Here is a 72,089-nt window from a genome sequence, read left to right on the forward strand (position 1 = left end):
ATTCATACATAGAGAGGTGTGGAATAGCCAACACCTGTTGTGTCATAGCGTCACATTCATACCTAGAGAGGTGTGGAATAGCCAGCAAATGTTGTGTCATAGCGTCACATTCATACATAGAGAGGCGTGGAATAGCCATCACCTGTTGTGTCATAGCGTCACATTCATACATAGAGTGGTGTGGAATAGCCAACAGCTGTTGTGTCATAGCGTCACATTCATACATAGAGTGGTGTGGAATAGCCAGCACTTGTTGTGTCATAGCGTCACATTCATACATAGAGAGGTGTGGAATAGCCATCACCTGTTGTGTCATAGCGTCACATTCATACATAGAGTGGTGTGGAATAGCCATCACCTGTTGTGTCATAGCGTCACATTCATACATAGAGAGGTGTGGAATAGCCATCACCTGTTGTGTCATAGCGTCACATTCATACATAGAGAGGCGTGGAATAGCCATCACCTGTTGTGTCATAGCGTCACATTCATACATAGAGAGGCATGGAATAGCCAGCACTTGTTGTGTCATAGCGTCACATTCATACATAGAGTGGTGTGGAATAGCCAACACCTGTTGTGTCATAGCGTCACATTCATACATAGAGTGGTGTGGAATAGCCAGCACTTGTTGTGTCATAGCGTCACATTCATACCTAGAGTGGTGTGGAATAGCCAGCACTTATTGTGTCATAGCGTCACATTCATACATAGAGAGGCGTGGAATAGCCAGAACCTGTTGTGTCATAGCGTCAAATTCATACCTAGAGAGGTGTGGAATAGCCAACAGCTGTTGTGTCATAGCATCACATTCATACATAGAGAGGCGTGGAATAGCCAGAACCTGTTGTGTCATAGCGTCAAATTCATACCTAGAGAGGTGTGGAATAGCCAACAGCTGTTGTGTCATAGCATCACATTCATACATAGAGAGGCGTGGAATAGCCAACACCTGTTGTGTCATAGCATCACATTCATACATAGAGTGGCATGGAATAGCCATCACCTGTTGTGTCATAGCGTCACATTCATACATACAGAGGCGTGGAATAGCCAACACTTGTTGTGTCATAGCATCACATTCATACATAGAGTGGAGTGGAATAGCCAGCACCTGTTGTGTCATAGCGTCACATTCATACATAGAGTGGCATGGAATAGCCATCACCTGTTGTGTCATAGCGTCACATTCATACATACATTTTTATTTCTTGGTTGTTTTTTTTATTTGTTTGTTTGATTTGTTTTGAGAATCTTAATGTATATATATTGTTATAATGGAGAGACATCTTTTGAGACACTGAGTGAATGTGTCACCATTATGAAGAGAGATTTTTTGAGAATCTGAATGTGTATATATTGTCATTATGGAGAGACATCTTTTGAGAGACTGAGTGAATGTGTCACCATTATGAAGAGAGATTTTTTGAGAATCTGAATGTGTATATATTGTCATTATGGAGAGACATCTTTTGAGAGACTGATTGAATGTGTCGCCATAATTGAGAGATATTTTATGAGAGTCTGATTGTATATATTGCCATTATGGAGAGAAAACTTTTGACAGACTGAATGTATATGTTGTCATATGGGGAGAAATCATTTGAGGGAATAGTCATTGCAAGTGGCATTAATGATATTGTATATCATTAGTCCAGGAGTGTTGTGCAAGTTAAAAATAAGTGCAGAAAAATATGGTTAAGATGCTGGGATTGTGTTGTGATATAGGTTTGACATTTTGTCCTCTTATTTTTTTTTTTAATGAATGTTTGTTGTTTGTTGATAACAGCTTGAGATATGAATTTTTGTTGCTTTTCTTTCTTTATCTGATGCAGATAAATTGGAGCTTGAGGAAGATTTTGTGTAGGAAGACACTGAGATATATTGGTGGTCTGTTTTGTGGCGAGTTTGATATCAGCTTCTGTCTGATACAGGAGTCTGTGAGTTTTGTTTTGTTTGATAAACAGGTGTTAAAGGTGTGTGCAAAGATATTCCGATTCATGTGCAAAAATATTCTGATTCGTGTGCAGGAACAGTCGGTTCTACGAGTACAGTCCAATCAGTTTTTATGAGACTTTCTTCTTCTCAAAGGAGAGGGTGAGTTCAGCTTAAAGTATTGTGGTCCTGTATTTTAAAGATGTTCTAGAAAAAAACGAACGAATCGAGGGAGCCGAGTCGAATCGAGTACACAGAATGTAAGAATACAATAAACACAAGCCGCATGCAGCAAAATAAGGCCAAATGAATACGCTTAATAGCCAAAAAAACAAAAAAAAGCGTAAGACGAGACAGAGCGTAAACCTGACAAGATGGCGTGGAGAGCCTTGGCCAAAGGAATGATTCAGCGCTTATAGCTTTTAGAGGCGTTTGATTGGCTAAGAGCGGACCAGGCAAGACGGCTCGTCTTTTCACTGTTAGCCGCACAAAATTTGGCCAAGCAGAACAAACCGATAGGCCTAGTTTGACATGGTACAGTATATGACACCAAACATGGAGTATAATACAACTGGAAATTAACAAATAATGAGGCCAGGAGATGAAATGATTAACAAATAGTAAAGAGTGGTAGGTCTCTCCATTCTGATGGATGCCATTCTGTCCATCAAATGCTGACAAAGTGTTGTCATGTGCTATGACCTTATCTTTATGGTGTAGACTGTTTATTTCTCCAATGAAAAAAACAAAAAAACAACAACAACAGACAAGCAGAAAATTAAAGACAGGAGGAGTTTGTATTATACACAGATCTGTAACGTGCGTGTTTGATCTTCTGCATGTGTATACATGAAGGGGGTTCAGGCACTAGCATGTCTGCACATATGTTGACCCGGGAGATCAGAAAAATCTCCACCCTCTACACACCAGGCGCCGTTACCGAGATTCAAACCCGTGTCCCTCAGATTGAAAGTCCAACGCTTTAACCACTCTGGTGTTGCGTGTGTCAATAGCAGTCACAATGCTGACGCTGTTCAATACTGCACAAATCATCAGGTGTCAGTAAAGACTGTGTGGGCGCTCCCCAAGATGAATGGACAAGCCCACCATATACATATCTAGCACTGACCGCCAGGCATGCCTACACTTACTGAGGGCCAGTATTTGTCCCAGAAAACTGATTAAAAAAATTAAAAAAACGGACAAGGTGTCTTGGAAATACAGACATTTGCTGCTTGTCCCGGAAAATTAAAAAAATCTGATCATAACATTTTTGTCACAAAGTATTTAGTGGGTACAAGTGTACCCTTAGATGGCTTTCCGACCATTGCCAAAGACAGTTTGTTAAGACTGATGAAATGGCGCTGAATATTACCGAAGCCACTTCGTGAAAAGCTGGAACTGTCCGAACAGTACCGAAGCCATTTTGTGAAAGTCCGCTCGATTTCCGTCACCGGCAAAGTAACTTCGGCAAGACCAGTGGGCATGTGGGTGACCACTGACTGCGTGTTTTCATTATTTATTTATTTTTTTATTTTATTTTATTTTTTTTTCTCAAGGCCTGACTAAGCGTGTTGGGTTACACTGCTAGTCAAGCATCTGCTTGGCAGATGTGGTGTAGCGTATATGGATTCGTCTGAACGCAGTGACGCCTCCTTGAGCTACTGAAACTGAAACCGAAACTGAGATGTTTCTGAAAATAATAATACCCAGTCCCTGATTCTAATGCATGTTGTTCATGAAACAAGCAAATTTAGGGTCGGGCATACCTGTGGCCTGGACCAAAGCAGCATGGTGTCATTGTCACACACAGGCCGCCTTCCACTACCAAAATGACGGAGTGCCCAGGGGAGGCAACCCCTGCAGCGGCCCCAACTGCCAGACGGTGGGACAGTTGCTGGACGACCAGATCCTGCGTGCCCGGGACCAGGCTGACTGGTTCCTAGCTCTGCGCTACATCCTGCTGAAGGCCGTCATGAACAAGGTGTGTGTGTGGCGGGCATGGTTTGTGTTTTCTGTTGTCGTGTCGTGTATGTGTGGCAGGCATGGCTTGTGTTGTCTGTTGTCGTGTCGTGTATGTGTGGCAGGCATGGCTTGTGTTGTCTGTTGTCTTGTCGTGTATGTGTGGCAGGCATGGCTTGTGTTGTCTGTTGTCTTGTATGTGTGGCTGGCATGGCTTGTGTTGTCTGTTGTCATGTATGTGTGGCAGGCATGGCTTGTGTTGTCTGTTGTCATGTATGTGTGGCTGGCATGGCTTGTGTTGTCCGTTGTCTGTTGTCTTGTATGTGTGGCAGGCGTGGCTTGTGTTGTCTGTTGTATTTGTATGTGTGGCAGGCATGGCTTGTGTTGTCTGTTGTCTTGTATGTGTGGCTGGCATGGCTTGTGTTGTCTGTTGTCATGTATGTGTGGCAGGCATGGCTTGTGTTGTCTGTTGTCATGTATGTGTGGCTGGCATGGCTTGTGTTGTCCGTTGTCTGTTGTCTTGTATGTGTGGCAGGCGTGGCTTGTGTTGTCTGTTGTATTTGTATGTGTGGCAGGCGTGGCTTGTGTTGTCTGTTGTCATGTATGTGTGGCAGGCATGGTTTGTGTTGTCTGTTGTCTGTTGTCTTGTATGTGTGGCTGGCATGGCTTGTGTTGTCCGTTGTCTGTTGTCTTGTATGTGTGGCTGGCATGGCTTGCGTTGTCTGTTGTCATGTATGTTTGGCTGGCATGGCTTGTGTTGTCCGTTGTCTGTTGTCTTGTATGTGTGGCTGGCATGGCTTGTGTTGTCTGTTGTCTGTTGTCTTGTATGTGTGGCAGGCGTGGCTTGTGTTGTCTGTTGTATTTGTATGTGTGGCAGGCGTGGCTTGTGTTGTCTGTTGTCATGTATGTGTGGCTGGCATGGCTTGTGTTGTCTGTTGTCTTGTATGTGTGGCTGGCATGGCTTGTGTTGTCTGTTGTCTTGTATGTGTGGCTGGCATGGCTTGTGTTGTCTGTTGTATTTGTATGTGTGGCTGGCATGGCTTGTGTTGTCTGTTGTCGTGTCGTGTATGTGTGGCTGGCATGGCTTGTGTTGTCTGTTGTCTGTTGTCGTGTATGTGTGGCTGGCATGGCTTGTGTTGTCTGTTGTCTGTTGTCTTGTATGTGTGGCAGGCATGGCTTGTGTTGTCTGTTGTTGTGTGGTGTTTCATCTGTTGATTTTTCATTCCAGTTTAATGTTTCAACCCCTCCTCACTCCCCATGGTGCATCATCATCATCATCATCATCATCATCATCATCATCATCAAAGAAAATGGTAATATGAGAGACAAGGCCCCCATGACTTGATTGATACCTTCTTAATCCAACAAAGGAATCATGAAAAAAAACACAAAAAAAACACAAGGGATAATGCTTAATACATCATCTGGGAAACAACACCCTCCCCCCCCCCCCAAGTCCCCCCTCACCACCCACCCCCACCACTGTCTAATCCTTCAGGAGAAGGAGGGGATGGCAGCAGCGGAGGTGTGGCGCCTGAACAACACACATACACACCTTTTATACACACACACACGCACACACACACCTTTTAAACACACACACACACACACACACACACACACACACACACACATACACACACACACACACACACACACACATATACACACGTACACACACACACACACACACACACACACACACCATGACCCTTACAGTGACACACCACTGTCTAATGATTCAGGACAAGGAGGGGAGAGACACACACACTCACACACACACACACACACACACACGTACACACACACACACACACACACACACCATGACCCTTACAGTGACACACCACTGTCTGATGATTCAGGACCAGGAGGGGAAAGCAGCGGCGGAGGCGTGGCGCCTCAACAACAGCATGGCGGGACAGGCCGCCTACACGGCCGTGCTGTGCGAATCTCTGCAGGATCTGACCATGCTGGCCCTGGAGTATAACCGCTACGCCACCACTGACAACCAGGAGGAGGAGGGGTCTGTTGCCGAGGGTTACCAGTCTGCTGGGCCAGCTTGGGACAGTCCGGTCGGTGGTCTGATGACGACGATGTTGTTGATGATGATGATAATCATGATAAATGATGATAATGACAGTGGTAACAATAGCAGCTATGGTCATGATGTTTACAAATAATTGATAGCAGTGACGGTGATGATAATGATTATGATTATGATAAATGGTGATGATGATAGCAACAACAATAATAATGTTTATAAATGATGGATAACAGCGATGATGATAATGAAACTGATAAGAAGAAGAAAGTCATAGATGATAATCATTATGATAATGATAATGAGAATGTTTATTATTATCCTTATCATTATCCTTACTTATTACTTTCTTCTTCACACACACACACACACACACACACACACATGTACAGACAAAATTACACACATACACACATAAGCGAGGAAGAGAGAGAGCGAGCAAGAGCAAGAGAGGAAGAGAAAGAGAGAGGGCCTCAGCGCCTGTTCGTCTCCTCTTACCAGTTAGTATTGTTACTGTTGTTGAAGTTGTTATTATTATTTATATTATGTTATCATAACATCGCCTTGGCTACTGTAACTGTCTATTGTCTGGTTTGCCTGCTTCATCCATTCAGTCCCTTCAGCGCATACAAAACTCGCCCGACTCATCCTCAGAAAGAAAATATCTGAGCACATCACTCCTCTTTTGCAACGTCTCCACTGGCTCCCTGTCTCATACAGAATAAAGTACAAGATCAGCATTCTATGTTATAAATGTATTCACAAATCTGCCCCATCCTATCTCTGTGGCTGCCTTCACCTCTACACTCCATCTTGCTCTCTACGATCGGCTTCGGATCCACTCTGTTTACGCATACCCAGATTCAAACTCTCGACTGTTAGCCGCCATTCTTTCTCTGTCTCAGGACTGGAATGAACTTCCTCTTTCGCTTCATCAAGTCTCCACACTCAGCTCTTTCAAGTCTGGCCTTAAAACCCACCTCTTCCCAAAGTAGCCTCCCTTCCCTGCCTCTTCCCTGTCTTCGTTTTCTCCAGTTTTGGAGTTACGCATGCGTGTGAATGACTGGTGCAAAAGCACTTTGATTTGTCTCTGCACAAGATTTGGTGCTATATAAATACCATTATTATTATTATTATTATTATCATCATCATGAGGATCACATAAGTTTTTAATCAAGGTTTCCCATTTTAACTCCTAGACCCCTGCAGACAGGTATGCGTGCTGGCTGGTGAAGAAGAAGGGCTGTCATGTCTGAGAGAGAAAACACACAGAGCGTATACAGGTCAGGTTGTCAGTCACACCGCTTATCATGTGGAGTTTTTCTTCATGGGATTGCTTTAGTTTCGATGTTTTGTTACACCATCCAGACATACAACAGAATGTACCGGGTGCACGTGAAATTCATGCCACCCACACGTCATTTCGCCCAGGGTGGCCCTTTTCACGGCTGAACCATTGTGAAATGAGATCACTGTGGCATTAACTCACTCAGTACGGCCAGTCCTCTCTTCTCCTCTACACAGACCCCTCGGGTGTCCAGTGGGTGTCTGAATGACCCAACATTTAGCTTCCGTCGTCAGATTTGTGGTATTCTTTGTCAACATTCACCTCTTCAGTATAAGAGCCTTCCGCTTGCAATATTTTGATGATGGTAACTGGGGTGAAAGGCTGTTAACGTCGTCTCTTTCGCCGTTCGTATGGAGAGAGTTAATGTACTCAGTCGCTACTGTCTGTGCCCTTTTGAGTAGTGACATCGATCGTGTTGAACAAATGAAAGCAGCGCAGCCCCAAGAGAGAAAAGTCCAGATAAGGAATGGTGACTGATACCCTGACCTGTCAGCTCAGTTCTGTCACTGTGAGGTGACAGCCTTCACGGTTGGGAGTGCTCAGCAGCCAGCAGTCAAGGGGTTAAACACTGGAGTTCAGTGAAATTGAAACTGGTGGTGAAGAAAAGAGAGAGCGACATCACTGTTAATGTCACGTGACTGTTTGATGTGGTTAGCGTCATGTAATTGTTTGATGTGGTCAGCATCATGTGACTGTTTGATGTGGTTAACATCATGTGACTGTTTGATGTGGTTAGCGTCACGTGACTGTTTGATGTGGTTAGCGTCATGTGACTGTTTGATGTGGTCAACGTCATGTGACTGATGTGGTTAGTGTCACATGACTCTTTGATGTGGTTAGTGTCACATGATTGCATGATGTGGTTAGCATCACAATCACATGACCATTTGATGCGGTTAGCATCATGTGACTGTTTGATGTTGTCAGTGTCACATGACTGATGCTGCCCGTTAGAGTCACGTGACCGTGTGTGTGGTTTCCCAGAACCCCCTGGACATGGAGGTGGTGCACAAGATGGCGGCGGCCTTCCTGCAGAAGGCGCGGGGGGTGGTAGAGTGGCGGGTATCCATGCAGGCCTGGTCGCTGGGAGACTACATGGGCGGCAAGCTGAAGGCCGTGGTGGAGAAGGACCCGCACAGCAGGGAGGTCTTCCTGGCTGTGGAGCAGGAGGTGACGTGACTTGTGAGAATGGAGAAAGGATGGAAGGAAGGAAGGAAGGAAGGATGGTTTATTGTGTACAGGCCATAGACATTGTTGTGTTGGGATAGTGGTAATGGGGACGTGCTATTATTAGTGGATAACAGAGAAACTTCCTGGTTGTCGAACAAGAGGTGACGTGCCTCATGAGAATGGAGGAAGGAAGGAAGGAAGGAAGGAATGTTTATTGTTGTATTGGGGAGAGTGGTGGGTGGGGCATGCTGTCAGTAACGGCAGTCCATGGTGCACAGCAGGGAGAGCTTCCTGGCTGTCAAGCGAGAGGTGAGGTGACTGGTGAGAACGGAGGGAGGGAGGGAGGAATGTTTTATTGTGTACAGGTGATGGACATCATTTGCATTTGGATACTGGTAAGTGGGGCATGCTGTCGACAGCATTCCATGGCGGATAGCAGAGAGAGATTCCCGGGTGCTGAGCAAGAGATGAGATGACAGGTGAGAATGGATGACTGAATGAACGTTTCATTGCAACCAGGCCATAGGCATCATTGCTCTGACATACTGGTAAGGGGTGGGGTGTGCTGTCAATCGCATTCCATTGTGGACAGCAGAGAAAGCCTCTCAGCCGTGGATCAAGAGGTGAGTGACATGTGAGAATCAATGTTTTATTGCATACAGGTGATAGACGTCATTGCATTGGGATGCTGGGAAGGGGGGAGGGTGGGGGGGGGGGGGGGCATGCTATCAATAGCAGTCCATGGTGGATAGCAGAGAGAGCTTTGTGGTTGTCTTGGTTGCGCCATGTACTATACATTATTGTTGTTGTTGTTCTTCTTCTTATTATTAATATTATCATTATTATTATTGTTATTACCATTATTACTACAACTATCTTCTTCTTCTTCTTCATTTGTTGGCTGCACCTCCCACACTCATTCATGTGTACATGAGTGGGCTTTTATGTGTATGACCGTTTTCACCCTGCCATGTAGGCAGTCATACTCCGTTTTCGGGGGTGTGCATACTGGGTTTGTTCATGTTTCCATAACCCACCAAACGCTGACATGGATTACAGGATCTTTAACATGCATATTTGATCTTCTGCTTGTGTATACACTTGAAGGGGGTTCAGGCACAAGCAGGTGTGCACATATATTGACCTGGGAGAACGGAAAAATCCCCATCCTTTACCCACCAGGCGCCGTTACCGAGATTTGAACCCACTACCCTCAGATTAAAAGTCCAATGCTTTAACCACTCGGCTGTTGTGCCCGTCACTACTACTATAATTATCATCATCATCATCATTATTATTATCATTAAATACCATGCTCATTTTATGTACCAAAAAATGGCTCATCACACTTGGAGGCTGACCCTTCCTGGTTTCAGACGATGGACATCCTGGAGGAGACGAAGCAGATGTTGATGGCCGTTGCCGTGATGATCAGCGGGGACGTGGCCCTCGTGTCCCCCCATGCACAGGCCGCTATCAAGGTTGTGGGCCTGAGACAAGACAGCATTGATTAAATGATTCACGCAGCGTTAGAGAAAGGCAGAAAGACACAGGCGTTTCAAACTATAACACCCATACTCTGTTTGTAATTCTGGAATGCTGGAACATTTGCCGTGAGGTAGGAGTTGATAATAACTTGCCAGAGCATGGCTTTCAAGGTTGTGGGTGTGAGACCAGACAGCTTTATTAAGTGATTCACACAGAGTTTGAGGTAGGCGGGAAGACACATGCATTTCAAGTGACAGCAGCCACACGCTGGCAAGTTATTATCAATTACTACCTCCAGGCAAACATTCCAGCATTCCAAGATTCAAAACTAAACAGAGCTAAATGCAGCTGTATTCCCAATTCAGTTCAGCTGTTGAAAAACTATAACTAATAATTAGGTATATGACTCCATAGGTGCATGCTAGAGTATAATGTGTGCATGATATGACATCTGAGTTTAAAGTACTGTTGAATTTATTTTATTTGTCCATGTATAAATTTAGTCAACTATTTCATGTATTGCCTTAAACTGTGATTATTGCATGTGTAATGCTGTGGTGATCGTATGTGTGATTTACCCGAACTTACCTGTATCATTTTTAAATTGACTGTGATTATTACATGTATAGTTTACTCTGAGTTGACATCAGAACATTCAGTGCAGTCGTTCAAGATATACAAAGAAGACATGAAAATTGTACGTCTTGTTTTGTATACATATTGAATTACTGTGTTTCTTATGTAATGTCTATGTCTTTATTGTATGTATGGTTTACTCTAAGTTGACATCAAAGCATTAGATGCGGTCATTCAATACATATATACAAAAAGACATGAAATTTGTCTTGTTTTGTACACATATTGAATGACTGTGTTTCTTGTGTAATGTCTGGCGTTCAGTGCAGTCATTCAAAAAACAAAACAAAACAAAACAAACAAAAAAAAAACAACAACAAAAATACACACACACACACACACACACACACACACACACACACACACACACACACACACACACACACACACACACACAAAGAAAAGACATGAATTTTCCTGTCTTGTTTTGTACACATATTGAAAACCTGTGTTTCTTGTGTATTGTTTATGTCTTTTTGAATGTAAGGTTCACACAAAGTCGACATTGAAGCATTAAATGTAGTCGTTCAATACCTATATACAAAAAGACATGAAATTTATTTTGCTTTGTATGCGTACATATTGAATGACTGTGTTTCGTGTGTATTGTTTATGCCTTTTTGAATGTAAGGTTTGCTCAAGCTGGCATCTAAGCATTTAATGCAGTCATACGAAGAAGACATGAAATTGTATGTCATGTTTCGTATACGTACATATTGAATGACTGTGATTCTTGTATATTGTTAAAGTGGTTTTTTTTTACACCATAAATAAATTTCTCTTGTGAAGATAGTAAGCATTGTGTGTTGTGTGTTGTGTCTCAGGCCGCAGAGCAGCAGCGCACACACCGCCCCTCCTCCGTCAGCTCCGACTATCTGGCCGACCCTGACCTCTACCGAAGATCACGACCCAAAGCCAACAAGAAGATAGTGGATGACGACATGCTGTATGCGTTCACAAAGTGAAGGCTATGGATGACGACATGCTGTATGCGTTCACAAAGTGAAAGCTGTCCATCGATGACGACATGCTGTATGCGTTCACAAAGTGAAGGCTGTCCATCGATGATGACATGTTGTATGTGTTCACAAAGTGAAGGCTATGGATGACGACATGCTGTATGCGTTCACAAAGTGAAGGCTGTCCATCGATGATGACATGTTGTATGCGTTCACAAAGTGAAGGCTATGGATGACGACATGCTGTATGCGTTCACAAAGTGAAGGCTGTGGATGACGACATGCTGTATGTGTTCACAAAGTGAAGGCTATGGATGATGACATGCTGTATGTGTTCACAAAGTGAAGGCTATGAATGATGACATGCTGTATGTGTTCACAAAGTGAAGGCTATGGATGATGACATGCTGTATGTGTTCACAGAGTGAAGGCTATGGATGACGACATGCTGTATGCGTTCACAAAGTGAAGGCTGTGGATGACGATATGCTGTATGCGTTCACAAAGTGAAGGCTGTGGATGACGACATGCTGTATGCGTTCACAAAGTGAAGGCTGTGGATGATGACATGCTGTATGTGTTCACAGAGTGAAGGCTGTGGATGACGACATGCTGTATGTGTTCACAAAGTGAAGGCTGTCCATCGATGATGACATGCTGTATGTGTTCACAAAGTGAAGGCTGTCCATCGATGACGACATGCTGTATGCGTTCACAAAGTGAAGGCTGTGGATGACGACATGCTGTATGCGTTCACAAAGTGAAGGCTATGGATGACGACATGCTGTATGCGTTCACAAAGTGAAGGCTGTGGATGACGACATGCTGTATCGGTTCACAGAGTGAAGGCTGTGGATGACGACATGCTGTATGCGTTCACAGAGTGAAGGCTATGGATGACGACATGCTGTATGCGTTCACAAAGTGAAGGCTATGGATGACGACATGCTGTATGCGTTCACAGAGTGAAGGCTATGGATGACGACATGCTGTATGCGTTCGCAAAGTGATGGCTATGGGTGATGACATGCTGTATGTGTTCACAAAGTGAAGGCTGTGGATGACGACATGCTGTATGTGTTCACAGAGTGAAGGCTGTCCATGGATGGGTGGGTGGGGGGATGGATGGCGTTTTTTGGCTTTTTCCCGTGGGGCTGGGGATTGTTTGCTAAGATCTTGATTAAGGGCGATACAGTGAGACTGCATGAAGATACTGAAATTCATGGTTGACAGGGTTGACTCAAGATAGTGCATAATTGTTTTAGAGTGAGACAGATAGATAGACACACACACACACACACACACACACACACACACACACACACTCACAGAAAAGAGAGAGAGAGAGAGAGAGAGAACAAGAACAAAACTTTAATCTCCAGGCCTCCGGCCCGAGAGAGAGAGAGTGTTCTTTAGTTTAATGTCTTTTCACTATGAGTACTATCAAACGAGGAGAGAGGGGGGAAACTGCTGGAGAGGGAAAAAAATAAAGTCACTGTTCATACATTGTGTATGTGTGTGTGTGTGTGTGTGTGTGTGTGTGTGTGTGTGTGTGTGAAAGAGGCATACACCTCCCCCACCTCCAGTGATGTTTTGTGACAACATTATAAGGGTTTACAAACTGGATGTTTTTGAGACTGCAAATTTGTTATGCTTTGGTGCTGGGGTCATTTGCCTGTTTTATTGTGTGGACTGTTTAACTGTGGCTGTACTGATTGTCTCCTGGTACCTTTCACTTGTAAAATACTACTACTACTACTACTACTGCTACTACTACTGCTACTTCTATTACTACTTCTATTACTGATTAATGATATTATTATTATTATTATTATTATTATTATTATTATCACAGTGCTAAAAACCATATCATGGTCCCTTGAAATGACAGTTATGTTAATGAAATTGTAATGAATTATGAGTGAAATTGTTTTAGAAAACTGATATTGAACACATTATCTGTGTGCCATTGTGTGCATGCCATGCATATGTTCATATGTGTTGGAGAGTGTGTTAATTTAAACCAGATGCCTTTTCCTGTCGTTGATATTCCTGATTTAGTTCACGTGTTTTGTTTCTTTATTGTCACAGTGAAGTACGTAACGTCTAAAAGTGCCTATGGATCTCCTGCTTGGATATTTACGAAGTGATACACAAAAGGCATGTTAGGTCTGAGTTTTCTGTTTTCTGATTTGCCAAAAGAATGTATGCATGACCATGTTTAAGTGAAATGAACAATGATCCTCAATGACAATGACACACGCCACCTTCCATGAAATGATCTTCCAGGGCTGTGATATCTCTCCTTGTCAGCGGCAGTTAATAGGCTGTTGTATAATTGTGATATCTCACTGCTGTTGTTTTTGTACATAATAGTAATGAAGTTAAATTACATCTCCCACCTTGAGAGAAGTAAATATGCTGCTGTGTGACATTTTACATTATTTTCGATGTGATATAAAGTATGAAACATTATTTACTTCTACACACTGCTGGGTGAGGTTAAAAATTGGGTCTAACTAAATTTCTACCAAATTCACACTTTGTTGTAGGTATGCGTTTGTGTGTATGTGTGTGTGTGTGTGTGTTTTCCTATCAAAGTGGATTTTCCTACAGAATTTTGCAAGGGACAACCCTTTTGTTGCTGTGCGTTCTTTTACATGCACAAAGTGCATGCTTCATACACACGGAACCTCACTCGGTTTATCATCTCATCTGAATTACTGTCATCCACACCACCACTCAAAGTCTAGTGGAGGGGGAGAAACTATTGGTATTTATGCAGATCAGATATGCACATATAAGATCCCATAATCATTGGGTTATGAAAACTTGAACATTCTCTGTATGCAGTCCCCCAAAAATCTGAAAGTGTGGCTGCCACAACAGCTGGTTTATAAAGTCCTACACATAAAACTAAAAGCCCACTCTGAACATGTGAGTCTATGTGGGAGCTGTTGCCCAAGAAATCATGAAGTGTTGGCTGTGAGATGAACCACGGCAAACCCCTGTCTCCAGGGATAGGTTTCATCCCAATTCGCCTACCACTTTAACTGCAGGCCACACACCAGAGGAGACTCTGCACTGCTGCTGAGTCACTTCGGTGGTATTCAATGGTGCCTGTTCTGATTTAATGTACTTAGGACACCACCTACTAAGCCCCCAACTAACGACAATAATGGCTTAGTCACGGAGCCAGACTGAGTGAGTGTCCCTCCCAGACTGGAGACCACCACCACGTCCCTCAAACAACAGTCACCCATGAATCTGCCGACACTGAAGACATTGACAGGACTCACCCCAAGCACGGAAGGGAAGGGGTATGGAAACTGAGGTCACCATGAGAGCAGGGCATGAAAGGCCACAGACTTATTCAGACTGTTTTGTTTGTATTGATGATGATGAAGGAGGAGGAGGATGACAATGTTGCTATGGAGGTCCATTTTGGTTTGGGACTGCGTGACATGGCTGTACTTTACGCTTCCTGTCATAATGATAGCCCGGTGTTAACCAGGCCCGAGAGATACAGACACTTGCAGAGTTGGTCAGGTAATTAATTAGAGCAACACACCCAAAGATGCATCCTTAAAGTGGATGACACTTGACTGTGTGGTCCCAGTCTCCCCATTTAAGCCCACGGCACACTCAACTCTGGGTAGGAGCCGGCCACAGGCTGAAAAACCCACTGTGTATGGACTTGCTCCCAGTGAGCAGTACATCAGTAAGAAACAGCTGATGTTCTTTCTACATGATGCCCAGGAAAGGAGTGTAAACCTGCTGGCTGATGTGGACAGTCTTCTGCATCAAAATAAAGGTCGTGTGTTGGAAAGAATGCCAGATGAGAGGTTGAATATCGTGTCAGGTCAGTTGTTGGTTCTGTCTTGTCCACAGTGTTCTTTGGCAGCTGAAGCGTAATGTTGTAACCATCTTTTATCTCACCAGCTGAACCGTAATGTTGTAACCATCTTTTATCTCACCAGCTGAACCGTTATGTTGTAACCATCTTTTATCTCACCAGCTTAACCGTTATGTTGTAATCATCTTTTATCTCACCAGCTGAAGCGTAATGTTGTAACCATCTTTTATCTCACCAGCTGAAGCGTAATGTTGTAACCATCTTTTATCTCACCAGCTGAAGTGTAATGTTGTAACCATCTTTTATCTCACCAGCTGAAGCGTAATGTAACCATGATTTATCTCACCAGCTGAAGCGTAATGTTGTAACCATCTTATCTCACCAGCTGAACCGTTATGTTGTAACCATAGTTTATCTCACCAGCTGAACCGTTATGTTGTAACCATAGTTTATCTCACCCCCTGACACCCTCACGCCCTCCCACACAGCATTCATTATTCAGCTGATTTTGGTTGGATGGGGTCAGGATTTGATGTGGTTGAATTTTGTATTAAAAGTGTTGTATGGCTGTCTGCCTTTGAGGACACGAGTTCTGAACAAGATAACCTTACGGACACCAGTCAATAGGTCACTCTCTTATTTACTGCCTTTGGCTTGGCTGTCAACAATGAAAACAACGTACTGTTTGACCATTTACCTGATTAACTGTATTGATATATCTATTATTTGTTGAACAGTTTTAAATTACCTGAAATATGTATGTAGTAAACATGATTAATGTTAATCGTTAGTGTCAAAGCTCTTATCTCAATTTTTTTTATACATTTTTCCCCTTCAGCTTTTTATCAGCTGTTGTACAAAACTGGTACAAAGTTCAGGTCTTGACTTGATTGAATAAACAATGTGGATTGTTTGACCAGGTGTGTGCCAATGGTACCCAAAATGAAACTTGAGCAATGTGTGTGCATGTGAATCAATCTGAGAGAGAGAGAGAGGAGGAGGTGGAGAAAGACAGTGCTCTTGCATGACAGTGACAGCATCATATTTACTCAAAATAAAACCCCTCCTCCCCTTTTCCAAAGACTGCTCTGAGGCTGTTTGGGATTTATTTCTGGTCAAAACCAATATCTGAAAGAAATAATACACAGCTGCTCAAAATTCTTATAGACGAATGACGCAAATCCAATGTGATCCACGCTGGTTTCAAGGAATGATTTTCTGCACACACACACACCTCAGATACTTCCTGTGTCCTGCCCACTGAAAAATGACACAGGCCTAGCATTAAGGGTTGGCTTGTGCAGGACACTACCTTGCAGTTCTGTTCAAGAGAGTCAGTTCCAATCATTCTTTCATCCATGAACACCCAACCTCACAATGAAATCACATATCAATAACAAAGATTTGTTTCCGTTTTATTGATCAACATCTGGGACTAAAATGTCTATAAAAATAGCTACTGTCACATCCAATATCACCGAGGAGATGCAACATTGGTAAATACCCACACAGACACACCAGCCAAAGAACATCAGGTGCAGGTCATCCACCCACTGAGGGGTCATTGAAAGACTAATTGGGAGGAGGTGCAGACATCTTTCATACATCACTGGTATCTAAGTAAAGCACCAATACAAAAGGTTTCTGCCACTTCTGCCCTAAATTCTTCAAGGGGTGCAGCATAGGGGGGAGGGGGGGGGGAACAAAACCATTTCTGGGAACTTCTGAAAGTTCCAATCCTCCTTGCAATGTTGAAGAAAAGGCATAGCTGTAAGTGATGTTAAGAAGCAACCTTGAAAACAAAAGTGTAACTGCACGAAAATTTGGCAATACCCCATAAAAGGGTACAACAATAGTGTACAATTTACAAAATAGCAATTTTTTGTAAGTGTGCACAGTCATGCGATGCCTGTACAATTAGCAATATTTGAAATAAAAGAAAATGTTATGACAATAAGTTCGTGTATCATTAGCTCTAGCTTATGAATATAAACATGTTTGCAAAATTAGCATAATGAATGAATATCATAAGTTTTGTATCTGCTTTTGATAGTTTTAGTGCATCTTCTTGTATGTGCTTGAAAAGACAGCAGTGCCAAATCCATACCTGTCTTACCTGTGGGTTTTGGGTTTGTTTTTATTAATTTAAAATGTGGACAGTATCTGCCTGTAGTTAGCTGATCAGTCAGTAGCCCTCAACATGCCCTGTGGCTGATCAGTCAGTAGCCCTCAACATGCCCTGTGGTAGATCAGTCAGTAGCCCTCAACATGCCCTGTGGTAGATCAGTCAGTAGCCCTCAACATGCCCTGTGGTAGATCAGTCAGTAGCCCTCAACATGCCCTGTGGTAGATCAGTCAGTAGCCCTCAACATGCCCTGTGGTAAATAAGAAACCTCCACTAGTGTCTGCCTTGTGCTGTCCCAGCTAGCTTCTTCCCCTCAGTGAAGCCGTTCTCTCTCAGTTCTGTTTTCACCATTCTGCACCATGTCTCCCTTGGTCTTTCTTGCTCTTTGTTTTTCTTCCATCTGCTGTAGCCGCTTGTTCTGGTTGGTGTAGTGCAGCAACACTTTCAGAACACTTTCAGAACACTCCAGAAATAAATTACCATGGATGCAATCCCTTGAGGCAGAAAAACATCTTGGTCTGGTTACTTTGCTCAGTTCATATCATTTTGTCATTTTGAAGTTTATGATGCAGACAGTGAAATAGCAACCAGTTATGGATGACTGACTCATGAGCAGTTTGTTGTGGACTTCAGTTTAAATGGGCAACATCGATTCAGTCGGGACAGTTATTCCATAGATTTATTTTGTTCGCATATGTGAGGCAAAAATCAGGTAAGAAAAAAAAAAAGAAGAAAAACTCTTTTCACAGCTGTTTCGATACAAAGACTGTGCCGTGGGCACATGACAGTGACAAGCAAAAATGTGTGGCTGGTATGAGTTTATTGAAGTCATGTCCAAGAGTTGTATGAAGATGGGTTTTCAATTTACAGAGTACAACAGAAAACCCGAATCAAATTAAAAACCCTACATCACTAAATCATCATTTACATTTTTACGAGGAACACAGTAAACACATTCTCTTTCACTTTAAAGTTACCCAAAATACGCATTACAAATTTTAACAGACAGGAAAATTTATCAAAAGAATTTTAACAGACAAGAAAATTTATCAAAAGAAATATCATCTAAATAAATTAACTTGGCATACATTTTTGCTCCAGAGAAGCAAGCACTTAAGCTTAATATTGCTCAGACTATTATATGAATATGATCCATAACACAAAAACAATATGAAACTGGCTTGATTATAAATAACACAATACCGCCAGGCCATGAAGTGGTTAAATCATTCCTTTTTTTTTTTTTTCAGTTGTGGACACGCAAAGACACCACATGCATATCGTTACAAACTAACACAGTAACAGAGCAGCATCACTGACAAACACTGAACACAAAAAACACAAAATTACTATCAGGGACACGCTGTGCCAGCAGCAACATATTGCAATAAAACGCCATCCAAAGTTGGACAGGTTTTCTACCATCAAGTCATCATGTAACAAACCAAACAACAGACATTCTTCACAAAATAATATGTCAAAACTAAAAACCCTAATCAGCCTGCATCACTCATTCTGCAAAACTGCACATCTATCTGCACTTTTGATCACACACATGATGGTTGCAATACTGTGCAAAATGTGCTTGCATTCTGGAACACACCTGTGGACAAGCCGTCTAAATTATGGGGGGAAGCCATAAAAATACATATTTCATCTTTTTTTTTTTTTTTTTTTTAAAGATGGTTTCAAAAATGGACGCACGTATTGATGATACACAACATTCTATGACAAAAAAGACAAAACAAAAAAACCCAAGGAAAATGATGTTACACAACTGTGTCATTCAAGGAATACAGCAATATCACACCACAGGGGGGAAAAAATCTTAGTAGTGATGTTGCTTTCTGCTCCCGAGACATACCCCCCAGTACAGTTCTGGAAATCCATACACCCCCACCCCCCTTACACCTATCCACCCCCCTGTCACATCACACATTCACCCCCCACACACATATCCACCCCCCTGTCACATCACACATCCACCCCCCTGTCACTACATCACACATTCACCCCCCACACACATATCCACCCCCCTGTCACCACATCACACATTCACCCCCCACACACATATCCACCCCCCTGTCACTACATCACACATTCACCCCCCACACACATATCCACCCCCCTGTCACTACATCACACATTCACCCCCCACACACATATCCACCCCCCTGTCACTACATCACACATTCACCCCCCACACACATATCCACCCCCCTGTCACTACATCACACATTCACCCCCCACTCCCCTTACACTTATCCACCCCCCCGTCACCACATCACACATTCACCCCCCACCCCCCTTACACCTACTATCCACCCCCCTGTCACCACATCACACATTCACCCCCCACACACCTACTATCCACCCCCCTGTCACCACATCACACATTCACCCCCCACCCCCCTTACACTTATCCACCCCCCCGTCACCACATCACACATTCACCCCCCGCCCCCCTTACACCTACTATCCACCCCCCTGTCACCACATCACACATTCACCCCCCACACACCTACTATCCACCCCCCCTGTCACCACATCACACATTCACCCCCCGCCTCCCTTACACCTACTATCCACCCCCCTGTCACCACATCACACATTCACCCCCCACCCCCCTTACACCTACTATCCACCCCCCTGTCACCACATCACACTCACCCCCCATCCCTCTTACACCTATCCCCCCCCCCACACCTATCCTCCCCCCCTGTCACCACATCACATTTTTTTGTTTGTAATGTTTGTTTTCGTTTTTTTCCCAGGGTCTGACTAAGTGTTTTGGGTTACGCTGCTGGTCAGGCATCTGCTTGGTAGATGTGATGTGGTGTGGTGTGGTGTAGCGTACCGGTATATGGATTCGTCCGAACGCAGTGATGCCTCCTGGAGCTACTGATACTGGTATGGTTTGCTTCAGAAACCTTGTTCAGCAAAGGCAGTGGTCCCAGTCCCTGGTTCTATGCAACTTTGCAGGCTGTGCACATGATTACGTATGGATATAATGACAGACATGGATCTCTCTTGTCTGATGATTTGTTGGAACATGAACATGACAATGACAGTGACAAAAACTGACAGCAAAATTTTATGCTTGTTCAGTCATGCTGTCAAAACAGACTGCATTTTTAACATATGGATTTTTTTTTTTTTTTTTTTTTTTTTTTAGTGAAAGATGGACTTCCAAAGCAAAATTGTCATCTTCCTCCACCATCATCAATATAAAATAAATAGAAATTTATCTTAATTGAAATTCATGATCGTTATGTACAAAGTGAAGAGTCCTTTGCACAAAGGAGGCACAGAGTGCAGACTTGTCATGTAGACCCAGACCTAAAACAGACCTCAGTAAAAAAAAAAAAAAAAAAAAAATCAGCTTCCTCTCCCCCCTCCTTTCATCATTAATATATCTTCCTCCTCCCTCTCCTTTCATCATTAATGTATCTTCCTCCTCCCCCTCCTTTTGTCATTAATAATCTTCCTATCCCCCCTTTCATCGTTAATGTATCTTCCTCCTCCCCCTCCTTTCATCATTAATGTATCTTCCTCCTGCCCCTCCTTTCATCATTAATATATCTTCGTCCTCCTCCCCCTCCTTTCATCATTAATATATCTTCCTCCTCCCCCTCCTTTCATCATTAATGTATCTTCCTCCTCCCCCTCCTTTCATCATTAATATATCTTCCTCCTCCTCCTTTCATCATTAATATATCTTCCTCCTCCCTCTCCTTTCATCATTAATATATCTTCTTCCTCCTCCCCCTCCTTTCATCATTAATATATCTTCCTCCTCCTCCTCCTTTCATCATTAATGTATCTTCCTCCTCCCCCTCCTTTCATCATTAATGTATCTTCCTCCTCCCTCTCCTTTCATCATTAATATATCTTCCTCCTCTTTTCATCATTAATATATCTTCCTCCTCCCCCTCCTTTCATCATTAATGTATCTTCCTCCTGCCCCTCCTTTCATCATTAATATATCTTCGTCCTCCTCCCCCTCCTATCATTAATGTATCTTCCTCCTCCCCCTCCTTTCATCATTAATGTATCTTCCTCCTCCCCCTCCTTTCATCATTAATATATCTTCCTCCTCCCCCTCCTTTCATCATTAATATATCTTCCTCCTCCCCCTCCTTTCATCATTAATATATCTTCCTCCTCCTCCTTTCATCATTAATATATCTTCCTCCTCCCCCTCCTTTCATCATTAATATATCTTCCTCCTCCCTCTCCTTTCATCATTAATATATCTTCTTCCTCCTCCCCCTCCTTTCATCATTAATATATCTTCGTCCTCCTCCTCCTCCTTTCATCATTAATATATCTTCCTCCTCCCCCTCCTTTCATCATTAATGTATCTTCCTCCTCCCCCTCCTTTCATCATTAATATATCTTCCTCCTCCTCCTTTCATCATTAATATATCTTCCTCCTCCCCCTCCTTTCATCATTAATATATCTTCTTCCTCCTCCCCCTCCTTTCATCATTAATATATCTTCCTCCTCCCCCTCCTTTCATCATTAATGTATCTTCCTCCTCCCCCTCCTTTCATCATTAATATATCTTCCTCCTCCTCCTTTCATCATTAATATATCTTCCTCCTCCCTCTCCTTTCATCATTAATATATCTTCTTCCTCCTCCCCCTCCTTTCATCATTAATATATCTTCGTCCTCCTCCTCCTCCTTTCATCATTAATATATCTTCCTCCTCCCCCTCCTTTCATCATTAATGTATCTTCCTCCTCCCCCTCCTTTCATCATTAATATATCTTCCTCCTCCTCCTTTCATCATTAATATATCTTCCTCCTCCCTCTCCTTTCATCATTAATATATCTTCTTCCTCCTCCCCCTCCTTTCATCATTAATATATCTTCCTCCTCCTCCTCCTTTCATCATTAATGTATCTTCCTCCTCCCCCTCCTTTCATCATTAATGTATCTTCCTCCTCCCTCTCCTTTCATCATTAATATATCTTCCTCCTCTTTTCATCATTAATATATCTTCCTCCTCCTCCTCCTTTCATCATTAATATATCTTCCTCCTCCCCCTCCTTTCATCATTAATATATCTTCCTCCTCCTCCTTTCATCATTAATATATCTTCCTCCTCCCCCTCCTTTCATCATTAATATATCTTCCTCCCCCCCCCTCCTTTCATCATTAATGTATCTTCCTCCTCCCCCTCCTTTCATCATTAATATATCTTCCTCCTCCCTCTCCTTTCATCATTAATATATCTTCCTCCTCCCTCTCCTTTCATCATTAATATATCTTCCTCCTCTTTTCATCATTAATATATCTTCCTCCTCCTCCTCCTTTCATCATTAATATATCTTCCTCCTCCCTCTCCTTTCATCATTAATATATCTTCCTCCTCTTTTCATCATTAATATATCTTCCTCCTCCCCCTCCTTTCATCATTAATGTATCTTCCTCCTCCCCCTCCTTTCATCATTAATGTATCTTCCTCCTCCCCCTCCTTTCATCATTAATGTATCTTCCTCCTCCCCCTCCTTTCATCATTAATATATCTTCCTCCTCCCTCTCCTTTCATCATTAATGTATCTTCCTCCTCCCCCTCCTTTCATCATTGATGTATCTTCGTCCTCCTCCCCCTCCTTTCATCATTAATATATCTTCCTCCTCCCTCTCCTTTCATCATTAATATATCTTCCTCCTCTTTTCATCATTAATATATCTTCCTCCTCCTCCTCCTTTCATCATTAATATATCTTCCTCCTCCTCCTTTCATCATTAATATATCTTCCTCCTCCTCCTTTCATCATTAATATATCTTCCTCCTCCTCCTTTCATCATTAATATATCTTCCTCCTCCCCCTCCTTTCATCATTAATATATCTTCCTCCTCCCTCTCCTTTCATCATTAATATATCTTCCTCCTCCCCCTCCTTTCATCATTAATATATCTTCCTCTCCCCCCTCCTTTCATCATTAATATATCTTCCTCTCCCCCCTCCTTTCATCATTAATGTATCTTCCTCCTCCCCTCCTTTCATCATTAATATATCTTCCTCCTCCCCCTCCTTTCATCATTAATATATCTTCCTCCTCCTTTCATCATTAATATATCCAATAAAAATTTTAAAAAGTGAATATTTGGGATGAGCGAGATCTGTTCTAAACAAAAATTATTTGACATGTTCATACTGATGTCCAATTTCATGGCAGAATTTTGCTACTCCTGGCAGATGTAACTATCAATGAAACTTCCATGACTACTTTAGTTAACCCCTAGGCTGCCTATATGACGAGATAACTCGTCATGGAAAGCATGTACGCTTCGCTGCCACAATGATGAGATAACTCATCGAAATAGTCTGACTTTTCCCTGGTTTGCGTTCAGTTCGCTGACCAAAATGCTGGTAGCTTTAGCTTGGGGAATCCTGGATTCTATTCATAGCTAGAAACCCCATCTACGTCATGAGGCAGTCCTTCATTTGAACGTTTTGGTTGGGTTACTGTCCCAGTGTTTGCCTGGCTCCTCTCCTCGGTCGCTCAACAAAATGTCGGACTGACGCCGTGCTCAAGATATGCGATTGTAGCGAACTAAATCAACCAAGATAGCTTTCTTTTGCTGATGCTCAGAAACAATTGCAGCGTAAACTCAAAGAAGACAGTGATGAACATTTATAGGACGATTTGATAGAAAATAAAGGAACCAATCAAGAGAGTGGCCAAGATACGACTATCAGTGAGTGATGCCGGCTGTGCAAACCTTAGCAGACAACAGAAAGTGACTGAATTATTAGGAGGACAGTGTGAGCGATTTTCTTGGCACTCAGCCAACGCGGTCTGATGAGAACTGGATAAAGTGACCGTGTGAGAGGGGTGAAGAGGAGGGGGGTGGAGACTGAGGGGGCGTGGCCTCTCATCCACATTATCACTTGGAGAAGTCACAATGCATTGTATATCTATCTCTTTTTAATTTGTTTTTATTGTGGTTGTTCTAGTATGATTTTGTGTATGCAGATATCCATTTGTCCAGAAAATATATTTTAGTGCAAATTACCTGACTAATGTTAGTAATGAACAAGTTGAAAATGTGACAAAAAACAAAACACTGACTTCAAAACAACAAGCATGTCACTAAAAATATATAAAATGGGAAAACATGTGTTTTGGGTTCTTTATTCATTTACCTTTCAGAAAATATATACTTTTATGGGTCTTTCTCCAATAACAAAGAGCACAGAATTTTTTGAAAATTTATACCCGTTTTTTTGTGAAAAAACCCTGGCAAATAGATTTCACTTAAATCTGATTTTCCTGGCAGCAAAAGGGTTAATGAGAACATGACTACTGACAGCTGCTGAGGAATGTGTCAGTTTGTAAGCTGTAAGTGCTTCACCTTTAGTGACAAAGAAATAAAACTGTAACAGTAATTGACTGTGGAAATATTTTTTCATTTGTTTCACAAGTTCTTGTGCCTTTCTTAGTCCTGTATTCTCATTACATTTGCAATGTGTGGAAATAATTGATATTGTTTGTCGTCTATTTCTAATACAAATCTGATGCTGACAGACAAAAACTATTTCAAAAGAAAATTAGTACGTTAAGATGTACAACTGGAACACACACACACACACACGCACACACACACACACACACACATGCATGCACGCACGCACGCACACATACACACATACCAAGCAGGATTATCATACAGACTTACTTTTTTTTTTTTTAAAACATACCCAAGCCATAAAAGATGATACACATTACTGGGCACGCACAACCTGATTAACGATCATGGTGTCGGCACACACAAGGCCACACAACATGAGTGTGCTGGAAAGACTTGATGGGATCAGTAGTAGGCAGGTACTGTTGACATCTGTCTGACCTCGTGTGCTATGTTACCCTCCACTTGGTAATGGTCATCAGAATTTGGTGCGAAGCGTATCACCCCCCAAGCAGAGAACTCGTCAGCCCATTTCTGGTTGTCTTGACTTGAGACCTCCAGTAAAGCTTTGGTGATGGCATCTTTCATATCAGCTAGAAGACAGAAACCAAAAGAGTGTCAGAGTCTTTCATATCAGCTAGAAGACAGAAACCAAACAAGTGTCAGTGTCTTTCATATCAGCTAGAAGACAGAAACCAAACGAGTGTCAGAGTCTTTCATATCAGCTGAGAGACAGAAACCAAACAAGTGTCAGTGTCTTTCATATCAGCTAGAAGACAGAAACCAAATGATTGTCAGTGTCTTTCATATCAGCTAGAAGACAGAAACCAAATGAGTGTCAGTGTCTTTCATATCAGCTAGAAGACAGAAACCAAACGAGTGTCAGTGTCTTTCATATCAGCTAGAAGACAGAAACCAAACAAGTGTCAGTGTCTTTCATATCAGCTGAGAGACAGAAACCAAATGAGTGTCAGTGTCTTTCATATCAGCTAGAAGACAGAAACCAAACGAGTGTCAGAGTCTTTCATATCAGCTGAGAGACAGAAACCAAACGAGTGTCAGAGTCTTTCATATCAGCTAGAAGACAGAAACCAAATGAATGTCAGAGTCTTTCATATCAGCTAGAAGACAAAAACCACACAAATGTCAGATGTCTTTCATATCAACTGAGAGACCGAAACCAAAGTGTCAGTGTCTTTCATATCAGCTAGAAGACAGAAACCAAACGAGTGTCAGTGTCTTTCATATCAACTAGAAGACAGAAACCAAACGAGTGTCAGTGTCTTTCATATCAGCTAGAAGACAGAAACCAAAAGAGTGTCGGTGTCTTTCATATCAGCTAGAAGACAGAAACCAAATGAGTGTCAGTGTCTTTCATATCAGCTAGAAGACAGAAACCAAACGAGTGTCAGTGTCTTTCATATCAGCTAGAAGACAGAAACCAAAAGAGTGTCAGTGTCTTTCATATCAGCTAGAAGACAGAAACCAAACAAGTGTCAGTGTCTTTCATATCAGCTAGAAGACAGAAACCAAACGAGTGTCAGTGTCTTTTATATCAGCTAGAAGACAGAAACCAAACAAGTGTCAGTGTCTTTCATATCAGCTAGAAGACAGAAACCAAAAGAGTGTCAGTGTCTTTCATATCAGCTGAGAGACAGAAACCAAACGAGTGTCAGTGTCTTTCATATCAGCTAGAAGACAGAAACCAAACGAGTGTCAGTGTCTTTCATATCAGCTAGAAGACGGAAACCAAACAAACGTCAGTGTCTTTCAAACAGTGCTTCCCAAAAAGATAAAATATAAGGGTCCCAGTGACCCTCTGTGCATGAATTTTTGGGGGTTCTCCCAGGATTTTTAGTGTCCCATATTAAATTAAAAATAACCACTTCAAATATCACACACACACACAAAAAACAACAACGAAACACAGCGATGATGCGTTGTCAAGTTGAAGACTACTTGCTCTCATCCAGCCTGGTTTCTATTGTCATTTTATCTCATTGTGAACTGTCACTATCTCAGCCACAGCGTTAGTCTCTCTGTCCTTCAAATAGGATTATGAACTTCGCTGTCACTTGCTTTCACTAACCCAGAGTGAGAGATCCAGAGAGAGAGAAAGTTTATGAGTGCATCACTGCATGCATGTGTATTCTTTGCAATGCAAGCCTTTGCTCGTTTGCGTACACGTCTCTCTCTCTATAGTTATATATATATAATTTTACACACCCACACCCATATATATATATAGAGAGAGAGAGAGAGAGAGAGAGAGAGAGAGAGAGAGAGAGAGAGAGAGAGAGAGAGAGAGAGAGAGAGAGAGAGAGAGATATGTGTGTGTGTGTGTGTGTGTGTGTGTGTGTGTGTGTGTGTGCATATATGTGTGTGTATATATATATATATATACACACACACACACACACACACACACGCATGCACACACACACACACACACATATATATATATATATACACGGCGTATCCGTCATCCCATGTGGAGAAGGGTCTCCCTCGTCCCCCGCCAAAATGTCAGAACAGAAGGCATATACCAATGAAATGGTACTCATTCCCCAAACACTAATGATCACAAGTTCTTCTGAGTGTGTTTTTCAAGCAGAAACCAAAATTGGGGCGGCAAGCTCCCATCAGTACCATATTTTACAGACGACACAGCACTCCTGATCATGTGTAGCCAAGGTGCATCCTCCAGACCTGTAAGAATCTACACTTCTAACAACACATATGGTGCAGTGAATTAGGTGTACACATCTACACGGTTAACAAAAAGTCAGGAATTGATGGGTCAATCACTGTCCCTGCAATGACCATGTTGAAACGACGTACAAGCCCTGACATCATCATCGGAACTCGCTTTACATGTCACATCACTGACTTTCAGTTTCATGCCTGTTGTGTCTATCACCGCATTCTTGAATCTGCTCTTCCCCCTAGTGTGTTGTCTGTGACCTGTTTGTATTTTGATTCTGGGGATGGTAATTGATGTGTGTGTAGTGATTGGGGAAGGGTGTGTCAGTTTCTCATTCTTTTTTCTCTTTGATATTTGCTGGCAGGCATTTTGAGCTGAAAGAGAATTTTCTGTTTTGGTTGAAGTATTTTGAATTGACGAGCGCAACAGCTGAATGGTTAAAGCGCTGGACTTTCAATCTGAGGGTCATGGGTTCAAATCTCCGCGACAGCACCTGGTGGGTAAAGGGGGGAGATTTTTCCGATCTCCCAGGTCAACAGATGTGCAGACCTGTTTGTGCCTGAACCACCTTCGTGTGTATACACAAGCAGAATATCAAATACGCATGTTACAGATCCTGTAATTCATGTCAGCGTTCGGTGGGTTATGGAAACAAGAACATACCCAGCATGCACACCCCCAGAAACGGAGTATGGCTGCCTACATGGTGGGGTAGATAAAAAAAACAACAAAAAAACAACGGTCATACACGTAAAATGTTGTCGTCTGAGTGTGAATGCCTGAAATCTGATCGAATGACACAGGAAATGAATGATGAGCGCCCAGTGGCAGCCTTCAGTTGGCTCTACCCAGGTAGGCAGCCTGTTGTGCAAATGACCCCATGTTTGCAAAGCTCTTAGAGCTTGGTTTCCGACTGAGGATAGGCACTATATAAGTATGCATATCAATCAATCAATTAAACTGAGCTGAATTAAAGGTTTCATTCCTGTTCAACACCATAAACGTCATACCTCAGATCAGGTTCATAGGTAAAGGTTCAAAACGGGAGTGGGCTTAGCAATTAACGTTCATCAATTTTTAGCTGAAACTTTTTTTTTTTTATCTCAAGGCCTGACTAAGCACATTGGGTAACGCTGCTGGTCAGGCATCTGCTTGGCAGATGTGGTGTAGCGTACATATGGATTTGTCCGAACGCAGTGACGCCTCCTTCAGCTACTGATACTGATAAGATTCTGAATCACAGGTTTTAATCATACTGTATGTTAGGCACACTACATAAGGCATATGGGTCTAGGTTGAGAGGAAAAAGTTTCCCCTTAAAGTCTGTAAAATATGGTGACTGACCACTGTTTCCTCTTAATCTCAGTGCAATGATACATGTATCTGATGAATGAATGAATTATATGGATACTTATATATCGCACCTATCCTCAGTCAGAGACCAAGTTCTAAGCGCTTTACAAACATGGGGTCAATTACACAACTGGCTGCCTACCTGGGTAGAGCTGACTGACGGCTGCCATTGGGCACTCATCATTCGTTTCCTGTGTCATTCAATCAGACCGAATTCAGGCACGCATACATACACACTCAGACAGACATATAAAATTTGCAAGTTAATGGGACAAAATGTCTCCAACTGATCTGACACAGGAAACGAATGATGCGCGCCCAATGGCAGCTGTCAGTCAGCTCTACCCAGGCAGGCAGCCTGTTGCGCAAATGACCCCGTGTTTGTAAAGCGCTTAGAGCTTGGTCTCTGACCGAGGATAAGCGCTATATAAATATCCATATTAATCTATCAATCAATCAATAAGACTCCTTACATGGCAGGCGCGTATTGAAGACAGCAGCATACATTGGCAGAGGGCCCAGAGATTTGATGACCGTCAAGTGATCAGCCAGCTGTGGGTTCTCCGTCTTGAAGGAAGCCAGTGCCACAGAGTTCACGCTGGCCACGTCCACCTGTCCGCTCAGCACCAACTTGATGGACTTTCGGTGTGATCCTGCAAAACAAGACAGAGAGCCCGTGACCAGCCTTTCCTTGAAAAACCAACCTTTTGTGTGTGTGTGTGTGTGTGTGTGTGTGTGTGTGTGTGTGTGTGTGTGGGTGTGTATGTGTGTGTGCGTGTGCATGTGCGTGTGCATGCGCGTGCGCGTGCGTGTGTGCGTGCGTGTTTTGTTTCAATGTCTGGCTTGTCTGGTGGAAGTGCATAAGGCTTTGTTGCTTGCGTTTTTTGTGACTTTCAGACAATATGCCAGATAAAATGAATATTGCAATGAAAAGAGTGCACCTTGTCTTTTTTTTCTGCTTCTCATGTCCTCAAGTTTTATACCTCTGGATTTTAACTGATTCAAAACAATGTAGTAGGAAGCGCTGGTCTCCTGATACAGTGTCAATCAGTGATCAGATTTCAAGGCCCCGTTGTAACCTCACTAACACTATGTTGCGGAACTGTCACCGGAGGGACGTGGTGGTTGTCTCCACTCTGGGGGAGACGCTCACTCGGTCTGGCTCCGCGACTAAGCCATTACTGTCATCAGTAGGGGCCTTTGTAGGTGGTGTCCTAAGTACGTTAAATCAAAACAGGTGCTACCAAACACCACCGAGGTGACTCAGCAGCAGTGCAGGGTCTCCTCTGGTGTGTGGCCTCCTGGCGACCTAACATCAATGGTTCCCTGTGGACTGCCGGCACTGAGACTATGACCGACAAACCTTGGTGTGGCTGTGAATCGAGGATGGGAATGAGCGACATGGGAGTAATGCCACTGGAACGGTGCAGATGATGGGGCAGCAAAATAAATAAACAAATAAATAAATCTCACTTACATGAAAGAGCGTCATCAACAGTCACTGGGAACGATGATGGTTACATCTTTTACATCTATCAACAATTGTTTCTCTTGTTTAACTAACAATTTTCCTTTTTCAGTTAGTCATTTTCTTTCATCGTACTTCTATTATTTGAAATGTACATTTCATCAATCAGTTACACCCTCCATCCACCCTGCTATCCCACAGAGGACACCCTCCATCCACCCTGCTATCCCACAGAGGACACCTTCCATCCACCCAGCTATCCCACAGAGGACACCCTTCCATCCCACCCTGCTATCCCACAGAGGACACCCTCCATCCACCCTGCTATCCCACAGAGGACACCCTCCATCCACCCTGCTATCCCACAGAGGACACCCTCCATCCACCCTGCTATCCCACAGAGGACACCCTCCATCCACCCTGCTGTCCCACAGAGGACACCCTCCATCCACCCTGCTGTCCCACAGAGCTGTCCCACAGAGGACACCCTCCATCCACCCTGCTATCCCACAGAGGACACCCTCCATCCACCCTGCTATCCCACAGAGGAGGACACCCTCCATCCACCCTGCTATCCCACAGAGGACACCCTCCATCCACCCTGCTATCCCACAGAGGACACCCTCCATCCACCCTGCTATCCCACAGAGGACACCCTTCCATCCACCCTGCTATCCCACAGAGGACACCCTCCATCCACCCTGCTGTCCCACAGAGGACACCCTCCATCCACCCTGCTGTCCCACAGAGGACACCCTCCATCCACCCTGCTATCCCACAGAGGACACCCTCCATCCACCCTGCTATCCCACAGAGGACACCCTCCATCCACCCTGCTGTCCCACAGAGGACACCATCCACCCTGCTATCCCACAGAGCTGTCCCACAGAGGACACCCTCCATCCACCCTGCTGTCCCACAGAGCTGTCCCACAGAGGACACCCTCCATCCACCCTGCTATCCCACAGAGGACACCTTCCATCCACCCTGCTATCCCACAGAGGACACCCTCCATCCACCCTGCTATCCCACAGAGGACACCCTCCATCCATCCTGCTGTCCCACAGAGGACACCCTCCATCCACCCTGCTATCCCACAGAGGACACCCTCCATCCACCCTGCTATCCCACAGAGGACACCCTCCATCCATCCTGCTGTCCCACAGAGGACACCCTCCATCCACCCTGCTATCCCACAGAGGACACCCTCCATCCACCCTGCTATCCCACAGAGGACACCCTCCATCCATCCTGCTGTCCCACAGAGGACACCCTCCATCCACCCTGCTGTCCTACAGAGGACACACTCCATCCACCCTGCTGTCCCACAGAGGACACCATCCACTCTGCTATCCCACAGAGGACACCATCCACCCTGCTATCCCACAGAGGACACCCTCCATCCACCCTGCTATCCCACAGAGGACACCCTCCATCCACCCTGCTATCCCACAGAGGACACCCTCCATCCACCCTGCTATCCCACAGAGGACACCCTCCATCCACCCTGCTATCCCACAGAGGACACCCTCCATCCACCCTGCTATCCCACAGAGGACACCCTCCATCCACCCTGCTATCCCACAGAGGACACCCTTCATCCACCCTGCTATCCCACAGAGGACACCCTCCATCCACCCTGCTATCCCACATAGGACACCCTCCATCCACCCTGCTATCCCACAGAGGACACCCTCCATCCACCCTGCTATCCCACAGAGGACACCCTCCATCCACCCTGCTATCCCACAGAGGACACCCTCCATCCACCCTGCTATCCCACAGAGGACACCCTCCATCCACCCTGCTATCCCACAGAGGACACCCTCCATCCACCCTGCTATCCCACATAGGACACCCTCCATCCACCCTGCTATCCCACAGAGGACACCCTCCATCCACCCTGCTATCCCACAGAGGACACCCTCCATCCACCCTGCTATCCCACAGAGGACACCCTCCATCCACCCTGCTATCCCACAGAGGACACCCTCCATCCACCCTGCTATCCCACAGAGGACACCCTCCATCCACCCTGCTATCCCACAGAGGACACAACTCTCTCCGCCTCACTTCTCTCCTCTCCTAACTTTTTTTAAGTTATCTATTCTTTCATAACATTGGAATGTGAAAATCAATATGGGGGATTTTTTTTTTTATCATACTCTCTATTCAATATACTTACCAGAGCACACCTGTTGGCCTAGTCTGCACCAGTTTGACAATGTACAGCATAGGACACCAAAACATTACAGCATAGGACACCAAAACATTAACTACATGTCCACAAAACATTAACTAGGTGTCTACAAAACATTAACTCCATGTCTACAATCACCAAACGGGTGACAGGACAGTAACAAATTTCCCTCGGTCATTCAACAAAAGGAGGAACAGAAAGAAAAAGAGGCCATACCTGATTCACAACTGCTGCCAAAGAAGTTGGCGTTGAAGCCATGCTTCTTCAGCTCCTTCAGCATCACACTGGCGCCGGTGCCAGACGTGCTGGTACTATAGGCCCAGCGACACCCCTTCAGTGACTCGAAGTCTTTGTAGACATTCCTGAAATCAAAAGTCTTTGTAAATCTGCCTGAAATCCCCAGTGATAGAACTGAGCCACTGACAAGCTGCAACAGACTACAAACTTGGTGTGACTGTGACTAGTGTGAGTGATGAGCCTGTGGAAGCACATTTCACTTCCAGTTGGAGAAATGAAGCCGTCTTGTCTCGTCTTGCTGTGCTGTGCTATGCTGTAGTGCACTGTATTGTATTGTACTGAACTGCACCATATTGTCATATCATATTGTAACGTATTATATTGTATCATATTTTATTTTAATTCTTCAACCGATGACACAGAAAATGTGTTGCGGTATACTTTCTTGCACAACAGGTATCCTGTAACATGATGATTCAAACAGGTCTTCTGATCAGTTAAAATCCTCCTCACCGACAGGTAACTGAGCAGTTGACACACTACAATGCTAACCATGATATAAACATAATTATACAATACATAAATTATAATCTATCAGATGCTAACCATGATATAAACTTAAAATGCAATATATAAATTATAATCTATCAGATGCTAACCATGATATAAACTTAAAATACAATATATAAATTATAATCTATCAGTTGTTTTTTTTAATCATGGCTGTCACAGGGACTCTTCACTCTTAGTTCAAGGGGGCCTCAGACTATCTGCGGAGGATAACTCTATTGCTACACATTCTGATCATATCTGTAATGCTACGCACACTAAAGCAGACTGAAGCTCATACAATTTTTTACCCTCTTCAATAATCATGTGTTTGTTTGTTCAAGAAATCTTTAAAATGTCTGGGATCTGTTCCCTGAACATGCTGGGCATCCATTCAGCATCGACGACGGGTACAATAGCTGAGTGGTTGAAGCGTTAGACTTTCAATCTGAGGGTCCCAGCTTTGAATCTCAGTGACGGCGCTGGGTGGGTAAAGGGTGGAGATTTTTCTGATCCCCCAGGTCAACATATGTGCAGACTTGCTAGTGCCTGAGCCCCTTCGTGTGTATACACACGCAGAAAATCAAATACACATGTTAAAAATCCTGTAAACCATGTCAGCATTTGGTCAGTTATGGAAACAAGAACATACCCAGCATGCACACCAATTAAAACAGAGTATGGCAACCTACATGTTGGGGTAAATAAACAAAATGGTCATACATGTAAGTGCCAATAAAGGTCGGCAATGACCGCTGGACATTATTGGAAGAAGAAGGAGACACCTATCTGTGCTTCATCAGAAACCCTTAAGCCTTTCACTTCCGACTGCTGTTATATCCGAGATTTAGGGGCAATTGTATTATCAACAGTCAAGCCAGTCATTTGAGTACGCTTACTTCCTTGCAAATGGTGACTGCCTTGATGCGTGTTCAAAGCAAGTTTGGGCTCGATTTTGATGCGATGTTTTTCATTTTGTAAAGCAGAAGATGTTAAGCGATATGGCTGCCAGGATGTACCGTACAGAAGAGGTGGCTAGGACTGTGTTTGAATTTCTGTACATCAACAATAACAACCAGGAAAATGTGATAGAAAACAACAGTAACATTGTTGTTGATCAACTGAAGTGATTCTGGTTATCCTCATGAGGATTACATGTTACATGGACTGATGGACTGACCATGGTACATCAACAGGAAGGGAATGGGGCCATGTCAGAAGTGGGTACAGAACCCCCCCCCACCCCCCCCCCCCCCTATTTTAGATTGAAACCTTCATTTTGGGGTTTTCATCTACTATGAAACCCTCCAGATGAAAAAGCTTCAAGCCCAAATATTGTTTACAGTGGGCTTTTGTGTTGTACTATTGTGTGATAGTGTTTGCGGGTGTTTGGGCGAGAGGGTGTGTGTGTGGATGTACAGGAGTGTTTATGTGTAGTGTTAATATTCAAAACAACATGACAGTGGATGAAACAACATAACTGCACTTGGTTGTTGTGTCCGATAGATTTGCTAATATCTTAGCACCATTTCCACCCATAAAATAAACAGACTTGAATTTTCTTCTTTTTTTCAAATTATTGTGTATGTTTTTTTCTGAACCTCTGTGTTAGCTTCCCGTGACTGGGAGTTATCTCATACTGTCAACATTGAACTAATAATCATCATATTCTCCATTTATTTTCCTTCAAGAACACGAATATTTTTAGGTACTTTTGAGCATTATTTCAATTTTTTTTTTAAAAAGAGGTTGGTGATTGTTTTGCAAAAATCACAAATAGTTCTGAAAGTCTAAAGTTCAAATGATAAAATGGAAAGTGGAAACAAAATAAAGGGCACTATTTTTGCCACATTCTTCAATTAACAGTTCATAGATGATCAGTGAAAACTATCATGGATTCAGAACACACAAAAAGTACAAAACTCATTATTTTGCACTAACAAACAACTCTATTCAAACCTATGATCAACTGAAACTGGGTTTTTTTTCCCTTAAAGTTAAATGAACATTCTATGAATGTTACATAAATGAAATAAAATATAAACACTAAAAATTTCCAAAACAATAATTGCTCCAGTGAAAGATTTTAGCATGGTTCACTTAATGATGCAAATAATGTACATCTGTGCATGGATACGTGTTTTCTTTCTTTCTTTAGTTTAATGTCTCTTCACTGTTTAGGATATTAGACGGATGTGTGTGTGTGTGTGTGTGTGTGTGTGTGTGTGTGTGCATGCGTGCGTGCGTGTGTGTGTGCATGCGTGTGTGTGTGTTCATGTGTGTGCGTATGTCTGTGAGTGTGTATCTATGCATGCGTGAACGCATTCTGGGGTCAAAGGAATTTCGATGAGCACGCACTGATTCAGAGTCAGTCAAACTCACTGTGTGACTTTGTTGGAGAGGACCACGATGTCCGAGAAGCACACTGGTTCATCCAGACCCCTGAAGTTCTTGTGTACCGGGGCCACCTTGCACAGCTCCAGGTACTTGTTCTTGTCCCTCTGCTCCAGGTACGATGTGCTGCTGATGAACACTGAAACACAAACAGTGGGCTTCACAGACAGTGGGCTTCACTTTAAACACAGAGAGGGGGCTTCACAAACAGTGGGCTTCACTTTAAGTTTAAACACAGACAGTGGGCTTCACTTTAAACACAGAGAGGGGGCTTCACAAACAGTGGGCTTCACTTTAAACACAGAGAGGGGGCTTCACAGACAGTGGGCTTCACTTTAAACACGGAGAGTGGGCTTCACAGACAGTGGGCTTCACAGACAGTGGGCTTCACTTTAAGTTTAAACACAGACAGTGGGCTTCACTTTAAACACAGAGAGTGGGCTTCACAGACAGTGGGCTTCACTTTAAACACGGAGAGTGGGCTTCACAGACAGTGGGCTTCACTTTAAACACAGAGAGTGGGCTTCACAGACAGTGGGCTTCACAGACAGTGGGCTTCACTTTAAGTTTAAACACAGACAGTGGGCTTCACTTTAAACACAGAGAGTGGGCTTCACAAACAGTGGGCTTCACTTTAAGTTTAAACACAGACAGTGGGCTTCACTTTAAACACAGAGAGTGGGCTTCACAAACAGTGGGCTTCACTTTAAGTTTAAACACAGACAGTGGGCTTCACTTTAAACACGGAGAGAAGGCTTCACAGACAGTGGGCTTCACTTTAAGTTTAAACACAGACAGTGGGCTTCACTTTAAGTTTAAACACAGACAGTGGGCTTCACTTGAAACACAGTGGGCTTCACTTTAAACACTGACAGTGGGCTTCACCTTAAACACAGACAGTGGGCTTCACTTTAAACACAGACAGTGGGCTTCACTTTAAACACAGACAGTGGGCTTCAGACAGTGGGCTTCACTCAGACAGTGGGCTTCACTTTAAACACAGACAGTGGGCTTCAGACAGTGGGCTTCACTTTAAACACAGACAGTGGGCTTAAACTTAAAAACTGACAGTGGGCCTCACTTTAAACACTGACAGTGGCTTCATAGACAGTGGGCTTCACTTTAAACACAGACAGTGGGCTTCACCTTAAAAACTGACAGTGGACCTCACTTTAAACACTGACAGTGGCTTCATAGACAGTGGGCTTCACTTTAGTTTAAACACTGACAGTGGGCTTCACTTTAAACACTGACAGTGGGCTTCACTTTAAACACTGAACACAGAGAGTGGGCTTCACTTTAATCACAGACAGTGGGCTTCACTTTAAACACAGACAGTGGGCTTCACTTTAAACACTGACAGTGGGACTGTAAACACTGACAGTGGGCTTCACTTTAAACACTGACACAGACAGTGGGCTTCACTTTAAACACAGACAGTGGGATTCACTTTAAACAGTGGGATTCACTTTAAACACTGACAGTGGGACTGTAAACACTGACAGTGGGATTCACTTTAAACAGTGGGCTTCACTTTAAACACTGACAGTGGGCTTCACTTTAAACACCGACAGTGGGACTGTAAACACTGACAGTGGGCTTCACTTTAAACACTGACACAGACAGTGGGCTTCACTTTAAACACTGACAGTGGGATTCACTTTAAACAGTGGGATTCACTTTAAACACTGACAGTGGGACTGTAAACACTGACAGTGGGCTTCACTTTAAACACTGACAATGGGCTTCACTTTAAACAGTGGGCTTCACTTTAAACACTGACAGTGGGACTGTAAACACTGACAGTAGGCTTCACTTTAAACACCGACAGTGGGCTTCACTTTAAACACTGACACAGACAGTGGGCTTCACTTTAAACACAGACAGTGGGATTCACTTTAAACAGTGGGATTCACTTTAAACACTGACAGTGGGACTGTAAACACTGACAGTGGGATTCACTTTAAACAGTGGGCTTCACTTTAAACAGTGGGCTTCACTTTAAACACTGACAGTGGGCTTCACTTTAAACAGTGGGCTTCACTTTAAACACCGACAGTGGGACTGTAAACACTGACAGTGGGCTTCACTTTAAACACTGACACAGACAGTGGGCTTCACTTTAAACACAGACAGTGGGATTCACTTTAAACAGTGGGATTCACTTTAAACACTGACAGTGGGACTGTAAACACTGACAGTGGGCTTCACTTTAAACACTGACAATGGGCTTCACTTTAAACAGTGGGCTTCACTTTAAACACTGACAGTGGGACTGTAAACACTGACAGTAGGCTTCACTTTAAACACTGACAGTGGGCTTCACTTTAAACACTGACACACAGACAGTGGGCTTCACTTTAAACACAGAGAGTGGGCTTCACTTTAAACACTGACAGTGGGACTGTAAACACTGACAGTGGGCTTCACTTTAAACACTGACAGTGGGCTTCACTTTAAACACTGACACTCAGACAGTGGGCTTCACTTTAAACAGTGGGCTTCACTTTAAACACAGACAGTGGGCTTCACTTTAAACACTGACAGTGGGCTTCACTTTAAACAGTGGGCTTCACTTTAAACACTGACAGTGGGCTTCACTGTAAACACTGACAGTGGGCTTCACTTTAAACAGTGGGCTTCACTTTAAACACAGACACACAGACAGTGGGCTTCACTTTAAACACAGACAGTGGGCTTCACTTTAATCGCTGACAGTGGGCTTCACTTTAAACACTCAAACACAGACAGTGGGCTTCACTTTAAACACTCAAACACAGACAGTGGGCTTCATTTTAAACACGGACAGTGGGCTTCACTTTATTTAGTTTAAACACTGTAGCACAGACAGTGGGCTTCACTTTAAACACTCAAACACAGACAGTGGGCTTCATTTTAAACACGGACAGTGGGCTTCACTTTAAACACAGACAGTGGGCTTCACTTTAAACACTGAAACACAGACAGTGGGCTTCACTTTAAACACTGAAACACAGACAGTGGGCTTCACTTTAAACACTGAAACACAGACAGTGGGCTTCACTTCAAACACTGAAACACAGACAGTGGGCTTCACTTTCATTTAGTTTAAACACCGACATAATAAGAAATAGCAAAGTGTGTTAACTCTCCCTATTCACAAGGTACACAACTTCGAGTCAATGCTGCTTCTGCTACCAGTTCATCTAGCACACAGGTAAATAACAGGTACACTGGAACAAACCCAGACACTTCCTCAAAAAATTGAAGTGCTGGGACTGTCCTTATTCACTGGCAGAATAAGAAGGATAATAATAATAACAATAACAATAATAATAATAATAATAATAACAACATCAACAATAAAATCAACAGCAACAACACCAATAATAATAACTAAAATGAAGGGTATAATTTACAAAGCACTTAATTTTATGCAGAGACCATTCAAAGTGCAGGCACATCACTCACACGCTAGTAACAGTGCTCACAAGCAGTGCAGGCACATCACTCACACGCTAGTAACAGTGCTCACAAGCAGTGCAGGTACATCACTCACACGCTACTAACAGTGCTCACAAGCAGTGCAGGCAAATCACTCACACGCTACTAACAGTGCTCACAAGCAGTGCAGGCAAATCACTCACACGCTAGTAACAGTGCTCACAAGCAGTGCAGGCAAATCACTCACACGCTACTAACAGTGCTCACAAGCAGTGCAGGCACATCACTCACACGCTAGTAACAGTGCTCACAAGCAGTGCAGGTACATCACTCACACGCTACTAACAGTGCTCACAAGCAGTGCAGGCACATCACTCACACGCTAGTAACAGCGCTCACAAGCAGTGCAGGCACATCACTCACACGCTAGTAACAGTGCTCACAAGCAGTGCAGACACATCACTCACACGCTACTAACAGTACTCACAAGCAGTGCAGACACATCACTCACACGCTACTAACAGTGCTCACAAGCAGTGCAGACACATCACTCACACGCTAGTAACAGTGCTCACAAGCAGTGCAGACACATCACTCACACGCTAGTAACAGTGCTCACAAGCTGTGCAGGTACATCACTCACACGCTTGTAACAGTGCTCACAAGCAGTGCAGGCACATCACTCACACGCTTGTTACAGTGCTCACAAGCAGTGTAGGTACATCACTCACACGCTACTAACACTGTAACAGTGCTCACAAGCTGTGCAGGAACATCACTCACACGCTACTAACAGTGCTCACAAGCAGTGCAGGTACATCACTCACACACTAGTAACAGTACTCACAAGCAGTGCAGGTACATCACTCACACGCTACTAACAGTGCTCACAAGCTGTGCAGGTACATCACTCACACGCTACTAACAGTGCTCACAAGCAGTGCAGACACATCACTCACATGCTAGTAACAGTGCTCACAAGCAGTGCAGGCACATCACTCACACAGTAGTAACAGTAACCATCTACACATCATGTGACCACTTACACATATGTGTCCACCTACACATATCATGTGTACACCTACACACATCATGTGACCACTTACACATATGTGTCTACTTTCACATTATCATGTGTCCACTTACACACGTGTCCACCTACACACGTGTCCACCTACACACATGTGCCCACTTAACACATATGTGTCCACCTACACACATGTGTCCACCTACACATATCATGTGTCCACCTACACATATCATGTGACCACCTACACATATCATGTGTCCACCTACACACATGTGACCACCTACACATCATGTGACCACTCACACATATCGGCATCATTGCTGGTCAGGGGGTCTGGCCGGCCCTCTGGGGGCCCAGTGGTACGGGACTCGACCATCAGGTAGGCCGTTATGCCCAGCTTTTCCTCCAGGTAGTCGCGCACCACCTCAAACAGCTCGATGGCCACGTCCGGTGACATGTACGTCATGATGCGGAGCGGTTTGGTGTTGCTATTACTGGTGGTGCTCATCTTGTGTTCTGAAAATAACAAAACAAAAAAAACACACCCCTGCCATCAATAACACCAGACAACAAAAGACCCATCTAGCTGACTACCAAGAAACATTCAACTACTACTACTACTGCTGTGAATGATAATAATATTATGCTATACAGTGCCTTTCCATGTAAAACATGCTCAGCTGTGCTGTACAATGCAAAAACTGATGTGTAAAAGTATTATAGTCAGTGGTATCCGACTATAACCATCACAACAGCAGAGGAGGCAACTGCTGTCCTGACTATATGGGCTAGAATTTGATTATAGTGGAGAGTGTCTTGCCCATGTTACACCCCCACTCTCTCGGCCAAGAGGGTTTTTGGACAGTTGGCGTTGGGATGGTCCCCAAAGGCCAACTCACCCCCGAGGCTGCAGCACTGAGAGCCAGCACAATCTTGCCTCCTAGTTTGAGAGTCATAGTCCTTCATAAAAGACTAAACTGTAGTGTAAATCACTAAATGACTTCCCATTGCAATGGAGAAACCATAGATCATACAGCTCTCACTTTACTGTTTGCCCAGCTGTAAGCTTACGTCAGTCTGTGATATAAACTGAGCACTGGCAAGACAGGCTGTGTGTGAAAGTAAAACATGCAGTTAAACACTAAATCGAAACCTTGCAACATGTAACACTTCATAGACATCCAACCGAATACACAAACACCAGTTTATGTTCATATGTATATACATACACAAAAACATTCACACAGCACAACACTCATTCAACTCATTGCATGTATTATAAATAATTTCTTTATGATCCATTTGTCTAAAGCTTACATGTCATAGACATAAAACTTTCCTATAAAAAAAAAAATTCTATTGCCTGCACCTTTTGTGAAATTTGCATTGATCAAAGTTATTGATCCTTGTTTCCATTCTCATTCAGAAAAAAACAAAACATTGCCACAACTTGCCACAGGTTGCAATGAAAGCAGAACCAACAGTTGATTTGGTTCAGGGGTCACATCGTGTCAAAATGAAGTCTCCACAAGTGCCAATGATAGATCTGTTTTTTACACTTTATGTATGTTTTGAAGTGATACAGCTCTGGAACATGTGAGAGGCCTCTCAAGTCTGTGCCCAAAATATAGGTGTTTCTGTTTTTTCCATTCAGGTATACATGGTTTTCACCCACTTGAGAGCTGGTTTAACGATTGTTGTTGGACTTGACTCTGATTGAAATATTACCTCCGTTGTTGGACTTGACTCTGATTGAAATATTACCACAGTGGACAGAAAGAGTCTTAAATAAAGTAATTCATTTACCTTGTGTGAGCAAGAATACAACAAGGAGTGAGTACTCAATCACTGAGTCCAGAAAAAGACAAAACAACATTCAAGGCTTTCTGATACAATACAGATAGGTGTATGGTCCAGCAAGGCAGAAAATAAGAAATATTCATCCAAGATGACACAAAAAAAGGGAGACAGAATTGAATAAAGGAAAAATGCTAGAATGACAGGACAGGAAATTTCTAGCACAGAATTTCCAGAATGTGGGGATACCATGGACAAAGTGGGAGGGAAAAGGGGGTAGGGAGGGGTGAGGGGGGGGGGGGGGGGGGGGGGGGGGGGGGGGGTCAACATGCCCTGTCCCGTCTGGACTTGCCAGATGTCTCAGCAATAGCAGTGAAGAACCACGACCCACGGCAACAAAGCATGCCACAACTTCCCAGGTTCAAACAGTACACAGTCACAAAGCATGCCACAACTTCCCAGGTTCAAACAGTACACAGTCACAAAGCATGCCACAACTTCACAGGTTCAAACAGTACAGTCACAAAGCATGCCACAACTTCCCAGGTTCAAACAATACACAGTCACAAAGCATGCCACAACTTCCCAGGTTCAAACAGTACACAGTCACAAAGCATGCCACAACTTCCCAGGTTCAAACAATACACAGTCACAAAGCATGCCACAACTTCCCAGGTTCAAACAGGACACAGTCACAAAGCATGCCACAACTTCCCAGGTTCAAACAGGACACAGTCACAAAGCATGCCACAACTTCCCTAATCCCAGGTTCAAACAGGACACAGTCGCCCACCACTCTTTCCCTCTGTCTCTGGACCTTGCCCTTGAAACAATCTCCCTTCGCTTCGTCAAATCCCTGCACTCAGCTCTTTTTTAAGTCAGGCCTTTAAAACCTACAAGTCTCTTTCCAAAATAATTCCTCCATACCCTCCTTTTTCCCCTCCACTGATTCTCCAGCCTTCTATAGATCTACACATATAAAATATATATTTTTTAAGTTCTGTCTTTCATCCTTGATTCAGAGTTATGCAGGCATCAGTTGTGAAAGTACTACATAGTTAAATGGTGCTTTCACTTTTTCATTAGACTAGGTGAAAAAAACAAATCAAAGAAAATAATAATAATAATAAATAAATAAATAAATAAAATACATCATGTGCCTATGATCTTCCCACTCCACCAAAACTGTGCATGAACACACATAATTACAGACACTTCTCACAGCCACTGCCACCACACGGACCTTCACAAAGCTATACACTTTGAGAAGAAGAAAAAAACATAACAAAAGGGTGTTGCCAGTCTGAGTCCCCCTATTTCTGCTCCAGGGATTGTGTGCACCCATAGCCAACGACCACTGTCTGTCAACAACTGTGTTCAACTTCAACACTTTCCCAGCCTCAAATCCCACATCAACAAAACAGCAACAGTGCTGTAATACTGTCAACACCCTGCCAGCAGCCTTCTTGCCTTCCAACACCTGGCTCTTGAGGAGAGGTGGCAGAGTGCTTCAGACACTTTCACTTTCACTGCGTTGACGGCCACAATCATCAATTTGATTTTTACGCCATTTTTGTTGGGTTGCAATGAAAGAAAAACAAACTACAGAAAGCAACAGACCTATTAGTGAGGATGAAAACCTATTCCTACTCTAAGTGGGTTCTCCGGCAGGCTACTATCACTTCACTTTTCGCCCTTCTGAGCTGGCCGGTCCCTTGCTGATCCAAGACAGCAGGGCCCCAAAAATAAATTTAAAAAACCCAAAAGTATTGGGGTAAGAGAGGGGGTGGGGAGGAGGAGGGGGGCAGGAGGGGCGGGGGGGTGGGGGGGGGGGGGGTAGGGGACCTATTATCTAATTAACTACCCTAGGCTTAAAGGTGTCCAAGGTGTCTGCTGCTATAGCTGTTTCAGGCAGGTTGTTCCAGTCACGTATCGTTCTGGGGAAGAAGGAATATTGCCTGTATTGGGTTTTACACCGGATCTGGTTGAGCTGGCGAGAATGTTTCCTTCTTTGCCCGAGTGGGGCTGGCACAATGCAGCTTTTGTCGACAATCTCCTCTCCGTCCATTATTTTCACTTACCTGCCAATACACCGGGTCTGGGTTCGAATCATGGTCTCACCTTTTCTCCCAGAGTTTGACTGAAAAATCAAACTGAGAGCCTAGTCATTTGGATGAGACATCAAACTGAGGTCCCGTGTGCAGCACACACTTGGAATGGTGCACTGAAAAAGAACCCATGGCAACAATAGGGTTGTTCTCCGGCAAAAATTCTGTAGAAGAAATCCACTCTGATAGATGGATATAATTATAATAAAATATGCATGCACTCAAGGCATGACTAAGTGTGATGGGTTGTGTTGCTGATCAGGCATCTGCCCAGCACATGATGTGCAGCATATATATATATATATATATATATATATATATATATATATATATATATATGTGTGTGTGTGTGTGTGTGTGTGTGTGTGGATTTGTCCAAATGCAGTGATGCTTCCTTGAGAAAGTGAAACTGAAGCTGGCTCTTGAGGCCAATGCTTTGTAAAATCATGAGAATTGTACTGATAGTGATATGATTATTGCAAACTGCAATACAAAAATTGACAAGAAACAAAACGTTTTTTTCTGCAGGTAAAGTTTTTTGGTATTGACAAAACTTTCACTTTCTGGTCCATTGAAATTCAAGAATGTTAAATGAAACTGAAAGCAGAAAATCAAAATATGATTTTTAGTTCATTCTTTGTTATGTGTTACTAAATACTATTCTTCTATTCACTCTGCTTGTCTATCAACCATAGTTTGCTAACTAAAATAGTAAAAACAATACACTGTGTATCTTTTGAATTGGCCTGTAGTGAAAAATGCTAGGTCTATTAAAAAAAAAATCTTACCAAACACTAGTGCATTATGAGAATAATGACCAATACTGACACCAATAATGATCAATACAATCATAGATCACCCCTCAGGCTGATCTGACCACTATCAGTATCACACAAGGGATGTGGGGAGGGGGTGGGGGGTTGGGGGGATCTTTTAAATGCTCAGTGGTGTCTCCGTCAAATGCTCAGAATTCAATGAGAACAGTACATGTCCCCAACAAAGAGGTGAGCTGACTTACAGGCATCAACAATGAAGTGAAACAGAGATGTTGGATGTGGCTGGGCCACGTCCTGAGGATGAATTAAATCAGACATGTATCCATAGGCAGCCCTCAGTTGGGCAGCACACTCAGGCAAAATGAGAGAGAGGCAGACCACGAGGCACATGGAGAAGAAAGAGAGACAGACCACTGGGCACATGGAGAAGAAAGAGAGACAGACCACTGGGCACATGGAGAAGAAAGAGAGGCAGACCACTGGGCACATGGAGAAGAAAGAGAGACAGACCACCGGGCACATGGAGAAGAAAGAGAGACAGACCACTGGGCACATGGAGAAGAAAGAGAGGCAGACCACAGGGCACATGGAGAAGAAAGAGAGACAGACCACCGGGCACATGGAGAAGAGAGAGAGACAGACCACCGGGCACATGGAGAAGAGAGAGAGACAGACCACTGGGCACATGGAGAAGAAAGAGAGGCAGACCACTGGGCACATGGAGAAGAAAGAGAGACAGACCACTAGGCACGTGGAGAAGAAAGAGAGGCAGACCACTGGACACATGGAGAAGAAAGAGAGGCAGACCACTGGACACATGGAGAAGAAAGAGAGGCAGACCACTGGACACATGGAGAAGAAAGAGAGGCAGACCACCGGGCACATGGAGAAGAGAGACAGACAGACCACTGGACACATGGAGAAGAAAGAGAGGCAGACCACCGGGCACATGGCGAAGAGAGAGAGACAGACCACTGGGCACATGGAGAAGAGAGAGAGACAGACCACTGGGCACATGGAGAAGAGAGAGAGACAGACCATCAGGCACATGGAGAAGAGAGAGAGACAGACCACCAGGCACATGTTGAAGACCTGTGGAAGAGGAGATGAAAACAGCAGGCAAGACCTGAAATGAAATCAGCTGGCTCGCTCAAGACTGAAATGGTTGGTAAAGATTTGCTGGTGCCTTATGCTCCATCCAGCTGGAATGAAGAGGATTAAGTAAGCAAGTCAATGACCCTTGGGAAGCCTAAAAAAAACCCAAAAAACAACTCAGCATGTGATCATTTGAAACTTGGTCCACCTCAATGCCCCTTCCAGACCTTCCACATTATCACTAAATTATACCACTTTGGTCTAAATCATCAATTCAAAGCACCAAATCCTAGAGACAAAATACACATTTCTCCACTGTCAACAGCAAGGATTTTTTTTAACAAAAATTGTCTTACGACTGAGACGAGCATGTCGGGGGTCAGGGGTGGGGGACTATTTACAGACTGAATATTTTTGTAGAGCTATGTTTAACTGCTTCCCCAAGTCATGATTCAGTCAGTATCTCCCCAGTCATGATTCAGTCAGTATCTCCCCAAGTCATGATTCAGTCAGTATCTCCCCAGTCATGATTCAGTCAGTATCTCCCCAAGTCATGATTCAGTCAGTATCTCCCTAGTCATGATTCAGTCAGTCATGATTCAGTCAGTATCTCCCTAGTCATGATTCAGTCAGTCATGATTCAGTCAGTATCTCCCCAGTCATGATTCAGTCAGTAGCGCAACACATCCTGGATGGCCAACTGCTGTCAGTGGTGACCATGACCTTTCTCCATCAGCAGTTGTTTTCAGCTCTACAGCCTGGGGCTCAGTGGCACACACAGACCACAGGATGAACCCCAGTGAAAAGTTCGGTCTTACTTTGCTCATGTGTGAATGTGTGTATGCAGTTTTTTTACATTTATTTGCTTATTTATCATCATTGTTGTCTTTTATTTATTTATTTTATTTATTTATTTATCTTATTATTATTATTATTATTATTATTATTATTTATTCATTTATTTATTTATTTTATGTTATTTTATTTTTTTAAATTATATTATTATTATTATTATGTATTTATCTTTTTTTTGTACGCTTATAGTTGACTTCATCAAGTTTTTGCGCCTTATACATATTATTATTATTTTTTTTTTTTTTTTATGTATTTATCTTTTTTTTTTCTTTTTTTTCTTTTTTTGTTGTTTTTCTCAAGGCCTGACTAAGCGCGTTGGGTTATACTGCTGGTCAGGCATCTGCTTGGCAGATGTGGTGTGGCGTATATGGATTTGTCCGAATGCAGTGACACCTCCTTGAGCTATTGAAACTGAAACTACTCATCACACTCCTGGCAACTAGTTATAAAATCCATACCGATACCAACACTAACCTAAAAGAAAAATTGAATGCAACTATGATATATAGAAGTGGAAGGCTATTAATTTAGTATTTGATTGAAAGAAAACCATCTACTTTGCATAATAGTTTTAATACAGAACTTGATATATTGCTTTTCAATGTTGAATATATTTGAATATATATATTCAACAGTCATCACTTGTTTTGACAATGCTGTCAGTGTCAATTCCACTTTTTTTTCCTACTACAGTGCTAGTTCACCAGATTGCATCACAAAAATATAACAAATGCATTCAGCTTCTAGACAAACATATTGTAGGCAACTGCATGCAGCGGTGTGTTTTTTGCAAATAAGGTTCCAACATGTTTGACCCATTTCACAGCATGAAACATACCAAAGTGAACACAATAGCAGGACTGACTCAGTGCAGTTCACACAAAAATGTGTACTGCTATTATATAGATTATATCTAATAATAGAAAGCATAAACTTCCAAGGGATCTCTTACTGTCTTAGTCTTACTTTTCATATCTACTGTTAATGATAAATTAATAAATGAATGTCCAATAGCAAAATAAACAGAGCTGTATAGCCTTGACTGTTGACACAAAGCCCTGAGTTCAGCGACCAAATCAGCCTGTGGAAAACTATTTTAGTTAAGTGTCAAAGCATGCAGAATGATCTATGTATACTCCATATTATAAACTACTTGACTACAACAGAGAAAGAAAGAGTGAGAGAGAGAGAGAGTGTGTGTGCGTGAGAGAGAGAGAGAGAGAGAGAGAGAGAGAGAGAGAGAGAGAGAAACAAAAAGCAATGTTATTCAAATTTCAACAGAATAAGGCCACCTTCGGACTTCACAAATTATGTGTAATGAATAAAAAGAACTTTGTCAGAACCATAATTATATTGTGAACTTCATTTTCAAGTTTCACACACTTTCAAGTTCCATGTGTACACACACGTGTGCACGAACATGCATTCACACTGAGAGAGAGAGAGAGAGAGAGAGAGAGAGAGATCACTTGGTTTCAATGCCAAAATGAATGCGATCAGATGTGAGCAAAATATTCATCCCGGATAGACTTCTCTCTCTCTCCCTCTCTCTCTGGCTCTCCCCTTCGATCTCAGTCTTTCTGTCTCTCGCACAACACACGAGTCACACATGAAAATGATGAATCGGCTGTGTTACCAAAATCACAATCACAAAAGCGCCAACACTACAACCATTAGAGATTTCAAACAATCAGCTAAGCCACAAAAATACACGTGGATATATATATATGTGCTATCAAAACCACAATCTTAAAATCAGGTTGACGAATATGAACATTCTGCCGGCGTCAAAATATCGACCATTCGTAACGTCATCTCTAGTTTTACATGCCTGTTTTTCGCACCGTGGATCTTGTCCCTTCTGGTGTTAGTGCTGCAATGTCTCCACACACTGTTCAACAAACTGTCAACAACACGAAGCTCGAACCTCGCTCCTTAGTCCAGTCATCCGCGGATAAAAGGTGGCCGGTTCAACACACTTCTGTCTGTCGCAAGCGTTCACACGTGCTGTGCAGCGACCACAGCCCGTCACAGTCAACCTTGGTCGTGTCTCTGGCGCGCTCGACGTGCGACACACTCCAGTGGTACACGCCAGTGGCACGCGGCGTGCACTGTGCCCGTGACTGATCAGCTGGTTCCTTGTACCACGCGTGTGTGTGTGTTGTGTGTGTAGTGTGAGTGAGTGTGAGTGTGTGTGTGTGTGTGTGTGTGTGTGTGCAGTGTGTGTAGTTGTGTGTGTGTGCGCGCGTGTGCGTGCGTAATTGCATGTGTGCGTCCGTCCGTTCCTTATTATTGAAGATTGAGATGCTCTATCTTCTGTTTCGAGATACTCAGTCAAACTGACGTGGCACAATATCTGGTGTGTACGTCGCAGACGACATATAATTTTGTCGCTCTCATACGGAAGAAGCTGTGTTTTTTTGTTTGTTTTTTTTGTTTGTTTTGTTTTGTTTTTTGGGGTGTGGGGGCGTGGGGTGTGTGTGGGTTGCTTGTTGTTGGTGTTTTTTGTGGGGGGGTGGGGAGGTTCGGGCGGGGGGCGGGGGGGGGGGGGGTCAGTAGATCTGGACGGTGGAGGGGGTGGGGGGAGGCGTTCAGAGAGGGAGGGTGGGAGGAAGGGGGGACTGGAGGGGGAGGGAGACGTCAGGAACAGTACCCCCCTGAGGAAGACTTTATACGCCGGCTGGTGAATTTTCCCTTGTCGAATACATTTTTTTTTCAGTACACAAGTCGATCCCTATGCAGGGCGGGGCCCGTGGGAGGGGAGGGGAGTTGAAGGGGGCGGTGGGGGTGGAGAGGTGAGTGAACGATTGCGGCTGTGGTGGGTTGTCCCTTGTCGAATATATACGTATACCATCGGAATTTCGTATCTTTCCCTTGCCGCAATGCAGCGAACTTCACGAAGTTGACTGTTCCAAGACCATGCACTGTGCCCTGAACAACTTGACCGTTATAGGACTTTAATGGCCAGTAGGTCATTGAACTCAACTCCAAACTTTAAGCCTGTGTGAAAAAAAAAAAAAAAAACTTTACCTTGACCTTGACCCAAGTTAGTGCGCATGTACGTGCGTCTGTTTTTTGTTGTTATTTTGTTGTTGGTGGTTGGTGTGTTTTTATTTTTGGTTTGTTTTTTTGGTTTTGGGGGGGGGTTTTTTTGTTTTGTTTTGTTTTTGTACGTACGTTTGTTTTTTGTTGTTTTTGGTTTGTTGTTTTGTTGTTGTTTTTTTTGTTTTTTTCTGGAGGAGGGAGGTGGGGGTATGCATGTATCACTAAATCTTGCTCTGTATTTGTACAATCATGATTTTCGATTCATCAGTGTTTGATGATCTACTAATCTGTCCCAATATTTCTCATAATCCTCGGCGGGCACTTCAGTTGCTAATTAAGACATATATTCTAGGTCCGGCATTACTGATTCTCAGTCAACTGCCCCACTACTGTTGAAGTAAGTTGAAGAACCCGTTGTTAGCTCAGTAGAGTCAAGATATGACGTTAGGGGTGGGTGACAATTGAAGCACTGACACAGTCCATGATTGATCACTTAACCGTCATGAAACTGGCATCAGTGTGTCACGTCAGTGCATGACAAATTTAAGGCGAAGAAGATATCCGGCGTCCGCGGACACGATAAACTGACTGATGACAAGTGCAACCGGTCACGGTGAACAACAAAGCCGCATGTGTAATCCATCATTCAGGACGTATGTGTCACAGTGCGTGCTGTGGGAAAGTGTGTCAGTAATGTGAGGCGGTGTGTTTGATGTGGGGGTGGGAGTGGGAGACAATGGCGGCAAACAGAAAACTGCTTGAGTATGAGGTCAATGAGTCAGTGTGCCGGAACTGGTGTTAGGCCTTCACAGTCCATATCCGAGTCGATTTTTCTCACTGAAATGTACTTCGTTTCCACTTGTCATGATCATCACCGGCTAAGGCTGTCAAGTTGGCCTGTGTCATTAATATTTTCATATCTCTCTCTCTCTCGATCTGTGTGTGTGTGTGTGTGTGTGTGTGTGTGTGTGTGTGTCAGTGTGTGTGTGTCAGTGTGTGTGTGTTTGTGTGTGTGTGTGTCGTTGATGGTAAGACTGAAAAACATTCGTCAGTGTTTACCGTGTACAGAACCCTTAAAATTTAGCCTTGGCATTTCGGAAGCTGCAGACGGAACAGTCGACGGATCACCGTACGCAATGAAGCTAAGTTAATTATGGTACACTTTGCAAACAGGAGAAAGGTAATAAGCACATCAGTCCGCGGTTTTGTCTCAACGGTTCTATTCTGTCCTCAGCTGTCATTTATGACTTAACGGAATACAACTTGAGCCTAAATATTACTGATTTTAAAAAAATATTTTGTATGTTTGGGTGTTTTTTTTAATTTGTTTGTTTGTTTTGGGTTTTTTTGTGTTTTTTAAAAACTTTTTCGGGATACCTTTTCCCGAGGGGCAGTGGCCTATGATTACAATTAATAATGACTTTCCGACAGTTCACGTGCTGTTGTGTTGACTATCGTGCGCCTGTGGCTTTAAGTTTTACCGATCCACGCGCCTGCACGCTTTCACTAAAATGGGCCCCCTTACCCAGTGGTATGTGACCTCCACCACGACCTCTGTAACCCGGGCTCACTTCGAGGCCGTGAATAGCTCACGACCTCTCGATCGGTGTGTGTGTGTTGCCATCGACTGCGATGGACAGCAAGAAATTGTACAGTCTCGGCAGCAAAAGAAAACAAAACAAAACAAAACAAACAAACCAAAAAAAAAACTGGACGAAAATCTCTGGAGTTACCCCTTCCCGCCATCCGTCTGTGTGTGTATGTGTGTCTGTGTGCATGTCTGTCTGTCAGTCCCTCCCTGTGTGTGTGTGTGTGTATGTGTGTGTGTGTGTGTGTGGTCTCTCCATAAGTGATCTCCGCAATCTCACTAAAAGGTTGTTCCCGGCTGTCGCCCACATCTTTCCCGTCATGGCGAAGTGAATTATGCCCCCCCCCCCCCCACCCCCTCCCCGGCCCTGCGACTGATGCAATGACTTGTAGTAGCTCCCATAGACATACATTAACATATATTTCAGTGGTAGCTCCCATCTCCACACCTGATCATCTCCCTCCATCTCAGTCTCTCTCGCTTTGAGCAGTCATACAAACTGAACAGTCGCTAGCCCGCCTGGTGACAACTTGAAAACGAGCACATTCACGCCTGGCCATGACATAGGTGTAAAGATGCTCTCAGTTTTATCACTGAGCAGCTGTGGGTGAAGATTAACTGACAGAACTCAGTTTCAGTTTCTCAAGGAGGCGTCACTGCGTTCGGACCGTGAATCCATCATTTCGGTACACTGGCCACATCTGCCGCAGGCAGATGCGGCTTGACTGAGCAGCATATCCCAACGCGCTTGTCAGGCCTTCAGTGCATGCATATATATATAATGAGGCCTCTATATTTGTGTACCCGTCAGAGTGGATTTCGTCTAAAGAAATTTGCCAGAAAACAACGTGTTTTTTTCCGTTTGCCATGGGTTCTTTTTCAGTGCGCCAAAACATGAGCTGCACACGGGACATCGGTTTCAGTGTCCGCGTCAGTCTCATTCGAATGACTAGTCGCTCGGTTCTTTGTTTTTTCAGTCACTGAGTCAAACTTGGGAGAAGGAGCGAGCCCGTGAGCGGGAATCGACCCCACGCATCCTCACGGACACTGACGGTTTGGCAAACTGAACGGATAAGCATCTTGATTATTCTGCCAACTTCCTCTTTCGGCGCCTTCCTTCCTTCATGATTCACAGCGAACCTATACCTCAGTACTATACGAGTTAAGAGTTGTGTATAAAATGATCGACACAAGAAGTTATGCCACTAGTCGCCAGTCAGTGTGTGAACTCCACTGAATCTACAAGCAGTAATGAATACAGGGAGTGGTGGGAGTTTCACACTTGAGTGAGTTAAAACACCCCCACCCCACCCCCCCACACACACCCACATCAAGCGCAACGGCTGTGAAAACTTTAAAAAGAAAACAAAAAATGACGACGGAACAGACTGATGTTTTATATAGATAAGTCCCTGTACTTTGGGTAATCACTGTGATGATGGTGTGAAATTGAATATCGCATCGGATTTCTCTTGCTGCAGGGGAAAAAAAAAGAGACAGCGCCCAATATGGGACTCGAACCCATGACCCTCAGATTAAAAGTCTGATGCTCTACCGACTGAGCTAACCAGGCTGTCGACAGATTGAGGACAGCCAGGGATTACTCTTTGTAGACAGTGAGAGGGAGCGGCCGTAAGTCTAACATGAAAGGAAAGATCACAAAGTATTGCAGGTTGGACTGGGTGCCCAGTTACCACACTCAAGGCACAGGTCATTGCTTCCCGTACAATTTCCTGACATTACGCAAAACCCGTTCTCATTCTCTCCACTGTTTCAATTGCGTTGTTTTTCTGTTTTAAAAACAAATTTGAATGTTATGACAGCAAGTAATGCTCAGTTCAGCTAACCACCAGAGGCCCATTTAACATACAAGGTATGCAAAGCCAGGAACCCAATGCTTTTTATCAACCACTGACTCCGCCTTCGCGACTGTGTTTCCATCAACCTCTGGACAAGGCCTACCGGTCATCAACGCCGGAATGGTCACATTCCCACTTGAATGCGCAAGTCACATTTCTAATACTGAATCAGAAACTGTAGCACGTCATCAAAAAAGGAAACCAAGAGCTAGTCATAATTATAATATTATAAAATTATATATAATATCACTTTACAAGGTAAGAAATTTCCCCCCTTTCCCCTTCTAGTGAAACCAGTGTCTTCTCAGCTGACGTCAACGAGACCGTGAAAGTAGGAGTGCTCACTGTTTTGTTATGCTTCTCTCGCCTACACATCACGTGGTATTCTGCCGAACGGAAAGCCAAAATGGCCGAAGCTGAACCAAGCTGGCCAATTGGGAACCGTGAAGGAGCGATGACGTCACGAAAAACATGCAGGATTGTCAGTTTTCATTTCGGTTCGCTTCTCTTTTGTTGATTCAAGGATCAGACTTGCTCGAACACCTCGTGCTCTAGATCGATTGACAAGTGTAAAACGGAAACGCAAAGGCCGGAAAATAGGAAGAACGTTGATAAGCTTGATCATGAGGCAAGATGTCCATTCATCGATTAAACTTGGCTTTGCGAATGGCTTCGACCAGTTCGATTCAGTTGAGAGTGTGTCTGGTGTCTGCGTGTGTCACTTTCAGTCTGTTGTGTGTGCGTGTGTTTCTTCTTCGATTTTACGCCTGTTCACTGAGATGGAAAAAAAGTACGCACGCACACACGCGGCTCGTTCTGTTAGTGTGCTGTCAGAATGTGTGCTTGTATGCACTGATCAAAACCGTCAAAATTTAGATCAGTGGCTTGTGAGTGAGTGTGTGTGTGTGTGTGTGTTTCTGAGTGGTGTGTCAATGTGTCTAGTGTGTTACTCGGCTTATATCACAGATTGACTAAAGTTTACATCTGGGCCAACAGCAAAGTGAGAGCTGTATTATCAATGGTTTCTCCTGCCAATGGGAAACCATTTACAGTTTAGTCTTTTGTGAAGGACTATGACTCTCAAACTAGGAGGCAAAATTGCACTGGCTCTTAGTGCTGCAGTCTTGTGGGCTAGTTGGCCTTTGGGAACCATCCCAACGCCGACTGTCCTAAAACCCTCTTGGCCGAGAGAGTGGGGGTGTACTTGGGCAAGACACTCTCCATAATAATCAAATTCTAGCCCAAATAGTCGGAACAGCAGTTGCCTCCTCTGCTGTTCTGATGGTCATAGTCGGACACGACTGACTATCATATATATATATATATATATAGTGTGAGTGTGTGTGTGTGTGTGTGTGTGTGTGTGTGTGTGTGTGTGTGTGTGTGTGTGAATGATTCACCGCCTGCTGTGTGTGTGTGTGTGTGTGTGTGAGTATGAGGGGGGGTGGGGGGCGGGGGGGGGGGGGGGGGGGGGGGGGGGGGCAGGGTGCGTGCATACGCGCGCGCGCGTGTGTGTGTGTGTGAGTGAGTGAGTGTGTGTGTTGTGTTAGAGAGAGATTGAGGGAAAGAGAGAGAGCGAGAGAGAGAGAGAGTGTGTGTGCCACTATCTCTCTCTGTGTGTATGTGTATGTGTGTGTATGTGTGTGTGTGTGTATGTGTGTGTGTGTGTGTGTGTGTGTGTGTGTGTGTGTGTATGTGTGTGTGTGTGTGAGTGTGTGTGAGTGTGTGTGAGTGTGAGTGAGTAGGTGTGTGTTGTGTTAGAGAGATAGAGGGAAGGAGAGAGAGAATGTGTGTGCATGTTTGTGTGACTTTGTGTGTTGGGTGTGGAGGTTGGTTTCGAGCAATGTGAGCCAACAGCTCAAGCATACATATACACACCCACACTATCACAGCTCAAAACAAACATACATACTGACACTGCGCGCGCGCGCGCGCGCGCACACACACACACACACAGAGTACAGGGCAAAATTCGCATAATTTTACCTCAGTATCCGATAAGGATAAGATGTTTTCCCCCCAGGTTTCCAATTACTCTCTGTGTACATTCTAAAGTGGGCAGGTTTTCATGCATGTTCTGTCTTTCGTATGCATCTGACATTTGCCTCAGGTGAAGGATGGAGTTTTCACTTCAGCACACACACATTATAGTCCCACTTTTTCTCCACTGCTGAATCCGCAGTCAGTAAGAAAAGATCCCCAAACAGAAGTTGATTTTTTAAAATCCACTTTCCAAGACACTTGTTCACACCTCCCCAGCCCTTTAGTATTATACCTACATAATACTTAATGACTAGACGGGCGCAATAGCCGAGTGGTTAAAGCGTTGGACTTTTTAATCTGAGGGTCCCGGGTTCGAATCTTGGTAACGGCGCCTGGTGGGTAAAGGGTGGAGATTTTTTCCGATCTCCCAGGTCAACATTTGTGCAGACCTGCTAGTGCCTGAACCCCCTTCGTGTGTATACGCAAGCAGAATATCAAATATGCACGGCACGTTAAACATCCTGTAATCCATGTAAACATTCGGGTTATGGAAACATTAACATATCCAGCATGCACATCCCCGAAAACGGAGTATGGCTGCCTACATGGCGGGGTAAAAACGGTCATGCACGTAAAAGCCCACTCGTATACATACGAGTGAACGTGGGAGTTGCAGCCCACGAACGAAGAAGAACACTGTATGACTGCGTTTGTAATGAGAATGTCATGTCTCCTGCATGAAGATTTTCATGAAAATTTCAAAGCAGTCAATTATTACTGCTACTTTTTACCCAAAGGATTCCACAAATTGATGCGGCATAAATGATTGTAGACACAGTCTCACTAAAGTCACGATCAGCATCTGGCGACAAGACGCGCCACTTCCCTTGTGGTAGAGAAGGCGATAAAACCTGTAAAACTGTCAGGAAAATCGCAAAACTGGAATATCATGAGTAAAATTTTGACTTTTCAATATTTCCTCCCTATTCTTCACATTTTTGTGTCCGGGCGTTCTCCGCTGTTATTTTCACTCTGTGCCCAAGATGGGACCCACTAGGGTGGACTTGAACATATCACACGCAGGCATACTTGAAAACATGCGCGCGCGCGCGCGCGCGTGCGTGCGCGTGTGTGCGTGTGTGTGTGTGTGTGCGTGTGTGTGTGTGCACATCCAGTTTGATGTTCACCTTATATACTGATCTGAAGACACATGTCTTGTTTCAGTTTTCTGTGTTTTTCTTTGAAACAGTTATCAAGCAGTGTGTTCCAAATTTCCCAACTGAGCAAGATCTACAATGACACTGAAAAGCAACTGACAGCCTAGGCCCACATTAATTCTCTCCTTTGTTCATCAGACGGGAACCCGGGTCGAGACTGATGAAACTGACAATAACAGACACAGGTCGAGACTGGTAAAACAGGTCGAGACTGATGAAACTAACAATAACAAACACAGGTCGAGACTGGTGAAACAGGTCGAGACTGATGAAACTAACAGTCACAGACACAGGTCGAGACTGGTGAAACAGGTCGAGACTGATGAAACTAAAAATAACAGACACAGGTCGAGACTGGTGAAACGGGTCGAGACTGATGAAACTAAAAATAACAGACACAGGTCGAGACTGATGAAACTAAAAATAACAGACACAGGTCGAGACTGGTGAAACGGGTCGAGACTGATGAAACTAACAGTAACAGACACAGGTCGTGACTGGTGAAACAGGTCGAGACTGATGAAACTAACAGTAACAGACACAGGTCGTGACTGGTGTAACAGGTCGAGACTGATGAAACTAACAGTAACAGACACAGGTCGTGACTGGTGAAACAGGTCGAGACTGATGAAACTAACAGTAACAGACACAGGTCGTGACTGGTGTAACAGGTCGAGACTGATGAAACTAACAGTAACAGACACAGGTCGTGACTGGTGAAACAGGTCGAGACTGATGAAACTAACAGTAACAGACACAGGTCGTGACTGGTGAAACAGGTCGAGACTGATGAAACTAACAGTAACAGACACAGGTCGTGACTGGTGAAACAGGTCGAGACTGATGAAACTAACAGTAACAGACACAGGTCGTGACTGGTGAAACAGGTCGAGACTGATGAAACTAAAAATAACACACAGGTCGAGACTGGTGAAACAGGTCGAGACTGATGAAACTAAAAATAACACACAGGTCGAGACTGGTGAAACAGGTCGAGACTGATGAAACTAAAAATAACAGACACAGGTCGTGACTGGTGAAACGGGTCGAGACTGATGAAACTAACAACAGACACAGGTCGTGACTGGTGTAACAGGTCGAGACTGATGAAACTAACAACAGACACAGGTCGTGACTGGTGTAACAGGTCGAGACTGATGAAACTAACAACAGACACAGGTCGAGACTGGTTAACAGGTCGAGACTGATGAAACTAAAAATAACAGACACAGGTCGAGACTGGTGTAACAGGTCGAGACTGATGAAACTAACAGTAACAGACACAGGTCGAGCCTGGTGAAACTAAAAGACAGATAAATAAAATCATTTATTGTTGGATAAGGTTTTTATTTTTTTATTTTTTTTTTTATTTATTTATTTTTGTGTGTGCAAAGTCCTGTAGTGAAGCCATATGATAAGCCAACAGATTGTGGGCCTTCATCTGAACATGGGTCAGAATTCACTGGAAAACCTCGTGCAAGCCAAAGCTTCAACACGTGTAATGAAAAGTAGCCTATTTGAAGAGAACACTTCAGAATTCGCTTCTTTTTTTTTTTTTTTCGTAGCTAACAACATTGTGTTATCTTTACAGAAATGTCTTGAACAAAACACGCAAATTCACTGGTATTCCCATTCGAACAAGCTGATCTAAAAGGCAATACAAGGAGTTTTAACTCACTCAGTACGGCCCGTCCTCTCTTCTCCTCTACACAGACCCCTCGGATGTCCAGTGGGTGTCTGAATGACCCAACCTTTAGCTTCCGTCGTCAGAATTGTGGTATTCTTTGTCAACATTCACGTCTTCAGTATAAGAGCCTTCCGCTTGCAATATTTTGATGATGGTAATTGGGGTGAAACGCTGTTAACGTCGTCTCTTTCGCCGTTCGTATCGAAAGAGTTAAAGTCGCGAGCGTGTATTCCAACCCACCCCAAACCTTTCAAAAGGCAATCATGCGGACCCTGCCTAGACGGCCAGTGCACTCGTCATTTCAATGCAAGAAACGTAAAAAAACTAACTGCTTGAGGACCGCCTGCACTGGGTGTAAATCAATAATACAGCAGAACAGATGTACTTTTATGGCGGAGCATTAACCGGCTATTCAGTTGTGTGTGTGTGTGTGTGTGTGTGTGTGTGTGTGTGTGTGTGTGTGTGTGTGTGTGTGTGTGTGTGTGTGCCGTGTGTGTGTGTGTGTGTGTGTGTGTGTGTGTGTGGTTCGTTCATTCTTTAGTTTAACGTCTTTTAACCGCTGTAAGTGATATTAAACAAGGGAAGAAAACAAAATCGAGGGGGAAAAAGATATTACTGTGTGCACATTCAACTAAGTGAAAGTGTGTGTGCGTGCGTGTGTGCACGCGCATGCGTGTGTGTGTGTACACGCGCGCGTGCGTGCGTTACATATAGAAAATGACCGACTCCCCTGAAGGTTACAGTCATTGCAAACAGAAAACTACAACTCACTGCACACAGCAGAGCGACATTGGTCTGTGGAGGGGAAAGGGGTATCTAGAGCGGAGATCAGGAAGGGGTGGGGGTTGGGGGTGTGTGGGGAGGGGTTGCGGGGAGGAGGGTGTGGGGGAAGAAGAGAAGACCGAGCTGAGCAGAGGTATTATAAAGAATACACACACACACACACACACACACACACGTGTACACCCCTCAGCCTACTCACCCCCTCCCAACACACACACACACACACACACACACACACACACACACACACACACACACACGTGTACACTCCTCAGCCCACTCACCCCCTCCCAACGCGCGCGTGCGCGCACACACTCACACTCACACACACACACGTGTACACCCCTCAGCCCACTCACCCCCTCCCAACACATGCACACAAAGGCCTACATGATCTATACAGTAGCAAATCGAATTTTTCTTCGACCGGCGTTGAATCGAACACCAGTCTCCCGTTTAATTACGCAATCGACCAGCTGAGAAACTGTAGATGCACTGAGATCGATGGAACGTAGGTGGTATTTTGAAACACACGGGTCATGATAATGATGATAATGATAACAAGAAAAAGACTAACAAAATAATGACAATAATAATAACAGTTTGAGAGTTTTGAAGGAAAAAAAACTTATACTGAGTATAGGTCTGTAATACAAAGTTAGAAGTATCCGAAGAATCACCTGATTTTAAAGAGTGGGGGGGAAAAAACACAACCTTTGCTTGTTTGAAACATGCGGGAAAATCGTGTGTCGAAATGTTTATAATTTTGCTGTCCAGTTCGTTTATGTCTTTAGTACTTCACTGTTTTCGGGACAACAGAGACACAAAAATCGTCGGGTACTGGTGTATGAGGAATGTACACTTTTGAATCTAGTTTTGTATAAACAGCAATCAATAACCGTTCTAAGTCAGTACTATTTCCATCTTTCATTCCCGATAATCTTTTCGGCAATAGGCATGCTTAAAAATGATTGTTAACTACATCTGGGATTTCATCATTAGTGCTGATTTGCAATCTGTATACCCCTTGTTAGTACTTATGTTAAGGGCATCCTAGATAGTTCTGGAGTCTTTTTTGTCAGTCACGTGGACTTTGTCTTAGTAAGACATGAACGTTGCTTTACGCTGTATTGAAGGGGCTTCGTTTCTTTCTTTTGCATTCTCTTCTTGGTGTTTTTTTTTTTCAGAAGACCCCTAAGGCACGTTTATTCATCAATCAATTTTCTTTAGACATCCACGGAGGTTTCATACGGGTGTTCTCACCCGTTTAGTCCCGAGTGGTGTCTGCTTATCATAAATATCGCAAAAGGTGATTGACCCAAATCCCATAAACTTTTCTTGATCAGTGCACTGACAGACACGAGAAAGCGGAGAAGAAATAAAATCAAGAAGAAATCAAACATCATGCTAAAATTGTTACCCTTTCACCGCCAGTCACTTTAGAGTACAAAACTCCCTATCACAGAAAAGACAGTGGTTAAGAATAGCTGGGGATTCCCCCTGCGATGTATAGAAAATGTGGCCTATCCTACCACCGAACATTAAGAGCAGTAGGTTTATGGATAACGGACCAGTGAATGGTCACCTTTCAGTGACATGGGTCCTCTACCACGCCTGTGCATAAATGCGAGCTTGGCGGTGAAAGGGTTAAAGCATATGTATTCAACAGTTTTACGACTCGCTTTTTGAAATCTAGCACACTATACCCACCTTTCTTCTTCGGGGCCGTGACACACGAGGACGAACATCCAGTGGTCGGAGGAGATTTGCTGCTTTCCTCAACATCCCGCTTACCTGAAACAGACATGATCTGTGAGGGTACTGGAACTACTGGGGGTTGTTCGTGTTGGTCTGTCAAGTTTCTGTAAACTGAACGCTGTATACATTTGATTGGATGATAGTGGTTAAGGTTTTGACTAATCAATACTAACAGTCGCCGAACGTAATAATTTCTTCCTCTTCGAGAGTGGCATCGTCCATCATTGAATCAGTAAATCCATACAAACAACAACAAAAACCAACCAACCAACCAATAAACAGTTGATTCATTCGGTCTGATTGTCACACTGCCGCATTCACTCAACTCGAGCTTTTGCTATGGGAACCTCCCTGTTCATGTGAGTGTCGTTCTGTGGCAGTCTGCTGAGAAAGCCTTTTGAGCTCTAACTCGTGATCCATTTCTTAGCTTTCTCTGCTCAAGCTCTGTTTCTAACCTTTTTTTGTTCTTGCTCTCTTGGAGCTCTTTTCTCTTCTTGCTCTGATCTCTTCCCTTCTTGCTCTCGAAGAATTCTCCTATCTTCTCTCTCCTGACATTGATTAACATACGCTATCAGTTTTTCATCAGAAAGTCCAAGGGTCTTTCCTTGAGAGAGGTACTTATCAAAATCATCCATGGCTGCGTCCCCAAATAGTCTTTTAGTAATGTTAACTCAGCGCTCTAAGATCGAATAAAACGACACAGGAAATTAAAACGTAACAAACTTTCAGTTCGAAAAATGCAATTCGCAAAAATAGGCAATCCTTTCCAGGACTGTCAATGCCAAGTAATTTACAAGTATGTTCTCAAATAATTTCTTAAAATGTATACATGTTCAACAAACAATACAAGAAGCAACGAGAAACAGCACAGTTAAAGAATCTGGTATTCCTTTATCTGAGAAAAAAAAATTCATATCAGCTTGATTCTAATTTTCTGGATTTCAGTTTAGATAAGAGCAACAATATCTTAAAGTGCAATGTAAATCTTCGAAAATGATACAATGTAATGTGCACGCCAAATGATTTCTAAACTAGTTCGAAGTTCACCAATGAAGAAAGATTCTGAAGTGTCATATATCAAATGAAAAATTGAAAATTAGAAACTTTTCCTTTTTCAGAGGTTAAGAGTGTGGTTGAATAATCATAAATATTTGGAAATAATTCTAAAGTCACATGTCAAAATCCGAAAGAACAATGACAATAATTACCAAATGTGACTCAAAACGTGCTGTTGTGAATACTAATCTATTGTAGTTCAACTACTCAGCAAATTAAGTGGGAAAACAAGAAAGTGTACACACTGAAAAATAGTGGAAATCTTGGCAGAACTGGGGGAAAAGAAATACAAAGTCACAATACAAGTACACAGTTTGTATACAATATTACATACATTTTTTTTTTATAATAAAGAAGGAAGTGCCTACACACACTATCAGAAGCCTTATCTAAAATTCAACAAGGGAACTATACAATAGATAGGAGCTTACTGATGTAGATTATATGGAGAGTTTTCAAAGTGGGAGAAAGAACCAAGAACGGAAGTATCAACTAACAGATGATCTGAGGAAAAGAAAAGAAAGCCCTCTAATGGCACCCTAATGGCAACCACTACCCGTAAACCTGGAGACGGGGTACCCAGAAACAATGTATCAACGTATCAACGGGTTAGAGTAAAAATGTTTTCAAAAACAAAATCTGGGGAGAAAAGTATCCTACCTGCAAACAAAAACACGACAAAACAAAACGTAATTATTCAATTGGAAAGAACATGTCTCTCCAACGCCATGCACCCTTGCTTCCAATATAGGAGGCAACAAAAGGTTGGAGCTAACAGTTCTAAAATATATTCAGAGGGGTAGAGTCTGTCTCTCCAACAAAAGGTTGGAGCTAACAGTTCTAAAATATATTCAGAGGGGTAGAGTCTGTCTCTCCAAGAAAAGGTTGGAGCTAACAGTTCTAAAATATATTCAGAGGGGTAGAGTCTGTCTCTCCAACAAAAGGTTGGAGCTAACAGTTCTAAAATATATTCAGAGGGGTAGAGTCTGTCTCTCCAACAAAAGGTTGGAGCTAACAGTTTTAAAATATATTCAGAGGGGTAGAGTCTGTCTCTCCAACAAAAGGTTGGAGCTAACAGTTCTAAAATATATTCAGAGGGGTAGAGTCTGTCTCTCCAACAAAAGGTTGGAGCTAACAGTTCTAAAATATATTCAGAGGGGTAGAGTCTGTCTCTCCAAGAAAAGGTTGGAGCTAACAGTTCTAAAATATATTCAGAGGGGAAGAGTCTGTCTCTAACACCATGCCCCCTTGCTTCCAATACACGAGCAAGAGAAGGCTGGAGCTAACTCACTCTGGGGAGGGGTAACAAATGGAAATCTAAATTCTCAAAATACAATAGTTCTTCGTCGGGGTCACCACTCACACTGCGGCATTCACTCAACTCAAGCTCACACGACAGATAGACTCGCACACAACGTTCGCATTCTGACTTCACTCTTACCCAGGGATAAACAACATAACGACGTAAAGACACTCCTTTCTGATTATTAGCAATCAAAGAAAATAAACAGTAATGTTCACATTTTCCCTTCAGGGAAAAATCATATGAAAAGTCCAATCCCAAAAACACAGTCAATACTTTCTGTTCTCTCTTCGCTTCTCGTTATAGTTTTAAATCATTATGACAATTTTCATCTGTTTCTTTCACGACCGTATTGTCTGTTGGTGCTTCCCAAACATCTTCTGGTGGGCGATATAACAGCCAAACACCTTCGTCCGAAAACAGGCCAGGCGCTGAGGATCCTGAAACATCCTCAGAACCTAACTGTAGTTAAACCGAACAACTAGTAAAAATAGTACTCACATGACTTGCGTCGCCAATTTACTGAACCAGTGTTCAGAAACGTAAATGAAAATAAAACATCGAAATTCACAAAATTTAGATTAAACGATGTCACCGAATTTCTCATTACCAAACTCGAAATTACTGACTCACCAGTACTTCAAAATCAGCTTCCCTGAACCTCCACAGTTCAACAAGGCTATGTCTCACATTCTCTCTCAGAATGGTAACTGTCTGTTCTATGACTCTCAGACCCAAAGGTCTATTTTTTCCCAGGTCACTCCTGTGACCAGTTCAGCTGTGCGCAGAGAGGGAAGTGGCAAGAATTTTGGTGCACTTCACAACAGTATCAGTATTCACAACAACAGCTTGTGAACACATAATCACCTCAGCACCTAAAGACACATGCATCACGAGCCTTCCTCCAAATATCAAGTTCAAATTAATACAGTAACACAGCCACTCCATACAGGAAATCTGACCTTTACAATAAGCACATTATGACAACCAACTTGGTGTCATGACACTGATATGTGCGTAAAAGAATTCAAGATGCACACTGATTTGTTTCTGTTTTTTTATATATACCGAAATGGGTTCACTGATAAACTGATCTAGACTACTCTTTCGCTTTTATTAATTTGATTGCTTACTTGTAACAGATTAATTTTACCGTTTCCTTTGAAGATTTTGGATCAAGACGAACAAAAGCCTATTTTATCACCAGAGACATTTATATCAGAATCAGACATGGGGCCAGATAAATGTAATTCTGAAAGGCAACGCAGAGACGGCGGGCAGTCGGGTGGGGGGTGGGGTAGGTGATTGGGTGCTGTAAAGGTGAGTGGGAGTGGGGTGGACAACAGGTAGGTGATTGGGTGCTGTAAAGGGGAGTGGGGGTGGGGTGGACAACAGGTAGGCGATTGGGTGTTGTAAAGGGGGGTGGGGGTGGGGTGGACAACAGGTAGGTGATTGGGTGTTGTAAAGGGGGGTGGGGGTGGGGTGGACAACAGGTAGGTGATTGGGTGTTGTAAAGGGGGGTGGGGGTGGGGTGCACAACAGGTAGGTGATTGGGTGTTGTACAGGGGGGGTGGGGGTGGGGTGGACAACAGGTAGGTGACTGGGTGTTGTAAAGGGGGGTGGGGGTGGGGTGGACAACAGGTAGGTGATTGGGTGTTGTAAAGGGGAGTGGAGGTGGGGTGGACAACAGGTAGGTGATTGGGTGTTGTAAAGGGGGTGGGGGTGGGGTGGACAACAGGTAGGTGACTGGGTGTTGTAAAGGGGGGTGGGGTGGGGTGGACAACAGGTAGGTGATTGGTGCTGTACAGGGGGGTGGAGGTGGGGTGGACAACAGGTAGGTGATTGGGTGTTGTAAAGGGGGGGTGGGGGTGGGGTGGACAACAGGTAGGTGATTGGGTGTTGTAAAGGGGGGTGGGGGGGGGTGCGGGGTGGACAACAGGTAGGTGATTGGGTGTTGTAAAGGGGGGTGGGGGTGGGGTGGACAACAGGTAGGTGATTGGGTGTTGTAAAGGGGGGTGGGGTGGGGTGGACAACAGGTAGGTGATTGGGTGTTGTAAAGGGGGGTGGGGGTGGGGGTGGGGTGCACAACAGGTAGGTGATTGGGTGTTGTAAAGGAGGATGGGGGTGGGGTGGACAACAGGTAGGTGATTGGGTGCTGTAAAGGGGGGTGGGTTGGGTTGGGATGGACAACAGGTAGGTGACTGGGTGTTGTAAAGGGGGGTGGGGTGGACAACAGGTAGGTGACTGGGTGTTGTAAAGGGGGGTGGGGTGGACAACAGGTAGGTGACTGGGTGTTGTAAAGGGGGGTGGGGGTGGGGTGGACAACAGGTAGGTGATTGGGTGTTGTAAAGGGGGGTGGGGGTGGGGTGGACAACAGGTAGGTGACTGGGTGTTGTAAAGGGGGTTGGGGGTGGGGTGGGCAACAGGTAGGTGATTGGTACTGTACAGGGGGGTGGAGGTGGGATGGACAACAGGTAGGTGACTGGGTGTTGTAAAGGGGGGTGGGGGTGGGTTGGGATGGACAACAGGTAGGTGATTGGGTGTTGTAAAGGGGGGTGGGGTGGGGTGGACAACAGGTAGGTGATTGGGTGTTGTAAAGGGGGGTGGGGGTGGGATGGACAACAGGTAGGTGACTGGGTGTTGTAAAGGGGGGGGGGGGTGAGGGGGGGGGGGTGGACAACAGGTAGGTGCCCTAGGTGCAAGAAAGGGGAATGGGGATGGATTACTGTTGATTATATTTGTGCTATTTGTTCAAATCACAAAACACGAACGGAAGCGCCGTGGAAGAATGGGTAAGGCGTCGGACTTGTGATCCGGTGGTGAGGGTTCGATCCCCCCGTTTAGACCTGGTTCTGGGTCCTTGGGAAAGACACTCCACTCGCTTTCCTAGATCCTCCGCCCAGGTGAGGGTAGGTTAAAATGGAGGAAGGAGAGGACAGGGCCCCGCCTTCCTATGCCGAGCCATAGACACAGTGGATATGAAGTCACTGCCTCGATGTCCGTAAAAAGGTTATGGAACCTTAAACCTATTAACCCTTTCACCGCCAAGCTTGCATTTATGCAGAGGCGTGGTAGAAGACTCATGTCACTGAAAGGTGACCATTCATTTGTCTGTTATCCTTGAACCTACTGCTCTTAATGTTCGGTGGTAGGATAGGCCATAATTTTCTAGACATCGCAGGGGGAATCCCCAGCTATTCTTAGCCACTGTCTTTTCTGTGTTTATACCATAAGGGAATTTTGAACTCTAAATTGACTGGCGGTGAAAGGGTTAAAAAATTCAATCAGAATAATGCTGTTCTATGATAATGATAATAATTACATCTGTAAACACACACACACACACACACACACACACACACACACACACACACACACACACACACACACACATACACACAAGCTGACACACACACACACACACACACACACACACACACACACACAGAGGCCTGCATCATATATACATTTATTATGATAGTATGCACACACTTTTATGTTCTCCATTTGCAGTGTGCAAAGTAAGGGAGGTAACTGTATTATTTGATAAAAACGACTGCGGATTTTTTTTTTTTTTTTTTTTTCCCAACCAGTTAGGGGAAGTTATCAGATCGTTCTTAGCTCTTTCATTTCAATGAAAACTGTGATTATCCAACGTTTTCACGCCAATCCTGGATTTCTAGAGAGCTTATTTGCGTTTGGCTGTGTGCCGTCTTCCAACATAACGTTTGCGCCAGCTACGAATCGCTACGGAATTAAAAAGATTTTTTTTAAATATTATTTTTTTAAAAAGGAAAAAAAGAAAAGAAAAAAAAAGTATACTGGCTGTTTGAACGAACGCCCCTGGAGGGTCAAACTAATGAGTATAAAATGGCTGACACTGAGTTCAGTCAAAAGTTTGTGACAACTTCATTTCTACTCTCTCTCTCTCTCTCTCTTCACTATTCCAAAAAGACCCATTGTTTGAAAGGCTATAGCAGGGATCGAGAGTATCTGGACCTTCAAAATGACGAAGTATGCAGGGTTATTTTCCAACTGATTCGTCTGTTGTTGTCGCCTGCTGCCTTGAAATCTGAGACTCACAAGCGTTTGAGAAAAAAAAAATCATTTTGAAATTATGAGGAGTCGGATTTAACTGTCCAAATGAAGCGAATTTGTTGGAGTGACATCTACCAACGCCGCATTTCTAAAATGGGAACATGGGGAAAACAGCAACGAATTCAAGAAAAATCAAATCCACTCTGACAGGTTCACAAATAATAATGATGTGTGCATACACCAATTCACTGCAAAAGACAGTTCTACAGGGAACGCTATAGGGTGGTAGGCGAAGAGGGAGGCAAGCCAAATGCTGGATGGACAACATCAAGGAATGGACCAATATGGATAGCGCTACGCTGATACGACAGGCAGAAGATAGAACCGGATGGCGTCGTCTGACTACGGAATCGTCCCTCATGTCTCCTCTACGCCCATCCCGGGCAGGAGAATGAATGGAATGGAATGGAATGGCATACACCAAGACCTGACCATATAGCGTGTTCGGGATTGTATTGCTGGTCAGGCATCTGCATAGCAGCTGCGTATAGCGTGTATGGATATGTCCGAACGCAGCGACAACTTCTTGAGATTATCATAGAAACAAACTTTGTTTGCTCGCCATCTTTCCTGTTCATCACATGGCGTGTTCGTTGCTTCCCACGCCATGTTTTTTGGGTGTGCAGCCCGCTTTCGTGGTGGACTTTTCGTCGCCAGCGTAGCGAGAAGTAGGTCACTTGATGACATGGGCAGCCCACCACCACCGTAACTGGCTTATCTGACGTTAGCACTGCTTTTGTTTGGACAACTTTTCGGCAGAGTTAATAAATGGATCAGTTTGAATAAGTAATGGCAGATATATGACAAGAAACACGCACAAAGTAAACACAGAAGACTAAAGCAAATAATGGGTGCAATTATAAAACCAAATATAGCTTGTAAACTTGCACAAAAACAAACAAAAACAAAAACAAAAACAAAAAAAAATCACTGAAAATGTTCAAAATCCATTCGTCAGAACAGCAATTTCCACGACGAAATTTCAGCCTTTCGGTGACGTGGGGGAAAAAAAAAGAAAAAAAAAAAAGGAACTGGGGATGCGCAGGCGGTTCTCGCTATAAATAACCAGGGAACATTACGAAAATCCGACGAAAGCGGGCCTGCACACCCTCCCAACCGTTTGAGTGAGCGTGAAGTGAGTGGGCGTGGCACAGGCAGGAGATGTAACTGGGGAATGTGTATTTATGCAATCATTGTGTTAAATGAACTTCTGACTGTCAGAATTTCATATCCTGTTCACTTTCCTTTCAGACAAGCATGGGTTATGTATACCTCATTACAGTAATTTACGTGCTAGAACTTCTTGTTGATAATTACCCTCCAAAACCCAAAACCAAGTGGGAAGCACAAGCCAAGATAATGCTCGGCACTGAAGAGAATGATAATAACAAAGAAATGGAATAATCATAAAATCAAACGAATCGTTAAATAAATGAATCAGCGTGCCTTTAACTAAATAATGCTTCACTTGGAGATTCGAGACATATGTAATAAATAAACAAACTGAAGGGTGAATTAACAACAAAAGGGTCGGAATGAATATTTCGTAACGTTTTTACCTCGTTGCTTGACGATGGAATCCCTTGGCCTGTCAGTAGGACTGCTGGAAGGTCGGTCAGCCTTGGAGTTCTTTCTGCTTTCTTCAGCTGCAAGGGGAAATGTTTTGTCCTTCATTTCCAGGTGTGCTGCTTTAGGCGTAGGGTGAACTTCTTACTGTGTGCTGCTTGTAGGAAGTACTTGAAGTAGGCAGTGTGTGCTGCTTTATGTAGGGCTGTGTGTTGCTTTTGCTAAGTAGGGTGAACTACTCAGTGTGTGTGTTGTATTGTTAAGTAAAAGTAAACACTCTATAAAAACCATTCCATGTGGCCCTGCTATTGGTGTGAGAGGAGGTGAGTGTGTGCATCATCAGTCGATCCTATATCCCCCTGTCTGCTCCCCTCTCTCTTGGAATCGAACTACACTTTCGAAAAGCAGTTTTTACATTGCATTTTTACATCCTTTAAAGAATAAAATAAAATAAATAAATAAATAAACCCCGAAGCTCACTTTACTCATTATTTTCTATCTATTTTTTTTATCACGAACAATCGCTGACAACAAATTGTGAAGTGACATTGCAGTATGAACTTGTTCACATGCACTGATGAAAGTGTTTGTTTCAAATAAGATGCGACATTGTACGTTAAATGTAAAACAACAAAAAGGGAAAGGACAGGACGAAAAAAAAAAAAAAAAAAAAAAAAAACCCGGAAAGAAAAAGGCTTCATTGTGTTCAGCAACCTATCTTCACTCGAGATTTCTACCAGGGTTTGGCCCAAGTGTTTCACGTGCCCAATTTGACCACACGTGGTGAAAGACGAAGGGCCTGGGAATGAGTGGTTAAGTGAGGGATCATGGATATGATTGAAATGTCGGTATGTATGTTCGTGCGCGTCTGTGTGTGTGTGTGTGTGTGTGTGTGTGTGTGTGTGTGTGTGTGTTCACCTGCGCGTTCATTTCTTATTTGTTATTATGCTTTCGTGAGGGTTTGAAAGATCAAGATAATGAGTCCTATCAAGATAATATCTCCCCCACTTTCCCCATACTCACACCGCCACCTTTTTTCTGTTTTTTGTTCATTTGCAAGGAATGCTTTATAAACCCTTTCACCGCCACTCAATTTAGAGTGCAAATTTCCCTTGTGCTACAAACACAGAAAATATGGAGTCTAAGAATAGCTGGGGATTCCCCCTGTGATATGTAGAAAATATGGCCTATCCTACCACCGAACATAAAGAGCAGTTAGTTCATGGATAGCAGACCCATGATCTGGTCACCCTTCAGTGACATGGGTCCTATACCTAGCTGCTGCATAAATGCGAGTTTGGCAGTGAAAAGGTTAAAGACAGGTTGGCATTTGCAATATTGTTTGGCGAATACTTTTACATGTTATCGTTCACTTCCGATCAGAACAGCGGAGGTGTGTGTGTGTGTGTGTGTGTGTGTGTGTGTGTGTGTGTGTGTGTGTGTGTGTGTGTGTGTGTGTGTGTGTGTGTGTGTGTGTGTGTGTGTCTGTCTTGTCTGTCTGTCTGTGTTTTTTTCCGCCAAAATAATTAGTAAACAAAGGAAATGATCACAAAATCAAACGAATCGTTAATGAATGAAGTAACATATCTTCATTGCTTCAGTTGGAAGATTCGAGACATTCTCAAACAGATAAAGATAGGACGAATTATTGACAAGAAAATGAAGCGAGTGAGTATTTGGTAATTGGTTTTGCCTCGTTTCATGGCGATGGCATCCCGTGGAGCATCGACCGGACCACCGCCTGGAGGCTGCTGGAGGTTGGTATCTCTTCTGACATTGCTTCGGCCGAAATTGGGCCTGGTGCGTCTGGAAGCACCTTGGCTGGGACCAGACGTCGACTCCTTTTCTCCTTCAGCTGCAAGGGTCAGATATTTAGTTTTGATTTTCATTCGTTATTTTCAGTTGTTAAAAAATATAAAAAAAAGAAAAAAAAAGAAAAGATAAATAAAAATCTAAATCACGAAGCTTCGATGACAAATGAATAAAACGTGAAGTGACATATTTGGTATGGACTGGTCTCCCATGCACTGATGAAAGTGTTGGAAATAAGCTGCGACAATATACGTTCAATGCAAAAACAACAACAACAACAAAAAAAGAAAAAAAAATGGAAATGAATGGAAGGGAACGGACCGGAGAAAGAGGGAAATGTGTGTGTGTGTGTGTGTGTGTGTGTGTGTGTGTGTGTGCGTGTGCGATCAGTTCTTAAAATTTCATAATCACCCTGTCTTTGGGGTTTGAAAGATAAATATCTTAAAGGCCAACGAAGCTCTGGCGAAAAATCCCTGGGATATCGATTAAAATGCAGGCTCGCGGTTGGACAGTTTTGTTGTTGTTGTTGTTGTTCGCCTGACCACTCCTATTCTCGCTTCACTGACAGGCTGTCATGAGTCGGGGAAACCTATTTCTGGCTGTAAGGCATGCAAAGGAGTCTGGTCTGTTGATATCGTTTACACTGAGCAGCAGTGTCCCAGTACCACAGTTTACTCTGACCCACACACACTACGCCTCATACCAGTTCAAACAACGGTCATAACCCGGGCTCCCATCCCTTTTTTTTTTTGGGGGGGGGGGGGGGGGCAGGATGACTGCACCGTCAATACTCTGGTCATTCACCGTCAGTATTCTAGTTCTGATCATTGACCGTCAATATTCTGATCATTCACCGTGAATATTCTGGTTCTGATCATTCACCGTCAATATTCTGATCATTCACCGTCAATATTCTGGTTCTGGTCATTCACCGTCAGTATTCTGGTTCTGGTCATTCACCAACAATACTCTGGTTTTGGTCATTCACCGTCAGTATTCTGGTTCTGCCCCTTCACCGTCAGTATTCTGGTTCTGGTCATTCACCGTCAATATTCTGGTTCTGGTCATTCACCGTCAGTACTCTGGTTCTGGCCATTCACCGACAATATTCTGGTTCTGGTCATTCACCATCAGTATTCTGGTTCTGGTCATTCACCGTCAGTATTCTGGTTCTGGTCATTCACCGACAATATTCTGGTTCTGATCATTCACCGTCAGTATTCTGGTTCTGGTCATTCACCGTCAGTATTCTGGTTCTGGTCATTCACCGACAATATTCTGGTTCTGATCATTCACCGTCAGTATTCTGGTTCTGGTCATTCACCGTCATTATTCTGGTTCTGGTCATTCACCGTCAATATTCTGGTTTTGATCATTCACCGTCAATATTCTG

At 43.6% G+C, this 72,089-nt stretch overlaps 2 protein-coding genes and 1 non-coding gene across 6 annotated transcripts in view; 1 reads left to right on the forward strand and 2 right to left on the reverse strand.

Moving 5' to 3' along the window:
* LOC143274879 (uncharacterized) overlaps positions 1–12,605 on the forward strand; it is a 99,414-nt gene extending 86,809 nt beyond the window's left edge. For all 3 annotated transcript variants that reach the window (XM_076578850.1, XM_076578849.1, XM_076578851.1), the window contains 6 exons: positions 2,031–2,097; positions 3,749–3,919; positions 5,763–5,972; positions 8,274–8,459; positions 9,836–9,940; positions 11,408–12,605. In XM_076578850.1, coding sequence (XP_076434965.1) covers positions 2,031–2,097; positions 3,749–3,919; positions 5,763–5,972; positions 8,274–8,459; positions 9,836–9,940; positions 11,408–11,548 — 880 coding nt within the window. In that variant the 3' untranslated portion in view covers positions 11,549–12,605. The remainder of the gene's footprint in view (positions 1–2,030; positions 2,098–3,748; positions 3,920–5,762; positions 5,973–8,273; positions 8,460–9,835; positions 9,941–11,407) is intronic.
* A 10,964-nt stretch (positions 12,606–23,569) lies between these two features.
* Positions 23,570–49,058, reverse strand: LOC143302239 (uncharacterized). Of its 2 annotated transcripts, none has more exons than XM_076616822.1 (6): positions 48,786–49,058; positions 40,614–40,826; positions 35,846–35,996; positions 32,894–33,039; positions 29,483–29,662; positions 23,570–25,545 (listed from the first exon to the last, which is right to left on the reverse strand). In XM_076616822.1, the coding sequence occupies exons 2-6, from the start codon at positions 40,816–40,818 to the stop codon at positions 25,358–25,360; spliced, it is 870 nt and encodes a 289-aa protein (XP_076472937.1). In that variant the 5' UTR covers positions 40,819–40,826; positions 48,786–49,058; the 3' UTR covers positions 23,570–25,357. The 2 variants fall into 2 exon arrangements, with proteins under 2 accessions (XP_076472937.1, XP_076472936.1); XM_076616821.1 differs by having other exon boundaries at positions 48,773–49,056.
* Positions 49,059–53,074: 4,016 nt separating this feature from the next.
* Trnak-uuu (transfer RNA lysine (anticodon UUU)) lies at positions 53,075–53,147 on the reverse strand. Its single transcript has one exon. It is a non-coding gene; the product is annotated as a tRNA-Lys (tRNA).
* Positions 53,148–72,089: the final 18,942 nt, after the last annotated feature.

Source organism: Babylonia areolata, chromosome 29 (genome assembly GCF_041734735.1).
Source record: "Babylonia areolata isolate BAREFJ2019XMU chromosome 29, ASM4173473v1, whole genome shotgun sequence".
NCBI lineage: Eukaryota > Metazoa > Mollusca > Gastropoda > Neogastropoda > Buccinidae > Babylonia > Babylonia areolata.

Excerpts from the sequence above, each read along its gene's own strand:
- LOC143302239 (XM_076616822.1), bottom strand. The coding sequence starts at position 40,818 with ATGAGCACCACCAGTAATAGCAACACCAAACCGCTCCGCATCATGACG. Across the intron at positions 33,040-35,845 it reads CTCTCCAACAAAGTCACACA|GAATGTCTACAAAGACTTCG; the intron begins GTGAGTTTGACT and ends TTTTGATTTCAG. Across the intron at positions 29,663-32,893 it reads TGGCAGCAGTTGTGAATCAG|GATCACACCGAAAGTCCATC; the intron begins GTATGGCCTCTT and ends CTTGTTTTGCAG.